Raw genomic sequence first — 72,089 nt, 5'->3', positions numbered from 1 at the left:
TAAAAAACCCTTTTATATCCATCCTGGCTTTAATCGATTTCACAGCAGGGGAAGAAAAGTGAGAATCTTTCCACATAACCTTTGAGGCAGGAGTTCTGTGGTTAGGAAGCTCATCTGGGTGAGCTGGAGTTCGTCTGTGTGTTCTTAGCCTCTTCCCCACAGCTGGCTCCCATCGGCACCTGAGGGTCCTCTGGGTAACCCCTTTAGACACAGGCTTGGAAAGAGGGGTGGTCCTGCCTCTGCCCTGGGCTGCCTTGGTCTCCAAATGGTCCCAACTCTTTCCCTCGGAGGTGCAGCCCACGTGCTGGCTGGGGCTTCCCAGTGTCTTAGATCTAGATACCCTTGGCTCAAACCCTGAGGGAGCTCAACATCCCCTTGGGAACTTTCACATTTGGTCTCTCAAATTTTCTGCACCTTGTAGCGGGACTCCCACCCCCCCAAATAGAATATGTAGTGTCTTTTCTCAGGATTTGGTGGTTGTAAAGAATACCCCCATAACACTACAGAGAAAACAACAAACATGAGCATCTTTGAATTTTCAGTTCATAGAAGACTATTCAGCCACGTAGCCATGGATATGGTATTTGTATGTATTTGTTAAATATTTTTTAATATAAATTCTGCCTCTAGAGAAGGAACTAACTAACGGAAGAACAAACTGATGGGGAGACTTTGTCTATCTTTTTAACCTTTCAAATTTTGCCCAATTTACATGTGTAACAACTATTAAGTGCCTGTATGTGTGAATCACTCACATACACCACATTCCATTTATATGTAACACAGGCACCATGTCTGTTGCATTGTCTCCCTGCTCTGTCTCAAATGCTCCAGCCCCTTCTCTCTGCAGAGCCAGTCCTCCAAGGACTAATTTCAAAAGTGTTCTTTACCCAACTCCTCAAGTGTAGGCAGTTCTATCCTCTTAGAACCCCGACAATCTCCAGCCTTGGTAGGGGTGGGGCCAACTCACTAACTGTCTCATAGTGTGACTATTTCCTGCGGACAGCATTCATCTCTGGTCAGCTTCGTAAGGGTAGATAGAGACTGGCCATTGCTTGGATCCTTCATAACATATAGCTGAATGAATGAATGAGAGACAAAGGTAAAACTTGACAATTCTGCAGGAAAAGGGCACGACTAAAACAAGATTCTCTTTGGAAACAGTGTCAAGGACCTGGTACAAGCTCTGGCTGCCCCCTGAAATCGCTGGGATGATGAAAACTAGAAGCTGCATGTCATTGGGTCATTAGCTGTCTCTCTTCTGCAGCAATGAGAACAGCAGGGGCTTTTCCGGGAAATGCATTTTGGATGAACACCCTGATATGGGAACATGGAACTCTGTGGACAATTTGTGGACTAGGTGTCTGAAACTAAGACTTTAACAACTAACTACTTTAAAAAATTTTAAATGATGATGGAATTAAGCCTGCTAATCAGCTGATTTTATGATGGGGAGATTACCCAGGAGTAATCACCGTGGATTACATAAATCCACAGTGCCAGCTTTGAAGATGGAGGAAGGGGCCAAGAGTCAAGGAATGTGAGTGGCCTTACAAGTGAAGAAAAGAGCTGTATTGCCTCCAGGAAGGAGCACAGCCCTGCCAATGCCTTGATTTTAGCTTTGTGGGAACCACGTCATACTTCTGACCTAGAGTACTGTAAGACTGTAAATTTGTGTCATTTTAAGACCAATGTTATTTAGGCCATAAATGGCTTATTATGGCTGCAAATAGGAAATCAATCTATGAGGGACACCAATAATTCATTCTAAATCCCTACTTCAGGAAAATTCTTCTCTAATTCTTCACCATTTAGCACCTCACTGTGTAGCTGCTGTACTCCAGATTTATGATGCTTTCACCATTTGTTCCAAGAACAACTTGCTTTACTTTGGTGAAAACAGATAATTTATCCTGATTATGTCCTTGAAAACAAGAGAGAATCTGTTCCACAATTAAAGTGCCCATCTCTAGAAACCCAAATAGCAGTTCTCCTTTACAACAATCCCCAAATGACAGTTCCTTTACTAAAATAGTAGCGACTTTGAGTTTATTCTCGAAGTGCCCTGATACATAAATCAGATCATCTCTCCAAGTCATCTTCCCTCCATTCCCAGTGCTGCCTGTGAGGTTCAGGCTGCTCTATCTCTTGCTAAAAGACTGGAGACAGAATTGCCCCACCCCATTCCATTTTCCAACACTTCAGTTGGAAAGGTATTTTCTATAGTTTGACTATCTTGTTTATAAACATTCAATGGCTCCCCATTGCTCTCAGGATAAAGCACAAAACACTTACACAGCCTCTAAGGCCCTGCATGACCAGCCCCCGCCCATATTTCTAGCCTCATTTGCAACACACACACAGCGCCAGCACCAGAGTGGTCCTGTCACATGTGTGGACACAGAGCAGCAGAGTGCTGAACTGTGGAATAGGCTATGCAAAACAGACCCCCAGAGTTTTGTGAAATCATGTCCATAAGGCATGGCTGCATCTGTTATGGGTTGAATTGTGTGCTCCTCAATTTTTATGTTGACGTCCTAACCTCTCGTACCCCAGAACACAACTTTATTTGGAAAGAGAGTTGTTGCAGATGTAATTAGTTAAGATGCGCTCGTACTGGAGGAGGGTGGACCCCGAATCCAACATGACTGGCATTCTTCTAACAAGGGGACGTAAACATGCACACAGAGAGCACGCCCTGAGAAGACTGGAGTGACACTGCCACAAGCCAGGGAACTGCCGGAAGCTGGGGGCCCGGGCTGGGACCCGGCTGGGACAGACTCTCCTCAAGCGCCTTCAGAGGAAGTGTGCCCCTGCTGACAAGTGGAGTTTGGACTTCTAACCTCTGGAACTGTGAAGCAATAAATTTCTGTTGTCCTAAGCCACCCACTTGGTATTTTATTTCGGCAGCTAATAAACAAGGAAACTGACACAGTGGCCCCACTAGTTTCACATCACTTCAGTTCTCCAGCATTTGCTACTGGTCCACATAGCTTTCTGTGCAGAAACGTGTATGCAAAGCAGAGGGTGTGAGAGGAGAGATGCTTGCTTGCATTTCCAGAGGTCCACAAAGGCTGTTACAATGAGAAATGAGTGCCCCAGGCCCTGCAAACTCTCTAACACTGCTTCCCAGCTTCATGGAAACCAGTTGCTAAAAAGAATTCACGAAGGCAGAGACTAGTCAGTTTGCCCTCAATGGATTTGGTTCTGTTCTCTTCTCCTTAGAGATAATGAGTTCTCAATAACAACTTGGTATTCTCAAAACAGTAAATGTTGCTGTGAGAACAAAGCATGGAGTTAATCTCTTTCCTTTACTCCTCTTTTCTGCTTTCACGCAGCCTACCCTAATCCTTGTGTTCTCTGAATTTAAATGAAAATGGACTTGGCCCCTCAGTCCCAGTTAAAGACAGGAGGAGCCAGCTTGGCATGTCTGTGTTCTAAAAACTGCCCTGAGCAAAATTTATACGTGAGAAAAAACTCTGCCAGGGGAATGGTGAACGCAACCAGTCACTGCCTTTCTCCAGCCAGGGGGCGGTTCTCAGGCAAATCCCATCATACCCTGGGAGGAAGAAGACAAGTTGGGCAAAATGGCTCTGGTTTGGGTGGGTGAAAACAGAACAAGAGGTCAATTTGCTCATCCCTGAAGGGCACCTCTAGGTGGAAACACATCCATAGGTAAAGCTGGTGAGGTGAAGGCCAGGCTGGGGGGGGGGGGGGAAGATGAGAGGGACTAAGGAGGAGAAGAAAATAGTAGAGAGAAGAAATAAAAGTCATAAGGGATAGACTGATAAGAAAGAGGTGATAGGGCTGACACAGGGAAAGAGAGTCCTGGCTGCCTGACCAGTAACCTGTGGTCAGGCCTTGGAGACCGTCCATGGGCTCCGCAGTCCAGTCCTTGTCAGTGTGGCCAGACAGAGGTGGGTTTGTGCCATGGGCAAGGCTGACTTTCATGTGGAAGGACCAGGTAGTGCCATGCAAGAGTTTCAGGAAAAGCCAACCTACCTCCCAAATGTCTTCGCCAAAAACCTGCTGTTTGCCTCAACTTTCTTTGCCATTTGTCCCTATGGATTCAATCTTTGTCTTGTAGCAAAGAGTTAAAGCTAAGGCTTCTTGAATGTTTACATGTTCCAAGCACTGTTCTAAGTTGCTCATGTATTAACTAAATTGATTTGCACAACAAGCTTTGTGAGGTGGGTGCCTTTATCATCACCGTCGTCACATTTCAGATGAGGAAACTAAGGCACAAATGGTGGAGTAGCTCACCCAAGGCCATCAAGCTGGCAAGTGGTAGAGCCAGAATTTGAACCCAGTCTAGCTGATCCCAAAGTCCACATTGTTCCCACTGTATTATGCTAATTCCCCAAATGAAAACCAGTACATCAGGAAATTTGCCACCATGGTATCCAAAGCCATGTATTGCTCCCTAATTGGGGTTTTGTAGGATGAGAGGCTGTTTTGAAGATAATTAATGAGAAACATTTGGAACCTTGGCCTCTGAGTGTCTTTCTGCTGTTCTCCAGCTGGGTTCACTAACAGTTACTGTTCACACTCTCATGCCTCCCCACCCCACACATACCCTGAGGTGTGACTAAAAAGCAGCACAGCAGATTCCGCAAATTATAAAATTTAGTCTCATTCATGTGCAATAATGTATCCGGGCAGCTCAGCTGGCTGGCAAAGCTGTTACATCAGGTACCATTACTTAATTTTTGGAAACCAAATTACAGCACTGGGTGATAGAAAAAGAAATGCTTGTCATTTGAGTTTACTGACACTTTTCTCTCAGGAAAGATATCAACTAAGCTTCTAAAAATAGTAAGATTACATAATAGCATTATTACCAAAAACAATAACAACTATTACAAAAAATAGTTCTCTCTTGGGTAACTATTTTTTTTAATTTTTTTATTGATTTTAATTTATTGTGTTTGCATAGATTCAAGTGTCCCACCGAACACATCCCCCCACCCCCGTGTTCCCCTCAACATCCCCCTTGCCCCCCTCTCCCCTCTTCCCTCCAGGATTTGCTTTCCTGCTCTCTATAATGCTGTGTTATGTATATACAATTTCACCACTTTCTTCCCCTTCTCTGATCCCATCCTCTCATCCCCTTTCCCTCTGTCCGCTTTCCCTCTGGTCCCTTTGATTCCGCCTCTGCCTCTATTCCGTTCCTCAGTTCATAGAATCCTAGATATATTACCATCATTTCACAGCAAAACTCAAACCAATCAGAAAAAATCCCCAGGTCCCAGGAAAGAAGAAACTCAAACGCAAAAAGCTGAGCAGATGTTGGCCCTGGCCGGTTGGCTCAGCAGTAGAGCGTCGGCCTGGCGTGCGGGGGACCCGGGTTCGATTCCCGGCCAGGGCACATAGGAGAGGCACCCATTTGCTTCTCCACCCCCCCTCCCCTCCTTCCTCTCTGTCTCTCTCTTCCCCTCCTGCAGCCAAGGCTCCATTGGAGCAAAGATGGCCCGGGCGCTGGGGATGGCTCCTTGGCCTCTGCCCCAGGCGCTAGAGTGGCTCTGGTCGCGGGAAAGCGACGCCCCAGAGGGGCAGAGCATCGCCCCCTGGTGGACAGAGCGTCGCCCCTGGTGGGCGCATGCGGGAGTCTGTCTGACTGGCTCTCCCCGTTTCCAGCTTCAGAAAAATACAAAAAAAAAAAAAAAAAAAAAAAAAAAAAAAAAAGCTGAGCAGGTGTTACAGCAAATGGTCCAGAGGGATATCAGAACAGGTGCTGGCACGAGAGGTGAGTTTTAAGACCCACAGAAAAAAGAATTTGTTCACAGACTGCCAGGTAATATGAAACAGAAACTGACCTCTTTGAACAAAGCTAAAAGCCAGGAAGCGCTTTTCTTCCTTCCTCCCTCCCTCCCTTCCTTCCTTCCTTCCTTCCTTCCTTCCTTCCTTCCTTCCTTCCTTCCTTCCTTCCTTCCTTTCTTTCTTTCTTTCTTTCTTTCTTTCTTTCTCTTTCTTTCTCTCTCTCTCCTTCCTTCCTTCCTTCCTTCCTTCCTTCCTTCCTTCCTTCCTTTCTTCCTCCCTCCTCCCCTCCCTCCTTCCTTCTTTCCTTCCCTCCCTTTCCTTTCTCTCTCTCTTTCTCTCTTTCCTTTCTCTCTTCCTTCCTTCCTTCCTTCCTTCCTTCCTTCCTTCCTTCCTTCCTTCCTTCCTTCCTCTTTCTCCCTCCCTCCCTCCTTCCCTTCCTTTCTTCCTGCCCTTTCTTCCTCCCACCCTCTCTCTCAATCTCTCTCTTTCTTTTTAAAATTGATTTTAGAGAGAGAAAAGAAGGGAGAAAAGGAGAAGGGAAGGAGGTGGGGAGAGAGAGGGACATCGATTTGTTGTTCCTTTTATTTGTATATTCATTGGTTGATTCTTGTATGTGCACTGACCAGGGATCAAACCCCCAACCTTGGTGTATTAGAATGACACTCTCACCAACTGTACTACCTGGCCAGGGAGAAAGGGCTTTTCTTGCCATGAAAAGAGACTAGAAAACTCTGCCCACTGGTCTAAGGAGCAGCAGGAAGCTGACCATCTGCCCAGCATTGTGGGTGGCAAAAGAATCAACTTCTGGAAACTAAACTTCCAAAACTGTGCCATGTGTGGGTGTTAGTCAAAATTTCTCCAGAGAGACAAGATGGCGCTGGAGTAGGTGGACGTACCAACATCTACCTCCTACAACCAAAGTGGATTACAAACTAATTTTAAAAACTATCATCTGGGCCCTGGCCAGTTGGCTCAGTGGTAGAGCGTCGGCCTGGTGTGCGGGGGACCCGGGTTTGATTCCTGGCCAGGTCACATAGGAGAAGCGCCCATTTGCTTCTCCACCCCCCCCCTCCTTCCTCTCTGTCTCTCTCTTCCCCTCATGCAGCTGAGGCTCCATTGGAGCAAGGATGGCTGGGCACTGGGGATGGCTTCTTGGCCTCTTCCCCAGGCACTAGAGTGGCTCTGGTCGCGGCAGAGTGACGCCCCGGAGGGGCAGAGCATCGCCCCCTGGTGGGCAGAGGGTCGCCTCTGGTGGGTATGCCGGGTGGATCCCGGTCGGGCGCATGCGGGAGTCTGTCTGACTGTCTCTCCCCGTTTCCAGTTTCAGAAAAATACAAAAAAAAAAAAAAAAGCAAAAAAAAAAAAAAGAACTATCATCTGAAAAAACCAATTTTGGACTAAACTAAGAGGACTTCAACCAAGGAACACTGAAGAAGCCACACCAAGACTGGTAGGAAAAGCAGAAATGTGGAGAGGGCTGCCCAGCTCCCTGGAGCAAACGGCAGCTGGGAAAGACTAGTGTGGTGGGAAGTGAGTTTAGCAGAGAGGGGAGGGTCCTGAGTCCCAGAAACAAAGCCCCAGCCTGCAGCGCCAGAGCCCAGAAGAGGTGTAAGGACAGTATTTAGCCAGAAACAAGTCAGGATATTGTTTGTGAGAAAGTCTGATTTCTTAGACCCAGGATTCTTCTTAAAGGGACCGCGCAGAAAACCTCTCTCACAACCACTCACCCGGGCCTCCAGGGAATGGGGAGAGAGGAGAGGAACAGAGCAGCAGGAAGAGAGTGTAATCTAGGAGGCACAGGGAGAAACATTTAGGGAGACAGCCACCCTAACCCCTGGGACAAGTCACCCCCCAAATCTGAAGTGAACATTTCCCCCGGAAACAGCAATACCAGCAAAGGGAAGCAGGAGAGCAGCCAAACAAGCTCCCCTCGTGGCACTCAGAGCAGAGTAGCTTAGAAGGAGGGAGCTTTCGGGTCTACAGTAGTGAGTGTTAGGGGCTGAGCTGCAGTGCCCGCACCCACACGGCTGAGGGCTTGCCGGAGGGCGGGCGGCAGCGGGAGACGGAAGTGTGGTTCTGTTGGCCCAGACGGAAGCCGGCTGGCCATCACTGGGCCCAAGTGTGAGCTCAGTCTTGCCCGGCTGGGGAGGAGAGGGCATGCAAAAGTGCTCTGCCCACCAGGGGGCGATGCTCTGCCCCTCTGGGGCGTCGCTCTGCCGCGACCAGAGCCACTCTAGTGTCTGGGGCAGAGGCCAAGGAGCCATCCCCAGCGCCCGGGCCATCCTTGCTCCAATGGAGCCTCAGCTGCAGGAGGGGAAGAGAGAGACAGAGAGGAAGGCGGGGGGGTGGAGAAGCAACCGGAGGGGCAGCTGCCGGCAGCCTGAAATCCAGCCTGCGGGAAAAGGGCGGAACCCCAGAAAGGGTGGAGACCAGCCCCTGAACAAGGGTGCAGGAGCACAGCCTTGCCCCACTCATGCAACTGAGGCTTGTGGTCTGACTTGGGAGCCAGCTCCTCCCGTGGGGGTGGACCCGAAAGCCCAGAACAGGCGGAGTTCCACTACTGAGCTGAGCTTGGGCACGCAGCCCTGCCCGGCTGGTAGAGCCAAGGCTAGCAGCCGTTCCACGAGTGGGATCCTCCTGCAAGGGCAGGGCGAAAGCCCGGGAACATGCGGAGACCCGCAGCTGAGCAAAGGTGCTCGCCAGTGCCCTCAGCACTGAGCATAACATCATACATGGAAGTGGGGCAAAGGCCAAGGCCACCAAGGCTTGTGCACCCGAGCAAGTGATCACAGCCACTCCTGTGAAGAGAAAATGCGGAGGCAGAGAAATGCAAAACAAATAAACCAAGAGAAATCCCCAGAAAAGGGCCTAAATGAATCAGATATAACCAAATTACCAGATGCAGAGTTTAAAATAAAGATTGTTAGGATGCTCAAAGATATTACAACAACAATAGATGGTCATTACGAAAACCTAAATAAAGAGATAGCAAATATAAAAAGGGCATTGAAATAATAAAAAAGAATCAGTCAGAAATGACAAATACAATATCTGAAATAAAGAATACAGTGGAAGGAATTAAAAGCAGGATGGATGAAGCAAAAAATCGAATCAGCGAGTTAGAAGACACGATAAATAAAGGCGCAGAAGCAGAGCAGAAAAAAGAAAAGAGACTCAAAAAGTCTGAGGAAACTCTAAGAGAGCTCTGTGACAACATGAAGAGAAATAACATCCACATCATAGGGGTTCCTGAAGAAGAAGAGAAAGAACAAGGAATAGAGACTTTGTTCAAACATATCATAGCTGAAAACTTCCCTCAATTAGAGCAAGAAAACATCTCACATGTTCAGGAAGCACAGAGAATTCCATTAAGGAGAAACTCAAAAAAATCAACACCAAGACACATCATAATTAAAATACCAAAGCTAAATGATAAAGAGAAAATATTAAAAGCTGCTAGAGAAAAAAAGACTATCACCTACAAAGGAGCCCCCATAAGGATGACTTCTAACTTCTCAACAGAAACACTTGAGGCCAGAAGGGAATGGCAAGAAATATTCAAAGTAATGCAGAACAAGAGCCTACAACCAAGACTACTTTATCCAGCAAGGCTATCATTTAAAATTGAAGGAGAAATAAAAAGCTTTACAGACAAAAAAAAACTCAAGGAATTCACTGCAACCAAACCAAGGCTGCAAGAAATGCTCAGGGACCTGTTGTAAACAGATCAAAGGAGAAAAAGAATATAGCAAAAGAGAAATACAGTATTAAAGAATAAAATGGCAATAAACAATTACATATCAATAATAACCTTAAATGTTAATGGATTACATGATCTGATCAAAAGACATAGGGTAGCTGTGTGGATAAGAAAACAGGACCCATACATATGCTGTCTACAAGAGACACACCTTAAATCAAAAGATGCACACAGACTGAAGATAAAAGGATGGAAAAAAATATTTCACGCAAATGGAAATGAAAAAAAAGCTGGGGTAGCAATACTTATACCAGACAAAATGGAATTTAAAACAAAGACCATAGTTAGAGATAAAGAAAGTCACTACATAATGATAAAGGGAGCAATCCAAAAGGAAGATAAAACCGTTATAAATATCTACGCACCTAATATAGGAGCACCTAAATATATAAAGCAGACTTTGATGGACTTGAAGGGCAAGATCAACAGCAATACTATAATAGTAGGGAATTTTAATACCACATTAATATCATTAGATAGATACTCAAGAAAGAAAATTAACAAAGAAACAGCAGACTTAAAGAACATACTAGATCAACTCAATGTAATAGATATCTTCAGAACCTTTCACCCTAAAACAGCAGAATATACATTCTTTTCATGTGCTCATGGTACATTCTCTAGAATAGACCACATGTTAGGGCACGAAAGCGGTCTCAAAAAATTTAAGAAGATTGAAAGCATATCGAGCACTTTCTCTGATCACAATGGCAATAAACTAGAAAGCAACCACAACAGAAAAACTAAAAAACATTCAAACACTTGGAAACTAAATAGCATGTTATTAAATAATAAATGGATTAAGAATGAGATCAAAGAAGAAATTTAAAAATTCCTAGAAACAAACTATAATGAGCATACATCAACTCAAAATTTATGGGACACAGCAAAAGCAGTCCTGAGAGGGAAGTTCATAGCATTACAGGCATACCTCAAGAAGCTAGAAAAAGCTCAAATAAACAATTTGACCCTACATCTAAAAGAACTAGAAAAACAACATCAAGTAAAGCCCAGAGCTAGTAGAAGGAAGGAAATAATAAAGATCAGAGCAGAAATAAATGACATAGAGGCTAAAGAAATAATACAGAGGATCAATGAAACCAGGTGCTGGTTCTTTGAAAAGGTAAAGAAGATCGATGAACCTATAACAAGACTCACCAAGAAAAAAAAAGAGAGCACTGAAATAAATAAAATTAGAAACGAGAGTGGAGAAATAACAACCGACACAACAGAAATACAAAATATTGTAAGAAAATACTATGAAGAACTGTATGCCAAAAAACTAGACAACCTAGATGAAATGGACAAATTCCTTGAAACATATAATCTTCCAAAAATCAATCTGGAAGAATCAGAAAACCTAAACAGACCAATTACAACAAATGAGATTAAAACAGCTATCAAAAAACTCCCAAAAAAGAAAATCCTGGGCCTGATGACTTCACAAGTGAATTCTACCAAATATTCAAAGAAGAACTAACTCCTATCCTTCTCAAGCTATTTCAAAAAATTCAAGAGGAAGGAAGACTTTCAAGCTCCTTTTATGAGGCGAACATAATTCTGATTTCAAAACCAGCCAAAGACAACACAAAGAAAGAAAATTATAGGCCAATATCCCTGATGAATTTAGATGCTAAAATCCTCAGCAAAACATTAGCAAACCAGATCCAGCAATATATGAAAAAAATCATACACCATGATCAAGTGGGATTTATTCTTGGGAGGCAGGGCTGGTACAATATTTGTAAATCAATCAATGTGATTCATCACATAAACAAAAGGAAGGAGAAAATCCACATGATAATTTCAATAGATGCAGGAAAAGCATTTGATAAAATCCAGCACCCATTCATAATCAAAACTATCAGCTAAGTGGGAATACAGGGAACATACCTCAACATGATAAAGGCCATCTATGACAAACCCACAACCAACATCATACTCAATGGGCAAAAATTAAAAGCAATCCCCTTAAGATCAGGAACAAGACAGGGGTGCCTCCTTTCACCACTCTTATTCAACATAGTTCTGGAAGTTCTAGCCACAGCAATCAGACAAGAAAAAGAAATAAAAGGCATCCAAATTGGAAAAGAAGAAGTAAAACTATCATTATTTGCAGATGATATGATATTCTATATAGAAAACCCTAAAGTCTCAGTCAAAAAACTACTAGACCTGATAAACGAACTCGGCAAGGTGGCAGGATATAAAATAAATGCTCAGAAATCAGAGGCATTTTTATACACTAACAATGAACTGTCAGAAAAAGAAATCAAGAAATCAATCCCCTTTACCATTGCAACCAAAAAAATAAAGTACCTAGGAATAAATTTAACCAGGGATATTAGTCTTGTACTCGGAAAATTATAAAACATTGATAAAAGAAATCAGGGAAGATACGAACAAGTGGAGGCATATACTGTGCTCATGGTTAGAAAGAATAAACATCATTAAAATGTCTATATTACCCAAAGCAATTTATAAATTCAATGCAATACCGATTAAAGTACCAATGACTCACTTCAAAGATATAGAACACATATTCCAAAAATTTATATGGAACCAAAAGAGAACACGAATAGCTTCAGCAATCTTGAAAAGGAAGAATAAAGCGGGAGGTATCACACTTCCGGATATCAAGTTATATTATAAGGCCATTGTACTCAAAACAGCCTGGTACTGGCATAAGAACAGGCATATAGATCAATGGAACAGAACTGAGAACCCAGAAATAAACCCACACTTTTATCAACAACTGATATTTGACAAAGGATAAGAGCATACATTGGAGTAAAGACAGCCTCTTCAACAAATGGTGTTGGGAAAATTGGACAGCTACCTGCAAAAAAATGAAACTAGACCACCAACTTGCACCATTCACAAAACTAAACTCAAAATGGATAAAAGACTTAAATGTAGGCTGTGAAACCAGAAGCATCTTAGAAGAAAACATAGGCAGTAAGATCTCTGACATCTCTCGCAGCAATATATTTGCTGATTTGTCTCCACAGGCAAGTGAAATAAAAGACAGGATAAACAAGTGGGACTTTATCAAACTAAAAAGCTTCTGCACAGCTAAAGACAATAAGAACAGAATAAAAAGACAAACTACACAATGGGAGAATATATTTGACAATGCATCTGATAAGGGGTTAATAACCAAAATTTACAAAGAACTTGTAAAACTTAATACCAGGAAGACAAACAATCCAATCCAAAAATGGGCAAAAGAAATGAATAGACACTTCTCCAAAGAGGACACACAGATGGCCAATAGGCATATGAAAAAATGCTCAACATCACTAATGATTAGAGAAATGCAAATTAAAACCACAATGATATATCACCTCATACCAGTCAAAATGGTGCTCATTAACAAAACAACACAGAATAAGTGCTGGCGAGGATGTGGAGAAAAGGGAACCCTCCTGCACTGCTTGTGGGAATTCAGACTGGTGCAGCCACTGTGGAAAACAGTATGGAGATTCCTCAAAAAATTAAAAATCATACTGCCTTTTGACCCAGCTATACCACTTTTAGGAATATACCCCAAGAGCACCATAGCACTGTTTGGAAAGAAGAAATGCACCCCCATGTTTATGGCAGCATTGTTCACAATAGCAAAGATCTGGAAACAGCCCAAGTGTCCATCAGAGGATGAGTGGATTAAAAAGCTTTGAGATATATATATATATATCTCATTCATAATCAAATTCATATATATATATACACTCTATGGAATACTACTCAGCCATAAGAAATGATGACATCGGATCTTTTACAACATGGATGGGCCTTGATAACATTATACTGAGCGAAATAAGTAAATCAGAAAGAACTAAGAACTATATGATTCCATACATAGGTGGGACATAAAATGAGACTCAGAGACATAAACAACAGTGTTGGGGTTATAGGGTGGGGGGGAGGAGAGTGAAGCAGTTGAGGGAGGGGAGGGGCACAAAGAAAACCAATTAGAAGATGACAGAAGACAATTTTATCAATGTCACCCCATCAAAATTAATCAAAAAAAAAAAGAATGTGTCTCACGGCTAATTCAGGCAGTTAGAAGAATAGTATAAGGATGCTAAGTCTGCTTCTCAGGCCACATCCTGCAAAAGGGACCCCAAGCAAATTGGTGATTTGGCTCTTCTGGTTTTGCCAATTGGATTAAAAAAAAAAAAAAAAAGGACAGGAATGCCCTGAAATGGAACTAACAATACATGAGCATAAATTTAAAGGACTTTTAGATACTGGAGCTGATGTCTCTGTTATTGCTAAGCTACACTGGCCTCCTTCCTGGCCCACTCATGCAGCAGCCACAGAATTACAAGGTATAGGGCAGAGTAAATCCCCTCAACAGAGTTCTAGTTTTCTACATTGGGAAGATTAAGAAGGTCATTCTGGATTTTTTAAGCCTTATGTGCTCCCTGGATGGCCAATTAATTTGTGAGGTAGAGATGTTTTGAAAAATATGGGAGTGTTGCTTGTCAGTCCTAATGGTTTAGTCAGTACTCAGATGCTTGATCAGGGATTTTTGCCCACCAAGGGTCTAGGGAAAGAACAGTGAGAATTTCTCACCCCCATAGAAGTGGCACCCAATACCAGAAGGTGTGGATTAGGTTATCAAAATTTAGCATAGGGGCCTTGGTAGCTCCTGCTACCTCAATAATGCATTGTGCAGACCCAATTACTTGGAAATCAGATAATCCTGTATGAGTAAACCAATGGCCCCTTTCTCAGGAGAAACTTAGGGCAGCTGCTCAATTGGTACAAGAGCAGCTACAGCTTGGGCACATTGAGCCATCTAATAACCCATGGAATACACTTCCATATTTTGATCTTGTTGCCTCCTGGATTATCAAGGGGCATAGGAGACCCTTACAGTTTATGGGTTTTGAGCCTCAAAATTATTGTTGTTTCTTTTTTCAAAGGATCAACAACAATGGCTCTGGGAAACTTCCACTAAATGGCAAATCGCTCTTGCAAATCAATGGACAACTTGATACTGAAACTGTCAACTTAAAATCAGCCCAAAGTCTAGAATTATATGCCATTATCATGGCTTTCCAGCATTTGCCATACTCCCCCTTTAATCTATATACAGACAGCAAATATTTACTTATGGTGTTTCCACTATAAAGACTGCTGTCTTAGGAACAAATGCTGATGAACTATTTCAGCAGTTCCTCCTTCTTCAAAGACTTGTATGTCAACATAGAGCTCCATGTTTCATAGGACATACTCGAGCTCACTCTATGCTCCCTGGAGCTTTAGCACAAGGTAATGCCCTTTTTTTTTTGTATTTTTCAGTAGTTGGAAATGGGGAAGCAGTCAGACAGACTCCTGCATGCGCCCGACCTGGATCCACCCGGCACGCCTACCAGGGGGGAATGCTCTGCCCATCTGGGGTGTTGCTCTGTTGCAACCAGAGCCATTTTAGCACCTGAGGCAGAGGCCACGGGGCCATCCTTAGTGCCTGGGGTGGCTTTTCTCCAGTGGAGCCTTGGCTGCGGGAGGGGAAGAGAGAGACAGAGAGGAAGGAGAGGGGAGGGTTGGAGAGGCAGGTGGGCGCTTCTTCTGTGTGCTATGGCCAGGAATCGAACCTGGGAATCCTGCACACCAGGCCGATGCTCTACCACTGAGCCAACCAGCCAGGGCCTAGGAATGCCCTTGTTGATCAAGCTACCCAAAAGAATATTATATGGAGCAACCATGACAGATTGAGCAATTCAGTCTCATACTATTCATCACTAGAATGCTGCAGCCCTGTGTAAACAGTTTCAACTTTCTCGGGAAGTAGCATGGCAGATTGGGAAATCCTGTCCACGGGGTCCTATACTACAATCTGCTCCTTCATTTGGAGTTAACTCTCAAGGACCCCTACCAGGACAACTTTGGCAAATGGATGTTACTCATATACCTTCATTTGGCAAACAGTCCTATGCCCACGTTACAGTGGATACATATTCTGGATTTATAGTAACCTCTGTCAGAACAGGAGAGGCTGCTAAGCATGTTATAGCTCATTGTCTGTATGCATTGTTCTATTATTGGATTTTCTAAACTGGCTAAACTGAAAAGGCTCTTGCATATGGAGCAAAAGCATTTACTGTATTTTGTCATGCTTACAATTTTTAAAGTTAAGGTATTATTAAAGTGTACCCACCAAATATTTTAAGGTCAATTTAAAAAAATTTTTAAAAGGGGGTAGTCATATCCTGGAACTCCTACAGGTCTACCATATCATGCTTTTTACTTAAAATTTTTTTTAATTTCTTTTGAATGCTGATGAACAGGAGATGCCAAATCTTTTTTGCCTGCAAACTACTACTTTCTTTATTTGATCCTGCTAATAACACAGTTTTGTCTTTTTCCAAATAGCTCCAGATATATGGAAAAGATTTATATAGGTGGATGGGGATCCTCAAACCCCTCAGCAAGATCTTCTGAGCATGGCTTTTAAGATACCTAGAGGCAGAAAAGCCCAATGGAGATCAGGGGAACTACCAGCTTTTAGGATATGCCCTTAAAGGCTCCAACGCCCCAAAGGGGTCTCATAGGATGCTATCTGGGTCCTGCTTCAATAGTGGAAAGGAAGGTCATTGAGCTAAAGCCTGCCAGACTTACATGCCTCTGCTGTGAGGAAAAAGGGACACTGGAAGGTAGGTTTCCCCCTCGCTCCTCTAAGGGAGGATTCAGTCTCTTCCAGCCCTGCTCCAGCCACCTATGACCTAACCTTGCCCAGAATGCTGGGGTTTGCCACTGAAGGCTGAAGGGGCCCAGGGCCATCAGCCCCATCTATGACACTGTGGACGAGCCTAGGATATTTCTTCCAAGAAGCAGGTAAACTGATCTCATTTGCACAAGGGCCACTTAACTATATCTTGCCTGAATAGTCAGGTTTTTTTATTCTTCCCTCGAAGATCTCTGTTGTGGGTGCTGATAGTCCTATTTTCTGCTGCTTTGTTTAATATATAGTGTTTCCTTTTTTCCTCCTACCTCAATGCCCCACTCATATTTCAGGCTGGGACCTACTTCTAATTTAGAGCTCTCTTTCCCCCTTTTGCCAACTTCTATTATGAATCTATCATTGCCACCCAGCTTAGTGTATCCCAAGGTTCTCTTTACCATGCCACAGTCACAGAGCTCTAGGGAAAAGCAACCTGGTCTCATCTCTTCAGGCAGAGGAGAACAGAAGCTCCATATCCACACATGCTGCAGATGGCTTTTCCAGTCTACCTGAATCATTACCAGCTAGAAGCAGCAGTCATTGGGACTTGGATGTGAGCTGCAAAGTATAGAATTGTGACAACAATTCCAGTGCCATGCGGACTTTTTCTGGATGTGGACTTTTCCTGGACTCCTGCTCCTTGTGACAGCTCCTAATAGACTGAACTGGGGTTGGGTTGCATTTTTCCGGGATTTGACATGGTGTTGGGGCCAACTTGGACTTGGTGAACATGTTAAGGACACTACTCTTTTATGGATTCTTGCTTTATTGGCCAAGAGTTTGCGTAAAGGTTTTAACCACTGTAAAAAAAAAACTAGAAGACTAGATAAAGAAGATGTGGCACATATACACCATGGTATACTATTCAGCCATAAGAAATGATGACATCGGATCACTTACAACAAAATGGTGGGATCTTGATAATATTATACGGAGTGAAATAAGTAAATCAGAAAAATACAAGAACTGTAGGATTCCATACATTGGTGGGACATAAAAATGAGACTAAGAGACATAGACAAGAGTGTGGTGGTTACGGGGGGCAGGGGGAGGGAAAGAGGGAGAGGGGGAGGGGGAGGGGGAGGGGGAAGGGTACAAAGAAAACTAGATAGGTGACGGAGGACAATCTCTCTTTGGGTGATGGGTATGCAACAGAACTGAATGACAAGATAACCTGGACATGTTTTCTTTGAATATATGTACCCTGATTTATTGATGTCACCCCATTAAAATAAAAATTTATTTATAAAAAAAAATTTCTCCAAACTATAACTGAAGAAGGTTATAGAAAAAAAAAAGATTCCAAGAATGGATCCCAAAAAGGCCAATGTGAACTGAGTGACACAGACCCCAGCCCCAGGCTGGCCCACTAGGCTCTACAGGAAACTACCTACTGAGAATGAGCTCATGGTAAACATGTCTGACATCATGAAGAAAGGAATTATTCTGAAATACAGTTAACAGATGAAAGAGGTGGGAAAGTTTATATCCCACAAACTATAGAATGGAACAATATGAAAAGGTGTTTAAATGAGTATGTTAAAAATATTCAAAAGAGAAAAAATAAAAGCCATAAAGCAATATCTGGACATAATAAAAAATGACCATGCAAAGTCAAGAAAGCATCATTTTCTGATATTATATACACTTGAAAAAGATAAGAAAATGAATGGGAAATAATAATGGTATGCAGTAAGGTGGTTAGGACAAGCTTATTATAGAGAAATCAGTGGTCTTTCTACATACATATAAAAGCAATATCCACTTAGAATATATACTAACAGAGACTCAATTCAGAATAGCCACAACAAAAATGTAAAATACATAAAAATATATTAAGAAATATTTAAGATCTATATGAAGTAAACTTTATTTTTATTTAAAATTTTTTTTAATGATTCTTAGAGAGAGTTGAAGAGAGAGAGACAGCGACACAGAGAGAAATATCAATTTGTTCCACTTACTTGTGCATTTATTGGTTGATTCTTGTATGTGCTCTGACCAGAGATCAAATCTGCAATCTCAGCATGTTGGGACAACACTCCAAACAAGCTACTTGGTCAGAACCTTATATGAAGAAAACTTTAATATGCTACTTAGAGATGCAAAAGAAGACTTTAAAAAATATAAAGACAAAGTCCATTCATGCATAGGAAGATGTGACATTAAAAATGTTTGCCTTTGCCCTGGCTGGTTGACTCAGTAGATAAAGTGTTGCTGACCCAGTGTGCAGACGTCCTGGGTTTGGTCCTGGTCAGGGAACACATGCAAAACAACCATCTGTTTCTCTTCTCCCCCTCTCCACCTCTCTCAGCCAATGGCTCAGTTGGTCTGAGCATCAGCCTTAGGTGTTGAGTGTAGTTCAGTTGGTCCAAGCATCAGCCCTGGGCATTGAAGCTAGCTCAGTTGGTCCAAGCATCAGCTTCAGATGGGGGATGTCAGGCGGATCCTGGTTGGGGCGCATTTAGGAGTCTGTCTCTCTATCTCCCCTCCTCTCACTAAAAAAAAAAATGCTTATCTCTAAGTTAACATACTTTTGTTTATTTTTCAGAAATAGAATTAGAAAAAGATCACAAAAAATTTTCCAAAATTTGATGAAAATTATATACCCACAGATCTAGGAAGTTTAGCAAAACAAAGATAAACCACACAAAAACACATCATAATCAAATTATTGGAAACAAGTAACAAAGATGAAATCTTAAAAGTCAGCCAGAAGAAAACAAAACAAACACATTACTTATAAGAGAACAAAGATAAATATTCCATTGATCTCTCATTAGGAACAATGGAAGCCAAGGCACCGAGTACCTGCTCTTAGGCTGTGCAGTTTTGTTTTGTTTTGTTTTTTGCTTGCTGGCCCTCTGCTTAAACCATGCTCCACCAGATCTTTGGTCAGGCTAACAAGCATTCAAGTTTCATTCCCCTCTTTGTGTTTATTGGATCAGGAGGTACTGGGGCAGCACTGTATGTCTTGCACCAAGCATTGTTGAGTCCAGATGTCTGTTGCAACAGAAAGAATAGCCCAGAACACTGGAACAAACTGAGTCCCAATGGCCAATACAAATTCTACTCAGTGAATGTAGATGACAGCAAACTCAAGAAAGAAGGTCAGACTTCTAAATGAAATGTTCCACTATTAAGCTGATTAGAATGAAGGTCTTCCAAAAGCCTTCCACACAATTTTCCACTTAACCAGGAAATATTTGAAACTGGGGGGGAACCCCCTCCCAAAACAATGGAAGGCAAAAGAAAACGAAGCGACATCTTTCAAGCACCAAAAGTTACAATTATTAATCTAAAACCTATAAATAAAAAAATGTTCTTCAAAAATAAAGACAAAAATAAAAACATTTGCAACTAAACAAAAGATAGATGAATTTATTCACATCTAACTTGCACTAAAAGAAATGAAAAAGGATATTTTTAAAGCTAAAAGAAAAAATTCCAGATAGATATTTGGATCTATACAAAGGAATAAAGAAAACTAAAAATGGTAAATATTTAATATAAAGTGATAAAATATAAGATACTTATTTCTAATTTATAATTACTTTAAAAAGACGTTTGTTTAAAGCAAAAATAATAACAATGTATTATGGGATTTACAATATATACAGAGATAAAATATATGAGAATGATAATACAAAGGGTGGGAGAAGTATAAATACACAGATGCAAAGATGTATAATATTTGAAGATAGGTTGTGATAAGTTAAAGGTGGTTACTGTGAACTCTAGAACAACAACTATAAAATAAATTAATAAAATAAGAGTTATAGTCAATAAAACAATAGAAGAGATATAATAGAATATGAAAATACTCAAATACAAAAGAGGGTAGAAAAAGATAAAAAGAAGAAACAGATCAATTGGGACAAATAGAAAAAAACAGCAATCTATTACATTTACACTCAGCTATATCAATAATCACATTAAATATAAATTGTCAAATACTCAAAATAAAAGGCCTAGGTTGCCAAACTAAATAAACCCAACAAGTGTTATCTATAAAAAAATGCACTTTAAATACAAAAAGTCAGAGAAGTTAAAGGCTGAGATGGGAAAAGATATACTAGACAAATAATAATCATAAGAAAAGTAGATGGTTATATTTATATCAGATTAGATTTAAAGACAATGGTTATTGTTAAAGATAAAAAAGACATTTTGTAAAAATAAAATGGTTGATTCATTAAGAAGACATAATTCTACATATTTATACAGTTAAAAACAGTTATTGCACCCTGGCTGTGTGGCTCAGTTGGTTAGAGCGTCAACCTGATACATCAAGGCTATCAGTTAGATCCCCCATCAGGACACATACAACAATCAACCAATGAATGCGTAAATAATTGGTTTAAAACAAATCAATGTTTCTCTCTCTCTTTCTCTCTCTAATCAATCTATCAATCAATCAATAAAATAAAATAAGTTATAAAAATACACAGAGCAAAAACTAACAAAACTGAAAGAAATACCAAATGTCTGATTTTTTTTAGTAAATAAGCAAATAGAAAGTCAGTAGAGATATAGAAGATCTGAACCATACTTGCTTCATTAATGGTTATAAAACATCACACCCCAAAACAGCAGAACACTTCTTCTTTTCAAGTTCACATGCATGATCAATCTACAGACAATATCACTGGGCCATAAAACAAGTCTCAATGCATTTAATATCATCCAAATTATACTTAATATATTCTGTAACCACATCAGAATTAGAAATCAATAACAAAAAAGATATATGGAGAGATTCTAAATATTTAGAAATTAACACATTTCTAATTAGTTTATGGGTCAAAAAAGAAATCAAAGGGAAAATTAGAAAATGTAGGGTGGGAAAATAGGTTTATAGTTATTTGTATGGAAAATAATACAATAACTAATAAATAATAATAATAACATAAAATAAATTGATATGCATAGTCACAACAGTAAACCTACCTTTTCCTCATCCTGTATTTTGAACTGAAAGATTATGAAGATACAACATATCAAAATTTGTGGGATGCACGTGTCTCCTTGGGCAAGGGAAACTAAAGGAAAAAAAATAGGATTACATCAAACTAAAATGTTTGTGCACAGCAAAGGAAACCATTAAGAAAATAAAAAGACAATCCACTGCATGGAAAAACATATTCCTCACTGATACATCTGATAAGGGGTTAATATCCAAAACATATTCCTCACTGATACATCTGATAAGGGGTTAATATCCAAAATTTATAAAGAATACATATATTTTAACATCAAAAACAAACAAACAATCCAATTAAAAAATGGGCAAAGGACCTGAATAGACACTTCTCCAAAGAGGATATATGGATGGCCAGTAGACTCGTGAAAAGATGCTCAATGTCACAAATCATTAAAGAAATGCAAATCAAAGCCATAATGAGATTTTACTTCACATCTGTTAGAATGACAACATGCAGTAAGTGTTGTCAAGGATTCAGAGAAAAAGGAACCCTCAGAGAAAAAGGAACCCTCGCACACTGTTGGTGGGAATGCTGATGGCTGCAGCCACTGTGCAAAGCAGTATTAAAAATGGAACTTCCTTAAGACCCATTGTTGGGTAAACAAGTGTTTTTTAGGTTTGCTAGCTTGTATTGGGGCAGTGTCATGAGTGTACAGTCTATGGAAGGTGCTTACCCTCAGGACGGCAGACTGCATTATTGTCAGATTGCCTGCTGCCATGAGGAGGGGTGACTGTTTGCTGTTGTTTGCTGGAGAAGGGGTATTTCTGCCTGGCCTGTTTTTCTGTAGAGTGCTGAGGGGTTGGGAGCCCTGCTGAGGCTGGTGGGGGCCTGTGAGTCCAGAGGGTGAGTTCAGAGAATGAGTTTGGTTATGGAACTGGAGACCGAGTCGGGGCTTGAGAGCCCTGAGAGAAGGGGAAGTGGTCTTCTCTGCCTGTTTTCTTGTCTGCCGTTAGGAGACTTTAATAAACAGTATGGCCCACTATTTTCTGGCTCCACAGTTCCTTTACTGTTTGCCTGAATCCAATGTAAACCTGCATGGCCATGGCAGTGGCCACAGGCCTACCACCCAGCAACTCTATTTCTGGTAATATATCTGAAGAAACCCAAAACACTAACTCAGAAGAACATATGCACTCCTATGTTCACTGCAGTATTACTTAAACAATAGCCAAGATTTGGATGCAGCCCAACTGTCCCTCAGTAAATGAGTGCATAAAAAAACTGTGCTACATTTACACAATGGAATCGTACTCAGCTGTAAAAAAGGAAGGAAATCTTACCCTTTGCGACAGCACAGATGGACCTGAAGAGTATTGTGCTAAGTGAAATACGCCAGAGAAAGACAAATACTATATGATTTCACTATATGTGAAATCCAATGAACAAAATGAACTATCAAGCAAAATAGAAATAGACTCATAGATAATAAAGAACAGACAGAGCTGTCAGAGTGAATGGGAGGGTTGTGAGGCTGGATGAAAAAGGTGAAGGGATTAAACAAACAAAAAAACTCATAGACACAGACAATACTGTGGTGATTGCCAGAGGGACTGGGGGAGGCGTAGAAGAGGGTCTACTGGGGAAACGAGGATGGAAGGAGACTTGACCTGGGGTGGTGAACACACAGTACAATACACGGAGGATGTGTTACAGAAGTGCACACCTGAAATCTACATACTTTTATTAACCCATGTCACCCCAATAAATTCAATTTAAAAAAAAGAAATTCACTTTAAAGTAAACACAGAGTGACGTCACAGAAATGGTGCTGTGAGCAGCGCGTCCGACAGATCTCCCCAAAATCTCTACAAATTTATCAACTAGAAACAGAAAAATTTATCCTCGGAGCATTCTGGAGTTCCACACACACTGAAAGCGAAAGGACTGTTATCACTTGAATCTGAGAGACGGGTCGGAGCTGAGGGTGTGGAAGAAGCTAACTACTGCACGGACGTTCATTCAAGCCGAGGAGGGAGTACGCCTGTGGTGAGTCAACCCACGCATGCAACTGCCCGCCCACACTCTGGCCCACACTCTGCGAGCAGCCGCCAGCGTGCTGTGAGAAACCGTGTGCGTGCGCCCCGTGCCCCGGTCGCAGAGCGAGCTCCCTTGCACCGCGAGCATCCCCAGCGGCCCGTGCACTGCGAGTGAGAGTCCCCAGCCACTGGCGTGCCTAGAGCACCCCATTCGCTCACATGCCCTGAACGTCCCACTCGCCCACATACCCAGAGTGCCCCATTCTCCCGCGTGCCCAGTGCACCCCAGCCGCCAGCAGCAAGGCAAGCGGGAAGGGCGCCAAAGCTATCTTCCCTACTCTGGAGATTCTCTCCATGGGCGGGGCACCTCACCCAGCCATTCAAGCTAACAATCAAGCGTTGGGGGAGGGGCGCGCGGGTAGCCTGAAATACTTTCTGGAGCACAGCTGCGGATCCAATCACTGAAATTAGCTTAACCCACGAAATCTGCGCACCCACAGGGCTCTAATTGATAAGATCTCTCTCAGTTCAGGGATCCAAGACAAGAGGCATGATATTTTTTAGTGCCTCTCGCTAAAGGGGTGGGGGCAACTTCTGATTGACAGAGCCTTCATATTCAAGGATATACGCTAACAAGAGGGACTTGGCAGATGTTAAGATCTATACAGCAAGCAGCGACTAGTGCCTCTTCTTCCCAGCCAAAACAGGCTACAAAGTGTGGAAAGCCTGGATTGAGTGGTCCAACTGAATGCTAGGCACTGAACAGTCACCTTGACAACAATTGACTCCCAGCCCCGCCTGATTACGCTGGAGGCTCTGACTGCCAGAGCCTTACCCAGAGCCTTGCGCTGAGCGGAGATAGAGTGAGGATTTCCCAGCTTTTTGAGCCTCTTACTCCCCAGGCAGAAGCAGTGGCAGCCTCATAGCTGGATCACCAGGCTGCTAATTCAGGAAGGGGAGACTAGGAGAGAGACTCCAGGAAAGCAAACTCCCTCATTGTTGGACCCTGCAAATGCCAACAAGCCTTGACTACCAACGAGACTAAAGCCAATTATATGACATTGCCATAGAATCCCATCAACTGCAAATTCCTACCTAAGCATGACACAGGGGCAGAGCCTGGAGTACAGAGTCACCGACCAGGAAGAGGGAGAGAAAGGAAAAAGGAAGAAGTTAACCTTTCAAAATCAAGAAAAATCCACAGACTTTATAACTTGTTCCACTATTTTTTTGTTGTTGTTGTTTGTTTCTTCTATCTTATTGCCTTTATTATTATTACTTCTATTCCCTCCACCTTGGTCCTTTTATTCTCTGCCCATTTTATGCTTCCCTTTTCTTGAACTACACTACCCATGAATGTTACATTTTATTTCTTTTCTTCACCCTTATTCTCCTTTAGGGTTACACTCCAAAACCCTTAACTCTCACTCTCTCCCCTTTTGTTTTTTTTCTTTTCCTTTTTTTCTTCCTTCGTTTTTCTCTTTTTCTTATTTTTTCCTTTCTATTCATTTCTTCTTTTATCCTTTTACTTTTCCTCCCATTCAATCCTCAATCACAAACAAATTATTTAATTTGGGACTCAAGTTTTTTTGGTGTTTTTTTTTTTTGCTTTTGTTTTTGGTTTTCTTTTGTTTGTATACTTTTGTGGCATTTTGGGTACTTTTTACTTTGCTTTTTAACTCATTAGTATTCCTCCCAACCCAAGGTCTCCATTGTATTTAGTCTTTGCTCCACTTAATACAATAGATTTTTACTTATTTTAATTTTTTTCTTCTTTAATTATTATTTTTTTGCTCTTTTTTTCTGTTTCCCTCTAATCCCTCTCATTATATCTCTTAGTCGACCATCACTTACAAGCAAGTCATTTTATACTTGTCTAAGATTTTCTCCTTTTTTTTGCATTTAGTAGGTCCCTACTCCCTTTTTTGCCCCTTGAACTCTTCACCCGAAATCAGGCCCTCCGTAATAGGCAGGTTTTGTTCCACTTAGCATAATATAATTCACAGGTCATCACAATATTTCCCTAAGGAGGGGAGGGGAGGGGAAGAGAAGAAAGAAAAAAAGAAGGAAATAATAAATTATTACTGGTTTTTTTGTGGGGTTTTTCTTTTTTCCTTTTTTTTTACTTTTTATTCTTTATTAATTCTAATTAGTGCTATCACAAGACCACCCTCAGATGCCAATAAGAAAAAGGAAATCGAATATTATGGATACAAAAGATAGAGAGGTAACACAAATAGAGGTGGAAAAACCTATGGAGAAAAGATTTAACATATTGGAAACGTTGGAGCTAAATAACAGAGAATTTAAAATAGAAACCCTAAAAATACTCAGAGATATACAAGAAAACACAGAAAAGCAATTTAGGGAGCTCAGAAAACAACTCAACAATCACAAAGAATATATTACCAAGGAAATTGAAATTATAAAAACAAATCAAACAGAAATGAAAAACTCAATTCACGAGCTGAAAAACGAAGTAACAAGCTTAGCTAATAGAACAGCCCAGATAGAAGATAGGATTAATGAAATAGAAGACAAGCAACTTGAGGCACAACAGACAGAAGAAGAAAGAGACTCAAAAATAATAAAAAACGAGAAAGCCCTACAGGAATTGTCTGACTCCATCAGAAAGAATAACATAAGAATAATAAGTATATCAGAGGGAGAAGAGAGAGAAAATGGAATGGAGAATATACTCAAACAAATAATAGATGAGAACTTCCCAAGCCTGTGGAAAGAACTAAAGCCTCAAATTCAAGAAGCAAACAGAACACCGAGTTTTCTTTAACCCCAACAAACCCACTCCAAGGCACATCATAATGAAGATGACACAAACCAATGACAAAGAAAAAATTCTCAAGGCATCCAGGGAAAAGAAGAGTACAACATATAAAGGAAGGCCTATTAGATTATCATCAGATTTCTCAGCAGAAACTCTACAAGCTAGAAGAGAGTGGACCCCAATATTTAAAGCCCTGAAAGAGAGAAACTTTCAGCCAAGAATACTATACCCATCAAAGCTATCCTTCAAGTACGAAGGAGATATAAAAAACATTCACATATACAGAAAAGATGAAAGAATTTATCATCAGACAGCCCCCACTCCAGGAAATACTAAAGGGGGTTTTCCAACCAGATTCAAAGAACAAAACAAAATGAAACCACAAGTAACAGCTCCACCAAGAACACAATAAAACCAAATTTATACTGTGACAACAAAAGAAAAAAAGGGGGGAGAGGATGAAGATTAACAGTAGCAAAGGATGATGAAGTGCAGAAACACTCTTAAGATAGGGTACTACAATGAATATGGTAGGTACCCTTTTCATTACTTAATGGTAACCACCCTTGAAAAAACCACCACAAAAACACTTGACTTAAAAAAGGTAGCAACAGAGGAAAGAAGTATGGAATACAAACAAACAAAAACAAATGATAGAAAAACAAAAGAGAAGAATCAAACAAGATACAAAACTAACAGAAAGCAATTTATAAAATGGCAATAGGGAACCCACAAGTGTCAATAATTACCCTAAATGTAAATGGATTAAACTTACCAATAAAAAGACACAGAGTAGCAGAATGGATTAAAAAAGAAAATCCAACTATATGCTGCCTACAAGAAACACATCTAAGCAACAAGGATAAAAACAAATTCAGAGTGAAAGGCTGGAAAACAATACTCCAAGCAAACAACACCCAAAAAAAGCAGGTGTAGCAATAATATCTAATAATGCTGACTACAAGACAGAAAAAGTACTCAGAGACAAAAATGGTCATGTCATAATGATTAAGGGGACACTGCCTCAAGAAGACATAACAATTCTTAATATAAATGCACCAAACCAAGGAGCACCAAAATATATAAGACAGCTACTTATTGACCTTAAATCAAAAACTGACAAAAATACAATCATACTTGGAGACCTCAATACACCGCTGATGGCTCTAGATCGGTCATCCAAACAGAGAATCAATAAAGATATATTGACCTTAAATGAAATACTAGAACACCTGGATATGATAGACATCTACAGGACACTTCATCCCAAAGCGACAGAGTACACATTTTTCTCTAGTGTACATGCAACATTCTCAAGAATTGACCATATGTTGGGCCACAAAGACAATATCAGCAAATTTAGAAAAATTGAAATTGTACCAAGCATATTCTCTGATCATAAAGCCTTGAAACTAGAATTCAACAGCAAAAAAGAGGGAGAAAAACCCACAAAAATGTGGAAACTAAACAACATACTTCTAAAAAATGAATGGGTCAAAGAAGAAATAAGCGCAGAGATCAAAAGATATATACAGACAAATGAAAATGACAATACGACATATCAGAATCTCTGGGATGCAGCAAAAGCTGTAAAAAAAAGAAAGTTCATATCACTTCAGGCCTATATGAACAAACAAGAGAGAGCCCAAGTAAACCACTTAACTTCACACCTTAAGGAACTAGAAAAAGAAGAACAAAGACAACCCAAAACCAGCCGAAGAAAGGAGATAATAAAAATCAGAGCAGAAATAAATGAAATAGAGAACAGAAAAACTATAGAAAAAATTAATAAAACAAGGAGCTGGTTCTTTGAAAAGATCAACAAAATTGACAAACCCTTGGCAAGACTCACCAAGGAAAAAAGGCACAGGACTCAAATAAATAAAATCCAAAATGAAAGAGGAGAAATCACCACAGACATCATAGATATACAAAGAATTATTGTAGAATACTATGAAAAACTATATGCCACCAAATACAACAATCTAGAAGAAATAGATAAATTCCTAGAACAATACAACCTTCCTAGACTGAGTCATGAAGAAGCAGAAAGCCTAAACAGACCAATCAGCAGGGAGGAAATAGAAAAAACTATTAAAAACCTCCCCAAAAATAAAAATCCAGGCCCAGACGGTTATACTAGTGAATTCTATCAAACATTCAAAGAAGACCTGGTTCCTATTCTACTCAAAGTCTTCCAAAAAATTGAAGAAGAAGCAATACTTTCAAACACATTTTATGAGGCCAACATAACCCTCATACCGAAACCTGGCAAGGATGGCACAAAGAAAGAAAACTACAGACCAATATCTCTAATGAATACAGATGCTAAAATACTAAACAAAATACTGGCAAATCGAATACAACAACATATTAAAAAAATAATACATCATGATCAAGTGGGATTCATCCCAGAATCTCAAGGATGGTTCAACATACGTAAAACGGTTAACGTAATACACTATATCAACAAAACAAAGAACAAAAAGCACATGATCTTATCAATAGACGCAGAAAAGGCTTTTGATAAAATACAACACAATTTTATGTTTAAGACTCTCAACAAAATGGGTATAGAAGGAAAATATCTCAACATGATAAAGGCCATATATGATAAACCATCAGCCAACATCATATTAAATGGCATAAAACTGAGGACTTTCCCCCTTAAATCAGGAACAAGACAGGGTTGTCCACTCTCTCCACTCTTATTTAACGTGGTGCTAGAAGTTCTGGCCAGAACAATCAGACAAGACAAAGAAATAAAAGGCATCCATATCGGAAAAGAAGAAGTAAAGGTATCACTTTTTGCAGATGATATGATCCTATACATAGAAAACCTGAAGGACTCCACTAAAAGATTACTAGAAACAATAAACCAATACAGTAAGGTCGCAGGATACAAAATTAACATACAAAAGTCCATAGCCGCCTGACCTGTGGTGGCGCAGTGGATAAAGTGTCAACCTGGAAACACTGAGGTTGCCGGTTCGAAACCCTGGGCTTGCCTGGTCAAGGTGCATATGGGAGTTGATGCTTCCTGCTCCTTCCCCCTTCTCTCTCTCTCTCTCCCCTCTCTATAATGAATAAATAAAATCTAAAAAAAATAAAAAAATTTAAAAAATCCATAGCCTTTCTATATGCCAACAATGAAATATTAGAAAACGAACTCAAAAAAAAATCCCCTTCACGATTGCAACAAAAAAAATAAAATACCTAGGAATAAACATAACAAAGAATGTAAAGGACCTATATAACGAAAACTACAAGGCATTGTTAAGAGAAATAGAAAAAGACACAATGAGATGGAAAAATATTCCTTGTTCTTGGATAGGAAGAATAAATATAATTAAAATGGCCATTATTACCCAAAGCAATATATAAATTTAATGCAATTCCCATCAAAATTCCTATGACATTTTTTAAAGAAATGGAACAAAAAATCATCAGATTTATATGGAACTATAAAAAAACCCGAATAGCCAAAGCAATCCTAAGGAAAAAGAATGAAGCTGGGGGCATTACAATACCTGACTTTAAACTATATTATAGGGCCACAATAATCAAAACGGCATGGTATTGGCAGAAAAATAGACACTCAGACCAATGGAACAGAATAGAAAGCCCAGAAATAAAACCACATATATATGGTCAAACAATCTTTGATAAAGGGGCCAACAATACACAATGGAGAAAAGAAAGCCTCTTCAACAAATGGTGTTGGGAAAACTGGAAAGCCACATGCAAAAGAATGAAACTCGACTACAGCTTGTCCCCGCGTACTAAAATTAATTCAAAATGGATCAAAGACCTAAATATAAGACCTGAAACAATAAAGTACATAGAAGAAGACATAGGTACTAAACTCATGGACCTGGGTTTTAAAGAACATTTTATGAACTTGACTCCAAAGGCAAGAGAAGTGAAGGCAAAGATAAATGAATGAGACTACATCAGAATAAAAAGTTTTTGCTCAGCAAGAGAAACTGATATCAAAATAAACAGACAGCCAACTAAATGGGAAATGATATTTTCAAACAACAGCTCAGATAAGGGCCTAATATCCAAAATATACAAAGAACTCATAAAACTCAACAACAAACAAACAAACAATCCAATAAAAAAATGCGAAGAGGACATGAACAGACACTTCTCCCAGGAAGAAATACAAATGGCCAACAGATATATGAAAAGATGCTCATCTTCTTTAGTTATTAGAGAAATGAAAATCAAAACTGCAATGAGATACCACCTCACCCCTGTTAGATTAGCTATTATCAACAAGACGGGTAATAGCAAATGTTGGAGAGGCTGCGGAGAAAAGGGAACTCTCATCCACTGTTGGTGGGACTGTCAAGTAGTACAACCATTATGGAGGAGAGTATGGTGGTTCCTCAAAAAACTGAAAATAGAACTACCTTATGACCCAGCAATCCCTCTACTGGGTATATACCACCAAAACCTCAGAAACATTGATACGTAAAGACACATGTAGCCCCATGTTCATTGCAGCACTGTTCACAGTGGCCAAGACATAGAAACAACCAAAAAGCCCTTCAATAGAAGACTGGATAAAGAAGATGTGGCACATATACACTATGGAATACTACTCAACCATAAGAAATGATGACATCAGATCATTTACAGCAAAATGGTGGGATCTTGATAACATTATACGGAGTGAAATAAATAAATCAGAAAAAAACAAAAACTACATGATTCCATACATTGGTGGAACATAAAAACGAGACTAAGAGACATGGACAAAAGTGTGGTGGTTACCAGGGGTGGGGGGAGGGAGGACGCAGGAGGGAAGGAGGCAGAGAGTTAAGGGGAGGGGGAGGGGCACAGACAAAACTAGATAGAGGGTGACGGAGGACAATCTGACTCTGGGCGAGGGGTATGCAACATAATTTAATGACAAGATAACCTAGACATGTTTTCTTTGAATATATGTACCCTGATTTATTAATGTCATCCCATTAACATTAATAAAAATTTATTTTAAAAAAAAAGTAAACACAAAGATAGGTTATATATAAAAAGATGGAGAAAAATATACCATGCTTGAGTGGCTATATTATTATCAGATAAAGATTTCAGAGCAAGGGCTATTTCATAATAACAAGGGGCTCAATTCATCAAGAAGATACAATAATCTTAAACATGAAGATACAAAAATCCCTAACAACAGAATTTCAAAATATGTAGCAAAAACTGAAAGAACTAAAGGAAAAATAGACAAATCTACAGTTAGAGTTGGAAATTTCAACACTCTTCTCTCAGTAACAAGTAGTAACAAAACAAGTAGAAAGTCAGCAAGTATAGAGAAGACCTGAACACTATCAACAAGCTTGACCTAAACTATATTTATACAGAACACTTGACCCAACCACAGCAGAATACACTTTCTTTTTAACCCTTTGATAGTAAACTTTTGTTAATCCTTTGAGTGAGGCTATATATGAAAGTTCGTACTATGCAAAGGGTTAAGTGCACATGAAACATTCACCAAGATAAACCATAATCGGTGCCGTTAATAAACCTTACCAAATGTAAAAGAATTGGAATCAAACTGTTTTCTGAACACAATGAAATTCATCTAGAAATCACTTAACAGAAAGACACTTGGAAATAGCTAATGTTTTAGTTGAGTATTTGTATATTTGTATATTACTTTTCTGTTTTGTATATTTAAAATTTTCAGAGTAAAAGTGTACAAAAAATCATTAACCATTAAAACTAGCACAGAATAAAAGCTTGATGAGAATGTAGCTCCTAAAGATAGCTCCTCCTTATTACTAGTTTGTTATCAGAGACTCATAAAATTCAAAGGAGGGTTTGGGGTGGATGGGAGGGAAGTGAAGATTCAAACTTCCCGAATGAAACATCTACAACAATCAAGAACATGATAGAATTGAAGATGGTAAATAAAGTCCTCAATGAAACTGTTCAATGATGAAATGTAAGCCATTGTTTTATTTGTTCTGTGACATTTGGTTAAGGTAGAAAATAAGGAAAAAATTAGAGATTCTTGCTGTCTCTCCAACAGCCCCTTCTCTGTTGCCCCCTTCTCTCCCACTACCAACCTTTTTCCTATTTTAATATCCTGGCCATAACTGGACAAAGAATCACCAGGATTCCTGTTTAATGGGCAATGTTGATTCAGGCCATGGATTGCATCTGCTCATAGCTCTGCCCACTCCTCTCTTCTCACCATAAAATATTTTGATCAAGTTCTTCCTAAGCTTAGCAGCTAACACTATTTCTAGGATCTGGCAATGAGAACACATTGAATCCCAGCTGTGGGAATTTGGGTGAGCCACCTGCTGATTAGCCTCGGTTTTCTTATTTGGGAAAAATAAGAAAGATAATTAACCTACTTCATAGGAGTTGTGGAGATTAAATGAGACAGTAGATGCAAACATGCTTTGTCAGCAGGAAAAGCACCACACAAATGATTTATCGCTAAAAACCCCAGTCACGGATGTTGAGGTGGTGCTCATTCAAAAGTAGTGGTCAGTTCCCTTCATCCTCCTTAAAAAGGTGTGAACTGAGTCAGTGAACCATCCCATCATACTTACTAGAAGAAGGGCTCAGGTGGCTAGCTGACCACCAAAATCCTTGCTCCCCTTCCCATTATGTGTAGAGTTGGTGCTAGGAAGTGGCTGACCGAACAGAGACAGCAATTCTCTCTTCCAGTGGCATCTAAGCATGGCCAAGGGTCTAGTTCTTGCCATTGGCATGTGAGCCACAGCTCTTAAGAAGCAGGAGTGCTTTCTCCTTGCTCTTTCTTCTGACTGGCTAGATGTGTATGAAAATGACCAGCGATGGCTGACCACCTTGGCGCAGTGGATAAGGTGTGGACCTAGAATGCTGAGGTCACTGGCTCAGAGCCCCAGGCTCACCCAGTCAAGGCACATATGAGAAGTAACTATGAGTTGACACTTCCTGCTTTACCCCCTCCCCCCTGCTTCTGCCTTTCTCTTTCTTTCTCTCAAATCAATCAATAAAATTTTTTTTTAAATGGCCAGTGCTAGTTAATAGAGAGCCACAGGAGGCTGAGTCCCTGAATCAGGGAGAAACAACAGCACACAATCATGAGACACACCCACGTGGAACCACTACATGGAAATAAGCATGTTTGGTCTATGTGATGAAGCAGTGGGCAGAATCTTAGCAAGGAGGCTGCATCATGATTCTAGGTTTAATTCCTTGCTCTGCCAAAGTTTTGTGGCCTTGGCCAGGGTACTTATACTCTTAAAAAAATTTTTATTGATTGATTTTAGACAGACAAAAGAGGAAGGGGGCAGGAGACAGAGAAGGAAAGAGAAAGAGAGAAGCATTCATTTATTGTTCCAATTAGTTGTACATTCATTGGCCACCTTCCATATGTGCCCTGAATGGGGATCAAACCTGAAACCTTGGTGTTTTGGGACGATGCTCTAACCCAGTGGTCCCCAACCCCCGGGCCATGGACCAGCACCAGTCAGTGGGCCATTTGGTACCGGTCCTCAGAGAAAGAATAAATAACTTATATTATTTCCGTTTTATTTATATTTAAGTCTGAATGATGTTTTATTTTTAAAAAATGACCAGATTCCCTCTGTTACATCCATCTAAGACTCACTCTTGATGCTTGTCTCGGTCATGTGATACATTTATCCGTCCCATCCTAAAGGCCGGTCCGTGAAAATATTTTCTGACATTAAACCGGTCCGTGGCCCAAAAAAGGTTGGGGACCACTGCTCTAACCAACTCAGCTAATTGGCCAAGGCCTGGGTACCTATACTCTTTATGTCTCTGTTACCTCACCAGTAAAGTGATGATAATAGTTCTTGCTTCACTGGGTTGTTGTGAAAGTTAATTGATGTAATACATACAAGGTGCCAATAATGATTAATGTTCAATAAAATGTTGTCCATTATTATTAACAGCATAGAATTACCAAATCTTTTTTGAAAGTTTATTCCTTTATTTCAGAAAAAATTTTTACCTCTGGAGCTTATCTCCAGGTGAATTAAAGGCAAATCAAAATATTTTTCAAAGAAATTTTTTCAGAGCCTTAGTATTTTTCCTGGACAGTTTGTGTCTTCATTTGAACATAGTTAACTGGCAAATCTCCAGGTCTAAAGTTTCAGGCTCAACTTTAAATTTTTTTTTAATTACTTATTGATTTTAGAGAGAGAGGAAGGGAAGGAGGGAAAAGAGAGAATGAGGGAGAAAGAAAGAGAAAGAAAGAAAGAAAGAAAGAAAGAAAGAAAGAAAGAAAGAAAGAAAGAAAGAAAAACATTAACTTATTGTTTCACTTATTTGTATTCATTAGTTGTGCCCAGACTGGGGATCAAACCTGCAACCTTGGAGAATCGGGAGAACACTCTAACCAACTGAGCTACCCAGCCAGGGCTCAGGCTTAGCTTTTACATAAAGACTAATAGTATGTATCTAATGACAGTCAGTGACTTGACCTACAGTTAGGAGCCCCATTCACTCACCTGTCTTCTCTGCAGAATGTAGTCAAGAAATCACAGAGGCTGTTGCCATTACAGCTGTAGGTCCCATTGTCACCAGCAGAAGGCAGTACTTTACACAACTGTGGCAATTTTTGGAGATAACCTAGTGCCTTTCTATTATCCGTAGTTTCCCACCTCCTCTCCATTTTCATTCCTTGCCTTTAGAAGAATGGCCATGATATTTCAGAAAAGTCTGGTTATCTTCGTTTGCGCTCATCTTTTATAGAGTTGAGTCTCCTGTGTGGTCACTGGTTCTCTTGTGTGGTTGGGATAGGCATATCCCCTGGATGGAAGAATAGGAGCCCCCGCACTTTCCCAGATCTGCTGGCGCAGCTGCCTGTTCTCCGTGTCTTCCTTTCCTGAGTTACTTGACACCCACCTGGTTTCTGCGAATGATTCCACCCCATCTTCTCCCACACCATCGCAAGTTGCAGGACTCAGTCCTGTGTATCTCAGTGATTCTCAACTATGAGGGGATGGGGGGAGTAAGGGTGCATTTCAGACTCTCCTGTATGAAGGGCTCTAAAAACACACGTGCCGGGTCTCACCCCAGGCCTCCCGAATCAGAAGCTGGGTGGGTGGAAGTTCGCAGAAGTTCCTGTGGCGATGGAGGCATGACAAGCTCTCCCATGTCCACCCGGGCACAGCACTGCTGACCTGGTAAAGACCTGGACAAGGCAAAGGGTGGGAGACGAGGAGGGCCAGGTGGGGGCAGAGCTGGCATGACTCAGCGACTGTTGGTTCTCTTACTACCCCGTTTTCCCCACGGGAAAATCTGAAGCCTACTCATTCAACAGGTGATCTCACTGCAACCTTAACTAAGAAAATTAAAGCTCTCCAACTGTCCTCTAAACACTTTGGGTTCTTGTCCGTATTTTCCCCTCTTCCCTCCCCACGCAGTGCTCACCTGTCTCGGCCTCTGCGCTGTCTGCAGCCTGCCCTCCCTGCCTCTCCTGTTACCTCTCCTCCCATTACCCGTTCCCCTCCTGCAGGTGGCATGGCCTTCTCCCGGGCTCATCTCTTCCTTCCAAAGCCTGCGGCTCCTATCTTCAGAGCTTCCCTCTATCTCTCCATCCATCAGTCACCAGTCTTAATGAGTTGTACCTGCTCCCTATGTCCCTTCCACTCCATCTCCGCGGATCTGTCCCTGAGTTTGTGCTAAACTGTCACTTCTTTCCACACCAGCACATCCTCTGAACTGCCCTCTCTGTCTCCAAGCTGACCCCAGAGAGATTCTTCTAACATGTTAACTGACCTGGCTTTCCTTGACTGAAAACCTTTGACTGCCCACTGCCCAACCTCGCTGGACAAAGCCCAAGCCCTGGGCAGGTACCACAGGCCCCCTCCATCTGCTGTTCCACCACCCCTGCACTTCTCATGCCAGCAGCATGCACTCACAAGCCTCCTACAGAGTGTGGGCCTTTGCCTGCCTCTTTCCCCCATTTGGCCTTATAAAGCAAACTCCCATCCATCCTACAAAACCAGCTTAGGCACCACCTCCCAGGTGAAGCCTTTCCTGACAGCCTGGAATACATTTCATCATTCTCTCTTGCAGGACAGCTCTGATTTAATATAATACTAGGCTGTCACTGGTGTTCCTTGACACCTGCAACTTTGGAATCATTAAGTATTCCTCCTCCACGTACTTTATTTACCTACAATTCTCTCTTCCTTTCTGAGCGTTGAGCTTCTTGAGGACATAGACTGTGAGTTATTCATCTCAGTGTCCTCAGTGCCTAGCACAGTACCTCATTCAGTAACTGTAGGAATTGGCTTAGTGAATCTCTCTGCTTCCTTTCACTGATAACCCTCTTTAAAATATAAAGCTCCTGCCTTTGCAGTGTTTCTACTCCCACTCACCCCTTCACCCACTAAAATCTATTTTCTTCCTATGTTTCTAATCTTTTAAAGAAACAAATGACTCAGCTACAGGTCCAAAGTACCTCGTGCCTGGGGATAAATGGTGATCGACAAAGACTTGACTTGAGAACGTGAGCACACAATACAGTGTACAGAGATAAGTTGTAGAATTGGGCACCTGAAACCTGTATAACTATATTAACCAGTGTCACCCCAACAATATCACTTTAATTATTTATTTTTAAAATTGTGGTATATTCTTTTTTTTAGAGGTTTTATTGATTTTAATTTATTGAGTTTACATAGACTCTAGTGTTGCCCCAAATGCAACCTCCTGCCCCCATATTCCCCTCAACATCTCATTTACCTCTCTCTCCATTACACCCTCCCCCCTTCCCTTCAGCTTTCTCCCATCCTCTCATCTCCTTTCCCTCTATTCTCTTTTCCTCTGGTCCCTTTGATTTCTCCTCTGTCTCAATTCCATTCCTCAGTTCACAATGTTCATTGCATTCCTCAAATGAGTGAGGTCATATGATATTTTGCCTTTTCTCCCTGGCTTATTTCACTTAACATAATAGTTTCCAGGTCCATCCATAGTGTTGTAAAAGGTAAGATTTCTTTCTTTTTCATGGCCTCATACTATTCCATTGTATATATGTACCACTGCTTTTTAATCCACTCGTCCACTGATGGACACTTGGGCTGTTTCCAGATCTTCACTATTGTGAACAATGCTGCCATAAACATGGGGATACATTTCTCCTTTTGAAACAGTGCTATGGTGTTCTTGGGGTATATTCCTAAAAGTGGGATAGTTGGATCAAAAGGCAGTTCAATTTTTAATTTTTTGAGGAATCTCCATACTGTTTTCCACGGTGCCTGCACTAGTCTGCATTCCCACCAGCAGTGCAGAAGGGTTCCCTTTTCTCCACATCCTCACCAGCACTTATTCTGTGTTGTTTTGTTGATGAGTGCCATTCCTTTTTTATTTTTTATTTTAATAGGGTGACATTGATAAATCAGGGTACATATGTTCAGAGAAAACATCTCCAGGTTATTTTCACATTTGATTATGTTGCATTCCCATCACCCAAAGTCAAATTGTCTTTGTCACCATCTATCTTGTTTACTTTATTTTAATTAATTTTATTTTTTTAATGGGGCGACATCAAAAAATCAGGATACATATACTCAAAGATAACATGTCGAGGTTATCTTGTCGTTCAATTATGTTACATACCCTCACCCAAAGTCAGATTGTCCTCTGTCACCTGCTATCTAGTTTTCTTTATGCCCCTCCCCCTCCCCTTTTCCTCTCCCTCTCCCCCCTCCCCCCGTAACCACCACACTCTTATCAATGTCTCTTAGTCTCACTTTTATGTCCCACTACGTATGGAATAATGCAGTTCCTGGTTTTTTGATTTATTTGTACTTATTTCACTTTGTATAATGTTATCAAGATCCCACCATTTTAGGCCCTGGCCGGTTGGCTCAGTGGTAGAGCATCGGCCTGGCTTGCGAAAGTCCCGGGTTCAATTCCTGGCCAGGGCACACAGGAGAGGTGCCCATCTGCTTCGTCACCCCTCCCCCTCTCCTTCCTCTCTGTCTCTCTCTTCCCCTCCCACAGCCAAGGCTCCATTGGAGCAAAAGATGGCCCGGGCACTGGGGATGGCTCCTTGGCCTCTGCCCCAGGTGCTAGAGTGGGTCTGGTCGTGACAGAGCGATGCCCCAGATGGGCAAAGAATCGCCCCCTGGTGGGCGTGCCAGGTGGATCCCGGTCGGGCACATGCGGGAGTCTGTCTGATTGCCTCCCCGTTTCCAGCTTCAGAAAAATACAAAAAATAAAAAAAGATCCCACCATTTTGCTGTAAATGATCCAATGTCATCATTTCTTATGGCTGAGTGGTATTCCATAGTGTATATGTGCCACATCTTCTTTATCCAGTCATCTATTGGTGGGCTTTTTGGTTATTTCCATGTCGTGGCCACTGTGAACAATGCTGCAATGAACATGTGGCTGCATGTGTCTTTATGTATCAATGTTTCTGAGTTTTGGGGGTATATACCCAGTAGAGGGATTGCTGGGTCATAAGATAGTTCTATTTTCAGTTTTTTGAGGAACCACTATACTTTCTTCCATAATGGTTGTACTACTTTACATTCCCACCAACAGTGTAAAGGGTTCCTTTTTCTCCACAGCCTTTCCAACATTTGCTATTACCTGTCTTGTTAATAATAGCTAATCGAACAGAAGTGAGGTGGTATCTTATTGCAGTTTTGATTTGCATTTCTCTAATAACTAAAGAAAATGAGCATCTTTTCATATATCTGTTGGCCATTTGTATCTCTTCCTGGGAGAAGTGTCTGTTCATGTCCTCTTCCCATTTTTTTATTGGATTGTTTGTTTGTTTGTTGTTGAGTTTTATGAGTTCTTTGTATATTTTGGATATTAGGCCCTTATCTGAGCTGTTGTTTGAAAATATCATTTCCCATTTAGTTGGCTGTCTGTTTGTTTTGTTGTCAGTTTCTCTTGCTGAGCAAAAACTTCTTAGTCTGATGTAGTCCCATTCATTAATTTTTGCCTTCACTTCTCTTGCCTTTGGAGTCAAATTCATAAAATGCTCTTTAAAACCCAGGTCCATGAGTTTAGTACCTATGTCTTCTTCTATGTACTTTATTGTTTCAGGTCTTATATTTAGGTCTTTGATCCATTTTGAGTTAATTTTAGTACAGGGTGACAAACTTTAGTCCAGTTTCATTTTTTTGCATGTGGCTTTCCAGTTTTCCCAGCACTATTTATTGAAGAGGCTTTCTTTTCTCCATTGTGTGTTCTTGGCCCCTATTATCAAAAATTATTTGATTACATATGTGTGTTTTTATTTCTGGACTTTCTATTCTGTTCCATTGGTCTGAGTGTCTATTTTTTCTGCCAATACCATGCTGTTTTGATTGTCGTGGCCCTATAATATAGTTTGAACTCAGGTATTGTAATGCCCCCAGCTTCATTCTTTTTCTTTAGGATTGCTTTGGCTTTCGAGGTTTTTTATACTTCCATATAAATCTGATGATTTTTTGCTCCATTTCTTTAAAAAATGTCATTGGAATTTTTATGGGAATTGCATTAAATTTGTATATTGCTTTGGGTAATATGGCCATCTTGATTTATATTTATTCTTCCTAACCAAGAATAAGGAATATTCTTCCATCTCATTATATCTTTTTCGATTTCCCTTAACAATGGTTTATAGTTTTCATTATATAAGTCCTTTGCATTCTTTGTTATGTTTATTCCTAAGTATTTTATTTTTTTTGTTGCAATTGTGAAGGGGATTATTCTTTTGAGTTCGTTCTCAATTGTTTCATTGTTGGCATATAGAAAGGCTATTGACTTCTGTATGTTAATTTTGTATCCTGAGACCTTACTGTATTGGCTTATTGTTTCTAGTAGTCTTTTTGTGGATTCTTTGGGGTTTTCGATGTATAGCATCATATCATCTGCAAAAAGTGATACCTTTACTTCTTCTTTTCCGATATGGATGTCTTTTATTTCTTTGTCTTGTCTGATTGCTCTGGCTAGAACCTCTAGTACCATGTTAAATAAGAGTGGACAAAGTGGACAACCCTGTCTTGTTCCTGATTTAAGGGGGAAAGCCTTCAGTTTAGTGCCATTTAATATGATGTTAGCTGATAGTTTATCATATATGGCCTTTATTATGTTGAGATATTTTCCTTCTATACCCATTTTGTTGAGAGTCTTAAACATAAAATTGTCTTGTATTTTATCGAAAGCCTTTTCTGCGTCTATTGATAAGATCATGTGGTTTTTGTTCTTTGTTTTGTTGATATGGTGTATTATGTTAACCTTTTTACGTATGTTGAACCATCCTTGAGATTCTGGGATAAATCCCACTTGATCATGATGTATTATTTTTTTAATATGTTGTTGTATTTGATAGTATTTTTTTTAGTATTTCAGCATCAGTATTAATTAGAGATATTGGTCTGTAGTTTTCTTTTTTGGTGCCATCCTTGCCTGGTTTTGGTATGAAGGTTATGTTGGCCTCATAAATGTGTATGGAAGTATTGCTTCTTCTTCACTTTTTGGGAAGACTTTCAGTAGAATAGGAACCAAGTCTTCTTTGAATGTTTGATAAAATTCGCTAGTACAACCGTCTGAGCCTGGACTTTTATTTTTGGGGAGGTTTTTAATGGTTTTTTCTATTTCTTCTCTACTAATAGGCCTGTTTAGTCTTTCTGCTTCTTCTTGACTCAGTCTAGGAAGGTTGTATTGTTCTAGGAATTTATCCATATCTTCTAGGTTGTTGATTTAGTGGCATAAAGTTTTTCATAGTATTCTACAATAATTATTTATATATCTACGGTGTCCATGGTGATTTCTCCTCTTCTATTTTGGATTTTGTTCATATGAGTTCTTTCTCTTTTTTCCTTGGTAAGTCTTGCCAAGGGTTTGTCAATTTTGTTGATCTTTTCAAAGAACCAGCTCCTTGTTCTATTAATTTTTTGTATAGTTTTTCTGTTCTCTAATTCATTTATTTCTGCTCTGATTTTTATTATCTCCTTTCTTCGGCTGGTTTTGGGTTGTCTTTGTTCTTCTTTTTCTAGTTCCTTAAGGTGGGAAGTTAAGTGGTTCACTTGGGCTCTCTCTTGTTTGTTCATATATGCCTGAAGCGATATGAACTTCCCTCTTATAACTACTTTTTCTGCATCTCATAGATTCTGATATGTCGTATTGTCATTTTCATTAGTCTGTATATATCTTTTGATCTCTGCACTTATTTCTTCTTTGACCCATTCATTTTTTTAAAGTATGTTGTTTAGTTTCACATTTTTGTGGGATTTTTTTCATCTCTTTTGCTGTTGAATTCTAGTTTCAAGGCTTTATGATCAGAAAATATGCTTGGTACAACTTCATTTTTCTGAATTTGCTGATGTTGTTTTTGTGGCCCAACATATGGTCAATTCTTGAGAATGATCCTTGTACACTGGAGAAAATGTATACTCAGTCACTTTGGGATGAAATGTCCTATAGATGTCTATCATATCCAGGTGCTCTAGTGTTTTGTTTAAGGCCACTATATCTTTGTTAATTCTCTGTTTGGATGACCAATCTAGATCCATTAGGGGGGTATTGAGGTCTCCAGGTATGATTGTATTTTTGTCAGTTTTTGTTTTAAGGTCAATAAGTAGCTATCTTATATACTTTGGCGCTCCTTGGTTTGGTGCATATATATTAAGAATTGTTATGTCTTCTTGATTCAGTGTCCCCTTACTCATTAGGAAATGGCCATTTTTGTCTCTGAGTACTTTTGCTGTCTTGTAGTCAGCATTATCAGATATGAGTATTGCTACGTCTGCCTGCTTTTTTTTGGATGTTATTTGCTTGGAGTATTGTTTTCCAGCCTTTCACTTTGAATTTGTTTTTATCCTTGTTACTTCTATGAGTTTCTTGTAGGCAGCATACAGTTGGATTTTATTTTTTAATCCATTCTGCTACTCTGTGCCTTTTTATTGGTGAGTTTAATCCGTTTACATTTAGTGTAAGTATTGACACTTGTGAGTTCCCTATTGCCATTTTATAGATTGCTTTCTGTTAGTTTTGTGTCTTGTTTGATCCTTCTCTTTCGTTTTTCTATCTTTTGTTTTTATTTGGTTGTATTCCATACATCTTTCCTCTGTTGATATCTTTTTTAAATTGTGTGCTTCTGTGGTGGTTTTTTCAATGGCGGTTCCCTTTAAGTAATGAAAAGGGTTCCTACCCTGTTCATTGTAGTGCACTATTCTATGAGTACTTTTGCACTCCATTGTTCTTTCCTACTGTTAATCTCCATCCTCTCCCCCCCCTTTCTTTTTCTTGTTGTCACAGTTTAAATTTGGTTTTATTGTGTTCTTCTTGGAGCTTTTACTTGTGGCTTTGTGGGTTTTTTTGTTCTTTGTATCTGATTGGAGAACCCCCTTTAGTAATTCCTGAAGTGAGGGTTTTCTGATGATAAATTCCCTCATCTTTTCTGTATCTGTGAATGTTTTTATTTCTCCTTCATATTTGAAGGATAGCTTTGATGGGTATAGTATTCGTGGCTGAAAGTTCCTCTCTTCCAGGACTTTAAATATTGGGATCCACTCTCTTCTAGCTTGTAAAGTTTCTGTTGAGAAATCTGATGATAATCTAATGGACCTTATGTTGTATTCTTCTTTTCCCTGGCTGCCTTGAGAATTTTTTCTTTGCCGTTGGTTTGTGCCAATTTCATTATAATGTGCCTTGGAGTAGGTTTGTTGGGGTCAAGAAAACTCGGAGTTCTGTTTGCTTCTTGATTTTGAGGCTTTAGTTCTTTCCACAGGCTTGGGAAGTTCTCATCTATTATTTGTTTGAGAATATTCTCCATTTCATTTTCTCTCTCTTCTCCCTCTGATATACCTATTATTCTTATGTTATTCTTTTTGATGGAGTCAGATAATTCCTGTAGGGCTATCTCAATTTTTAAAATTTTTGAGTCTCTTTCTTCTTCTCTCTATTGTGCCTCAAGTTGCTCATCTTCTATTTCACTAATCCTCTATTCTATCTGGCCTGTTCTATTAGCTATGCTTGTTACCTCATTTTTCAGCTCGTGAATTGAGTTTTTCATCTCTGTTTGATTTGTTTTTATAGTTTCAATTTCCTTGGAAATATATTCTTTGTGTTCATTGAGTTGTTTTCTGAGCTCCTTAAATTGCCTTTCTGTGTTTTCTTGTATATCTGAGTATTTTTAGGATTTCTATTTTAAATTCTCTGTTGTTTAACTTTAAGGTTTCCAATATATTAAATTTTTTCTCCATAGATTTTTCCTCATTTATCTGTGTTACCTCTCTTTCTTTTGTATGTATGATATTTTATTTTCTCTTCCTTATTGGCATCTGAGGGTCATTTTGTTGATAGTATTAGTGAGATTTAATAAAGAATAGAAAGTTAAAAAAATAAAAGTAAAAAATCAAAGAGTTGTTTTTTAAAAAAAATTAATAATGAAATAAAGAAAAATAAAATAAAATTTAAATTTAAAAAAAGGTAATTATTTCCCTCCCCCTTTTTTTCTCTCCTCTCCTCTACCCTCTTTCTTGAGTAAATCTTGTGGTGAACTGTGAATTATATTGTACTAAATAGAACAAACAATGCCTGTAATGGAGGGCCTGAATTGGGGAGAAGTAATAAAGTGGCAAAAAAAAGGGGGTATGGACCCACAAAAAGCAAATAAGGAAAAATTTTGGGTCAAGAATAAAAGAGAAGCCTGACCTGTGGTGGCACAGTGGATCAAGCATCGACCTGGAATGCTGAGGTCGCCGGTTCAAAACCCTGGGCTTGCCGGGTCAAGGCACATATGGGAGTTGACACTTCCTGCTCCTCCCCCCCTTCTCTCTCTATCTCTCTCTCCTCTCTAAAATGAATAAATAAATAAAAACAATTTAAAAAAAAAAAAAAGAATAAAAGAGAAGAACATACTCAAACAAATAATAGATGAGAACTTCCCAAGCCTGTGGAAAGAAAAGCCTCAAATTCAAGAAGCAAACAGAACTGAGTTTTCTTAACCCCAATGTTTGCTTTTAAGTGTTGGTTGACTAAGAGTTATGATGAGAGAAATAAGAGGGAAACAGGAAAATGGGGGACAAATTAAAAAATTACTATTGTATTTATTGGAACAAGAACTAGATAAAATGGAGAGCCAGGGACGGGAGCACTGCTAGTGAGTTAAAAAGGTGAAGTAACCCCCCCCCAAATGCCACAAACATAAGTTTGAGTCCCAGAGAAGATAATTTGTTCGTTATTGAGGTTTGAATGAGAAGAAACATAAAGGAGAAAGGAAGAAACTAATATAGAGGGAGAAAAGAAAGAGAGAGAGAAAAAAAGAAGGAACCACTAAAAGAAGAAAAAAGAAAAAAGAGGAGAGAGAAAGAGAGAGAGTTAAGGGTTTTAGATTGCAACCCTCATTGAGAGAAAGGAAGAGAAAAGAAAAGATAATGGGAGATGTAACACTTATGGGTAGTGTAGTTCAAGGAGAGGAGAGAGTTAAACTGGCAGAGAGTTAAACGACCAAATTGAAGGAGGAAAAAAAAAATCAAGAATGAGGATAAGAGAAACAAACAAACAAATATAATAAAATGGGATAGGTTATAAAGTCTGCGGAATATTCTTGATTTTGAGAGGTTATCTTCTTGCTTTTTCTTTTCTCTCCCTCTTCCTGGTTGGTGACTCTGTACCCCGGGTTCTGCCCCTTTGGCACGCTCAGGTAGAGGTTTGCAGTTGATTAGTCTCTATGGCGATGTCATGTATTGTGCTTCAGTCTCGTTGGCAGTCGAGGCTCATTAGCACTTATAGGCCCTGACAGTGAGAGAGTCCGTGTTCCTGGAGCCTCTTTCCTAGTCTTTCCTTCCTCAATTATTAGCCTGATAATCCAGCTATGGGGTTGCTGCTGCCTCTGCCTGGATAATAAGAGGCTCAAAGAGCTGTCAACTCCCCACTCTATTCCCACTCAGCACAGGGGTCTGGATAAGGCTCAGTCAGTCAGAGCTGCTAGCATAATCAGGTGGGGCTTCCGCCCACTCAAAGACTTCTGGCTCTGCCATTCTGTCTGGTAACACAGGCGGGTGGGCGCCCTCTCCTGGGGAGCTTGGAGGAAACTCTCGCTCACTATCTGTGCGTGCAGACCAGGATATCAGGCCAGCCGCCTCACACTTTGAGTGAAACCCCCGCCCGCATGGAAAACTTCCAGCATTGGAATTGGCTCTCACTCCCTCCCCATGCCCAGCTTTGTCAGGGTGCTGGGGTGGCCCGAGATTCCGCTTTTTGCCCACACAAAGGTCTCTGACTCTGCCTCTCTGTGGGATAACACGGGCACCCACTGCCGAGGCACTTGGAGGAATCTCTCGCTCACTATCTGTGCGCAGACCAGGATATCAGGCTGGCTTCCTCGCCCTCTGAGTGAAACCCCCGCCCGCACGGAAAAGTTTCAGCGTTGGAATTGGCTCTCACTCCCTCCCCATGCGCAGCTTTTCCACAGCGCTGGGTCGGCCTAGAGATTCCGCTTTTGGCCCACACAAAGGCCTCTGACTGTGCCTCTCTGTGGGATAACACGGGCGCCCAGTCCCGGGACTTTGGAAGGAATCTCTCGCCCACTATCTGTGCGCACCAACCAGGAGATCAGGGAAAATGGCTGCCCCACTTGTCTTTTTTTGTCTGGGTTTGGCGCGGCACAAACCCAGACAAAACCAGTATTGACTGGGTTGCCACAGGCACAGTTTTTCCTCGGATTGGATCTCCGTGCCACAGCCTGGTTTGGCTGTTTGTGCCATGGCCTGGATCTATTCACGCCCTTTGCCCGCCTTAGTTTCTATACTCTCAGTTCCCAGTGAAACAGCCCTATTTAGGTTAGTGAGGAAGGCAGAGCATTTCTTACTCCCTATTTCCTTTGGGATTTGATTATATATTTAGCCAATTTTTCACTCAACCATACTTTCGGGTGAGTTGCAAAACATCTGGCGGCTCCAAGGATAGGTTTTTCTGTTTCTGGTTGAAGATCTTGTTGAGTTTTGGGGGAGATTTATCGGTATCGTTTCCTACCGTGCCATTACTCTGACATCATTCCGTATCTATCTGGTTTTCTTTGTGCCCCCCCCCCCCCGGTAACCACCACACTCTTGTCCATGTCTCTGAGTCTCATTTTTATGTCCCACCTATGTACGGAATCATACTGTTCTTAGTTTTTTCTGATTTACTTATTTCACTCAGTATAATGATATCAAGTTTCATCCATGCTGTTGTAAATGATCTGATGTCATCATTTCTTATGGCTGAGTAGTACTCCATAGTATAAATGTACCAAAGCTTTTTAATCCACTCGTCCAAAGACAGACACTTGGGCTGTTTCCAGGTCTTCACTATTGTGAACAATGCTGCCGTAATCATGGGAATGCATTTCTCCTTTTGAAACAGGGCTATGGTGTTCTTGGGGTATATTCCTAAAAGTGGGATGGCTGGATCAAAAAGCAGTTTGATTTGTAATTTCTTCAGGAATCTCCATACTGTTTTCCACAGTGGCTGCACCAGACTGCATTCCCACCAGCAGTACAGGAGGGTTCCCTTTTCTCCACATCCTTGCCAGCACTTATTCTGTGTTGTTTTGTTGATGAGCACCATTCTGACTGGTGTGAGGCGATATCTCATTGTGGTTTTAATTTGAATTTCTCTAATGATTAGTGATGTTGAGCATTTTTTCATATGCCTATTGGCCATTTCTATGTCCTCTTTAGACAAGTGTCTATTCATTTCTATTGCCCATTTTTTTATTGGATTGTCTTCCAGGAATTAAATTTTGCAACATCTTTATAAATTTTGGTTATTAACCTCTTATCAGAAATATTGTCAAATATGTTCCCCATTGTGTAGTTTGTCTTTTTATTCTATTCTTATTGTCTTTAGCTGTGCAAAGCTTTTTAGTTTGATATAGTCCCATTTTTTTATCCTGTCTTTTATTTCACTTGCCCGTGGAGATAAATTGGCACATATATTGCTGCGAGAGATGTCGGAGAGCTTACTGTCTATGTTTTCTTCTAAGATGCTTATGGTTTTATGGCTTACATTTAAGTCTTTTATCCATTTTGAGTTAACTGTTATGAATGGTGTAAGTTGGTGGTCTAGTTTCATTTTTGTGCAGGTAGCTGTCCAATTTTCCCAACACCATTTGTTGAAGAGACTATATTTACTCAATTGTATGCTCTTACCTCCTTTGTCAAATATCAGTTGTCCATAAAAGTGTGGGTTTATTTCTGGATTCTCTGTTCTGTTCCATTGATCTGTCTGCCTCTTCTTATGCCAGTACTAAGTTGTTTTGAGTATAATGGCCTTGTAGTATAACTTGATATCATTAAATGTGATGCCTCCCACTTTATTCTTCCTTTTCAAGATTGCTGAGGCTATTCGTGTTTAGTTTTTCTTTTTTGTTTTTTTTTTGGTTCCATATAAATTTTTGGAATATGTGTTCTATATCTTTGAAGTATGTCATTGGTATTTTAATTGGTACAGCATTGAATTTATAAATTGCTTTGGGTAATATAGACATTTTAATGATGTTTATTCTTCCTAACCATGAGCACAGTATATGCTTCCACTTGTTTGTATCTTCCTTGCTTTCTTTTATTAATGTTTTATAATTTTCCAAGTGCAAGTCTTTAACCTCCTTGGTTAAATTTACTCCTAAGTACTTTATTTTTTTCACTGCAATAGTGAAGGGGTTTGTTTTTTTAATTTCTCCTTCTGACAGTTCATTGTTGGTGTATAAAAATGCCTCTGATTTCTGAGTATTAATTTTATATCCTGCCACCTTGCTGAATTCATTTATCAGGTCCAGGTAGTTTTTTGATTGAGATTTTAGGGGTTTTTATATACAATATCATATCATCTACAAATAATGATAGTTTTACTTCTTTTTTCCAATTTGGAAGCCTTTTATTTCTTCTTTTTATCTGATTGTTGTGGCTAGGACTTCCAGAACTATGTTGAATAAGAGTGGTGAAAGGGGCACCCTGCCTTGTTCCTGATCTTAATGAGATTGCTTTTAATTTTTGCCCATTGAATATGATGTTGGTTGTGGGTTTGTCATAGATGGCCTTTATCTTGTTGAGGTATGTTCCCTGTATTCCCACTTTGCTGAGAGTTTTGATCATGAATGGGTGCTGGATTTTATCAAATGCTTTTCCTGCATCTATTGAAATTATCATGTGGATTTTCTCCTTCCTTTTGTTTATGTGATGAATCACATTGATTGATTTGCAAATGTTGTACCAGCCTTGCCTCCCCAGAATAAATCCCACTTGATCATGGTGTATGATTTTTTTCATATATTGCTGGATCCGGTTTGCTAATATTTTGTTGAGGATTTTAGCATCTAAGTTCATCAGGGATATTGGCCTATAATTTTCTTTCTTTGTGTTGTCTTTGCGTGGTTTTGAAATAAGAATTATGCTTGCCTCATAAAAGGAGCTTGGAAGTCTTCCTTCCTCTTGAATTTTTTGAAATAGCTTGAGAAGGATAGGCGTTAGTTCTTCTTTGAATATTTGGTAGAATTCCGTTGTGAAGCCATCAGGCTGCGGGCTTTTGTTTGTTGGGAGTTTTTTGATAATTTTTTCAATCTCATTTGTTGTAATCAGTCTGTTTAGGTTTTCTGATTCTTCTCAATTGATTTTTGGAAGATTATATGTTTCAAGGAATTTGTCCATTTCTTCTAGTTATCTAACATTTTGGCATACAGTTCTTCATAGTATGTTCTTACAATATTTTGTATTTCTGTTGTGTCAGTTATTATTTCTCCACTCTCGTTTCTAATTTTATTTATTTGAGTCCTCTCTTTTTTTTTCTTGGTGAGTCTGGTTAAAGGTTCATCAATCTTGTTTACCTTTTCAAAGAACCAGCTCCTGGTTTCATTGATCCTCTGTATTGTTTCTTTAGCCTCTATGTCATTTATTACTGCTCTGGTCTTTATTATTTCCTTTCTTCTACTAGCTCTGGGCTTTACTTGCTGTTGTTTTTCTAGTTCTTTTAAATGTAGGGTGATGCTCTGCCCCTCCGGGGGGTCACTCTGTCGCAACCAGAGCCACTCTAGCGCCTGGGGCAGAGGCCAAGGAGCCATCCCCAGCGCCTGGGCCATCTTTGCTCCAATGGAGCCTTGGCTGTGGGAGGGGAAGAGAGAGACGGAGAGGAAAGAGGGGGGGTGGAGAAGCAAATGGGCGCTTCTCCTATGTGCCCTGGCCAGGAATCAAACCCGGGTCCCCCACACGCCAGGCTGACGCTCTACCGCTGAGCCAACCGGCCAGGGCTGATCTCACCCTTTTAATTCATCAAAGTCTGCTTCATATATTTAGGTGCTCCTATATTAGGTGCATAGATATTTATAACGGTTATATTTTCCTGTTGGTTTGCTCCCTTTATCATTATATAGTGACCTTCTTTTTCTCTAACTATAGTCTTTGTTTTAAAGTCCATTTTGTGTTATATAAGTATTGCTACCCCAGCTTTATTTTCATTTCGTTTGAGGAAATATTTTTTTCCATCCTTTTATCTTCAGTCTATGTGCATCTTTTGATTTAAGGTGTGTCTCTTGTAGAGAGCATATATATGGGTCCTGTTTTCTTATCCATGCAGCTACCCTATGTCTTTTGATCGGATCATTTAATCCATTTACATTTAAGGTTTTTATTGATATGTAATTGTTTATTACCATTTTATTCTTTAATACTGTATTCCTCTTTTGCTATATTCTTTTTCTCCTTTGATCTGTTTACAACAGGCACCTTAACATTTCTTGCAGCATTGGTTTGGTTGCAGTGAATTCCTTGATTTTTTTTTTTTGATTTTTTTTTTGTCTGGGAAGCTTTTTATTTCTCCTTCAATTTTAAATGATAGCCTTGCTGGATAAAATAGTCTTGGTTGTAGGCTCTTGTTCTGCATTACTTTGAATATTTCTTGCCATTCCCTTCTGGCCTCAAGTGTTTCTGTTGAGAAGTCGGAAGTCATTCTAATGGGGTCTCCTTTGTAGGTCATAGTCTTTTTTTCTCTAGCAGCTTTTAATATTTTCTTTTTATCACTTAGCTTTGGTATTTTTAATTATGATGTGTCTTGGTGTTGATTTCTTTGGGTTTCTCTTTAATGGAGTTCTCTGTGCTTCCTGAACATGTGAGATGTTTTCCTGCCTTAATTGAGGGAAGTGTTCAGCTATGATATGCTTGAGCAAAGTCTCTATCTCTTGTTCTTTCTCTTCTTCTTCAGGAACCCCTATGATGTGGATGTTATTTCTCTTCATGTTGTCACAGAGCTCTCTTAGAGTTTCCTCAGACTTTTTGAGTCTCTTTTCTTTTTTCTGCTCTGCCTATGTGCCTTTATTTATCTTGTCCTCTAACTCGATGATTCAATTCTCAGCTTCATCCATCCTGCTTTTAATTCCTTCCATTGTGTTCTTCATTTCTGATATTGTATTTATAATTTCTGACTGATTCTTTTTTATTATTTCAATGTCCTTTTTTATATTTGCTATCTCATTATTTAGGTGTTCATAATGACCATCTATTGTTGTTCTAATATCTTTGAGCATTCTAACAATCGTTATTTTAAACTCTGCATCTGGTAATTTGGTTATATCTGATTCATTCAGGTCCTTTTCTGGGGATTTCTCTTGATTCATTTGTGTTGCATTTCTCTGCCTTCTCATTTTCTCTGTGTAAAGGAAGGTTTTGGCCACTGGAGTCCACTGGGTGTGGCCTCTGTTCCCTAGGTGTGGTCTGTCTACAGGCCCGCCACCCCCTCTGCTGTTGCTGCCTAGGGCATTTGGGTATGGGCATTGCCAGTACCTGCCCACTGGGGCTGTTGCTGTGGTTTCTGCCTCTCCTTCATGGGAGTGGCTGTATCATGTTCTCAGGTTTACAAAACTTGGTGGCCTTGGCCTTTGCCCCACCCCTGTGGGTGGCATTATGCTCAGCCCTGAGGCCAGTGGTGAGCACCTTTGCTCAGCTGTGGGTCTCCTCCTGTTTCCGGGCTCTCTCCCCATCCTTGCAGGAGGAGCCCACTCATGGGATGGTGTTAAGCCTTGGCTCCACAGGCCAGGTGGGATTGCGTGCTTATGCTCAGTAGCGGCACTCTACCTGTTCTGGGTTTATTGCTCCACCCCCACTGGAGGAGCTGGCTCCCAAGTCAGGCCACAAGCCTAGTTTTCGTGGACGGGGCAAGGCTGTGCTTCTGCACCCTTGCTCAAGGGCTGGTCACCACCCTTCCAGGGTTCCCACCCTTCTCCTGCAGGCTGGATTGCAGGCTGCCCACAGCTGGGCTTGACCTCTTTTGAACGCCCCTTTCTTTTCATCCAGGCAAGACTGAGCTCACACCTGGGACCAGTGTTGGCCAGCCAGCTTCCACCCTTGCCAACAGAACTGCGCTTCCACATCCCGCCTCCGCCCGCCCTCCAGCGAGCCCTTAGCCATGTGGGGTGCAGGTGCTGCAGCTCAGACTCTAATACTCAATACTATAGTCCCAAAAGCCCCCTCCTTCTAAGCGACTCTGCTCTGGGTGCCGTTGGGAGAGCTTGTTTGGCTGGTGTCCTGCTTCCCTTTGTTGGTATTGCTGTTTCCAGGGAAAATATTCACTTCAGATTTGGGGAGTGACTCGTCCCAGGGATTAGGGTGGTTGTCTCCGAAAATGTTTCTTCCTGTGCCTCCTAGATTACACTCTCTTCCTGCTGCTCTGGTCCTCTCCTCTCTCCCCGTCCTCAGGAGCCCCAGGTGAGTGGTTGTGAGAGAGAGTTTTTCTGCGCGGTCCCTTTAAGAAGAATCCTGAGTCTGAGAAATTTGTCTCTTTCTCACCAACAGTATCCTGACTTGTTTCCAGTGAAATACTGTCCATATGCCTCTTCTAGGCTCTGGAGCTGCAGGCTGGGGCTTTGTTCCTGGGACTCAGGACCCTTCCTTCTCTGCTAAACTCACTTCCCACCACGCGAGCCTCTCCCGGCTGCCGTTCACTCTGGGGAGCTGGGCAGCCCTCTCTGTGTTTCCGCCTTTCCTATCAGTCTCGGTGTGGCTTCTTCAGTGTTCCTTGGTTGAAGAGTCCTCTTAGTTTAGTCCAACGTTGGTTGTTCCAGATGATAGTTCTTAAAATTAGTTTGTAATGCAGTTTGGTTCTGGGAGATGGATGTTGGTACATCCACCTACTCCAGCGCCATCTTGTCTTCCTTCACATGCTATTTAGTTTCTAAGTGTATGAGTATTTTTCAGTTTTGTGTTATGGTTGATTTCTAGTTTCATGCCATTGTGATCAGAGATAGTGCTCGATATGATTTCAATCTTCTTAAATTTGTTGAGACCGCTTTTGTGACCTGACATGTGGTCCATCCTAGAGAATGGACCATGAGCACTTGAAAAGAATGTATATTCTGCTGTTTTAGGGTGAAAGGTTCTGAAGATATCTACTAAATCAAGTTGATCTAGTGTGTCCTTTAAGTCTACTATTTCTTTGTTAATTTTCTTTCTTGAGGATCTATCTAGTGATGTTAGAGGGGTATTGAAATCCCCTACTATAATAGTATTGCTGTTGATTTTGCCGTGTATATCCATCAAAGTCTGCTTTATATATTTAGGTGCTCCTATGTTAGGTGCATAAATATTCATAATGGTTATATCTTCCTGTTGGATTGCTCCCTTTATCATTATGTAGTGATCTTCTTTATCTCTTACTATAGCCTTTGTTTTAAAGTTTGTTTTGTCTGATATAAGTATTGCTACCCCAGCTTTTTTTTTTTCATTTCCATTTGCATGAAATATTTTTTTTATTCTTTTACTTTTAGTTTATGTGCATCTTTTGTTTTAAGGTGTGTCTCTTGTAGCCAGCATATGTATGGGTCCTGTTTTCTTATCCACGCAGCTACCCTATATCTTTGATTGTTCATTTAATCCATTTACATTTAAGGTTATTATTGATATGTTGTTTTTTATTGCCATTTTATTCTTTAAAGCTGTATTCTTCTTTTGCTCTATTCTTTCCCCCTTTGATCTGTGTACAACAGGCCCTTTAGCATTTCTTGCAGCATTGGTTTGGTTATAATGAATTCCTTGAATATTTTTTGTCTGGGAAGCTTTTTATTTCTCCTTCAATTTTAAATGATAGCCTTACTGGATAAAGTAGTCTTGGTTGTAGGCTCTTGTTCTGCATTACTTTGAATATTTCTTGCCATTCCTTCTGGTCTCAAGTGTTTCTGTTGAGAAGTCAGATGTCATCCTTATGGGGGCTCCTTTGTAGGTGATAGCCTTTTTTTCTCTAGCAGCTTTTAATATTTTCTTTTTATCACTTAGCTTTGATATTTTAATTATGATGTGTCTTGGTATAGATTTCTTGTGGTTTCTTTTTAATGGAATTCTCTGTGCTTCTTGAACTTGTGTGATTTTTTTCTGCATCAATTTAGGGGAGTTTTCAGCTATAATTTGATTTGATTTGTTCCTTCTCTTCTTCTTCAGGAACTCCTATGATGCAGATGTTATTTCTCTTCATGTTGTCACAGAGCTCTCTAAGAGTTTCCTCAGACTTTTTGAGTCTCTTCTTTTTTTTTCTCTGCTTCTGTGCCTTCATTTATCTTGTCCTCTAACTTGATGATTTGATCCTCAGCTTCATCCATCCTGCTTTTAATTCCTTCCATTGTGTTCTTCATTTCTGATATTGTATTTGTCATTTCTGACTGATTCTTTTTTATTATTTCAATGTTCTTTTTTATACTTGCTATCTCTTTATTTAATTGTTTGTTATGTCCATCTACTGTTATTCTAAGATCTTTGAGCATCCTAACAATTATTATTTTAAACTCTGCATCTGGTAATTTGGTTATATTTGACTCATTCAAGTCCTTTTTTGGGGATTTCTCTTGAATCAATTGGGTTGCATTTCCCTGCCTTCCCATTTTGTGTGTGTATAAGAAGTGTGTGGTCACTGTAATCCAATGGGTGTGGCCTCTGTGTTCCCTAGGTGTGGTCTGTCTGCAGGCCCACCACCCCCTTTGCTGCTGCCTAGGGCGTTTGGGTATGGTCGTTGCCGGTGCCAGCTAATTGCGGTTTCTGCCTCTCCTCCATGGTAAGGGCTGTGTTCATGTGCCCAGGTTTACAAGCCTCAGCCTTTGCCCCACTTCTATGGTTGGGCTGCGTGCTATGCTTGGGCCACAAGCCTCCCCAGAAAAATCAGTTTAAAAAATAATAAAAGACACAGTGCTCATTCATACACATCTCATCCTCATAATCATCTGGGTCATGTGACAGTGTTGACTACCACTCTACCCTGGGTTTCTGTGGTGGATAGTTACTGTTTTTGCTGTATCCATTTTACCTTCTTCTGTGACCAGCACCCCAATCTTCCTGTAGAAAACCACCTTTCTCTCATTATCAGTCTATGTGGTTTGCATGACTCCATGTCTAACTGCTGAGATGGATGTTGACTTATCTAAACAGTGCATAACTTATCTAAACAGTGTTGACCCCAGAGGTCCATTTAGAAATTGGCATGCAATGGAAGCTCTATCAAACAGAGTTAATCATACGAACTCATAGCCCTTTGATGGAATTGTCTGGAGGAGAATTGCTCTTCCTGGTGATGAGGACTGCAGTCTTGGCAGCTGCTTTGTCATCATAAAAAGAAGCCACCTTAGGGAAGCAGAATAATATGAAAAGAGTAAGAAAAGTCACAATGTCTTTGAGACCCTAAATATATGTGAACCTGAACTACCCTGAACTTATCTGTTATATGGGTCAAAATACTTCTTTAAGCCCTGGCCAGATAACTTTGTTGATTAGAGCATTGTTCCTGAAGTGCAGAGGTTGCCAGTTTGACCCTCAATCAGGGCACATACAGGAACAGATTGATGTTTCTCTCTCTCTCTTTCTTCTTTCCTCTCTTGCTAAAGTCAATTAAGAAAAAAAATAGTTTTAAAAAAACAACCAATATAAATATAATTTCCTATCACTTGAAAAAATACTGATTATAATTATTGTGGTCTTCAGTATCTGTTTCCCTTCCATATTCTTTCTCCTTCACTGGTTTCTTATTCTCTTCCTATCTCATACATGAAATTCTGATGCTTGCAGAATGCTTGATAGCTCACAATCCAACCCATCCAAAACCTTCCCCAACTTTTACACACTCATTCTTATTGAACACAACCAATTCTATTGATCCAATTCTCATTTCTATAGCATGACCCAAATTCTCACCTGCAATTCCAACTTTTTCACAAAACCCCCACCCTCACTTTTCTAACCAATAGCTACTCTTCATTAGTGTCACACCAATACGTTGGACTAATCTAAAACCAAATTCTGCCTTTCTAATTTCTTTTTTTCCCAAAATTCAGTGCTCCTCCAGATTATCTTAATTTTGGTCAAGGTATTAACATTTTCCAGTGTCTCCTACTCTGTAATCTTGGAGTTATCTTTATATTCTTTTTCTCTTCATTTGGGGATCAGCCCTGACTCAAGCTGGGCTAAAAAGAGTTATCCAAGACTAACAGGAGAGATTTTCTCTTCCCCTTGGGTTGCTGAACCGATAGGATCTTTGAGCTGCAGGTGGCCATCTTGTATGCCTGAGAATGAAGCCAAGCCTGAGGATAGCATTGATGAGAGAGAACAGAATATTCCTGAGGATGCTGTTTGAGCCCCTCCACCCAGCCTTGCCAGAAGCCAGAACTGTACCCTGGATATTTCAGTTATATGAACTGTTAAATTTCCATTTTTGCTTCAGCCCAATTGTGAATTTCCTGTCTTTTATAACTAAGGGAGTCTGACTGATACTGACTGGCCCAGACTTTGTCAGTATCAGTCTTAAGGATTCCAGAGCTATCTGGCAGTGGAATGACAGCAGTACCTAAGAAAGGTCATAGAGTCACTGATTGGTTAAGGCTCTCATGAGAGACTCCAGATGAGATGGCCTTAGATGTCCCTTCAGACTCTGAGAACCAGTCCTGGGTTCATTTATGAGACTTCTTCTCCACTCTGGGAGTGTAGCCTTCCCTCCCAAGCTCCTTCTTTTGGGCACTTCACATTCACTCTTCATCGGAGGTGCTGCTGCCATTTTCTGTCTTGCCTATTGAATTATGACCCTTGGAGGGATTGTGAAGACTGTGAGCTTTTTGTTTAGCTCATTTAGTTTATGAGAAGAAAGGGTGAGAGGTAAGAAGAGAGAAAGAAACAAAGAAAGTCAAGAAATCTTTTTATAGTAATTTAAAGCACTTCATTGTGAAGTTCCATTTAGTCTCTTAATTAAATTATTGATTCATAATCCTTCTGTGTGTGTTGACAACTTTTTAAAATCCAAAGTGCTCCTCTATGCTTCTTTTAGGTTGTTTTCTAAAATATAACCCAGAGACAATAGTGCTATGTAGCAGAGATGGCTTGTGGTGGAAGGCTCGATCTAAACTCCAGTTCCAACCTCTCTTGATGTAGTCTTTTTGCTAACCTGTCAATTTTTCTATAATTTTCTTAGTTCCTTCCTTATCCAAATGAAATGCTCAGACCTTCAGGTACTTGCCTCACAATGATGTATCAGAGGATAATTGCAGAGGCTGCTTTTGAAGTATTTAGAGAAGTGACACTATTGTCTAACTTCTCTAAGGAAAACTAGATAATGAGATAATCCTCCCCAGGAAATTGCAAATAAAAATATTATATCTAAGAAGAAGGTTGCTTTGTTTTTCTTATCAGAGACTTGACCCTTCCTTTTCCCAAAAAATAAAAAGGAAAAAATGCCTTAGACACCTTTTACCTTTAATTGCCTGGATGGTTTTTCTATCTAGACATTTCTTAAGCAGTTAAATAGTGCTAACTGTAATTGTGGCAGGTCCAGCTGGCTCATAGGTCCCTAAAAGTGCCTTTGCATTGCAGCATGTTTAAAACAGTAGTCACTGCCTCAAGTAGATGAGACTTCTAAAGGAATTGTACTGCTTGTCCTTACATCTAAGATTTCACATTTAAATACTTATTGAGAACCTACTGTGAGTGCATGTACTCAAACCCTGAGGGAAATGATGCCAAAACATGGGGCACCATCCTTGCTTTCTAGGAGTATGTCATCTAATCAGAGAGATAGGAAACACACACGCATCCCTACAAATGTCTTTTCAGCTGAGGACCTGAAATCAGGGTTTCATTACCCTGGCCACACATCACCATCACTTGAGGAGCTTTAGATATTCATGCCTGGATCTCACTCCAGACAGTTAAATGAGAAATATCTGGGTAGAGCCCAGACATTAATATTGTTAGCCCTGCCCTCACCTCCACCCCTAGTTCAAGTCTAAGGTGCAATCAGATTTGAGGAACTTTGGTTTAAATCCTACTTCCTCTTAAATATGGGTGTTGGTTTGCCCTCCAGATCTCCCCAGCCAGAAGAAATAAATCGTACTGATTGATTCTCAAAGGTCTGAGTGCTTCTGTCAAGAAAACACTCAGGAAACCTTAGACCAAATCCTCTTTCTCAGAAGGCACAGAAGTTAGGAGAGCATGGCAGGAGGGTCAGACACTGCAGAGCCTGTCCTCATCTGGAAGGTTCCTTTACTCAGTATTGGTGAAAGGTAAGGGCCAATCAACCTGGCCTAGGAGATGAGAGAGAATTAAGAGATCACAGTCAATCCAAATACCATCCAACTCTTGGACTAACCATATATATATTTCTTGGCAGCCACTTGACTTGCTTGAAAGTGCCTATGTTCATAAACTGAGGTTCAGTTGTTTTCTGGGTCAACTGAGAAGTACGTTCCATGTCACAAAACTGGAATCTTTGGGAAGCAACAAAGGTTGACCTAGATTTTCTTCTCCTAGGCCTCCATTTTCTGACCATATTCCTGTCCAGTGCAGGTGCAGGTATGCATCTAATGGAGCTGGGCCTTCAGGTCCCAGAACAGACATTCTCAGGCACTGATGAGGGCTACCTGGCTGGGAGATGTGGCTTAGTCTTGATTAAAGTAGTCTTTTATTTTCCTTTGAGTGAATGAGTTCATTCAGCCAACCCTAACCCATTTGTCGAACTGATTCTAGCCTAATTGCCAGCATTAGCAGCCAAGGCCTCTGACATCCTGACCCATCTCTGTAATGGCCTGACTAATATATCTGCATCCCCACACTGACAGTTCAGACCAACCCAGGCTCCAAGCTCTACCTCAGAATGTGATTAATCTAAGACATCAGAGCACAGGAAACAGACTAGAAACTTTTTGTATGTTATGGGCAAAAGAACAAAACAAAACAAAAAACCATAGACTGAGCAATGGAGACATATGTTTCCAAGTAATTGTTCCCTAATCACAGAAAACTTTATCCAGAAAGTGGCAAGTTTTCTAAGGTTCCAGAGGGGCACTAAACGTTTACTCAGGACCTACTGATTTGGAGGCAAGAAGAGCTTTCCCAACAATAGAAACATCCAGTTTTCAGGCCCAGTTGGACATCCAATATCAGAGGATTCAGGCTTTCTAGAAAAGAGTTCAGAATCACAAAATATCACTTGATCACAGGCTATATGTTCTGGGAAGCAGTGACATCTGGTGCTGTGGTCCCTCAACTGACCCTGGAGTGTTGGCCCTGACCTGAGCAATGAGACCATCTGACCTCCTCCTGGCCTCAGCCCTCTTGCCCCAGTGTCTCCACGTGTCATGATCTTAAGTGTCACCTTCAGATGATCACATCTCCCCTGCTCTGCCACCATTTTGAAAGAGCTGGGAAGAAGAGTGGCAGCGTCCCCCTGGGACCTGTATTCACAGAGGGCTTTCAGTTTACCCCTCAGCAACAGGAGGTAGAACCTGCTTTTCTGGGGAGGCAAGGTATTTAACTCATAAAGTCCCCAACAGCACCAGCCACACTCTATCTAAAAAAAAAAAAATTTGTCAGCCACATTCTAACTGCTCATTCCACCAGCATTTGCTTGGTTTCTGTTGCATGCTGTAGAGGTGCTAAACTGTACATTTACAGGATGTAAAGCTGTGACCAGTAGCCCTTCTGGGAGCTGCTCTCTGACAAAGACTGGACAGGACAGTGATACCAAGGAGTCCTGGGGGGGGGGTAGCAATGTCAGGTGACATGACATTGATACTGACATTGCTCTAAAATGAATTCTCACAGCTTCATTCAGATCATTTACAAAGGGAGAAATTCCTCATCCTGACTCAGTCTGAGGACTTTGGGTGATTTTATTTTTCCCATTCTCATCTCACGTTGTCTCAGAGCCCCTCACTGACTTGCCATTGCCTACTTCCTGCTTCCCTGATCTGTGCTGTTTCCTCTGCTGGTGGTTGATGTCGCTTCCTGTGTGGCTGTCCCACCTCTGGTCCCTGGGTTTTCCTGGTCAGGAGGAGGGCAACCTGCAGGCTTCTGCACAAAAGCAATGTGTTCCCTCAGGTGAGAGTCCTCGCACCCTTAGACTGTGAGACTGAGTGAGGCCAAACCAAGTGGACTAGGGGGCTTAGTACCCCTTCCTTGGCCCTCAGAATATTTCATTAGGAATAAAGATTAATTAAGGCAAGGTGGGGGAGTGTTCTTACACTAAATTTTCTGGCTAAGTCCCTCAATTCTCTCCCATGGCTTTGCCCTTGGAAGTTCAATCAAAGAGTGAATATCTTCAAATAGCACGTGTCTAGCATTCCATCCTCTTAAGTCACCTCTGTCTTTTGTTCTCAGTCTCCTTTCCAAGACAAGGGTTTGTGTGACCATGCTCCAATCTCATTTCAGTTCTTTTTGTACATTTTCCTTCCTAAATCAGCCTTTTCAGACCGCTCTCTTAAACTAGGCTTTTTATCCAGGATTAGACACACTAGAAACCCTTGGGGGGCTCTAAGTACTGATGCTTGGGCCCCACCCCAGTGGGCCTGATTCAACTGGTTTGGGACAAATCCTGGGCACTGTGGGCACAGAGCTTCCCAGGTGATTCCAGTGGGCTGTTAAAGGGCTGTGACTTTGGGTCTGTCTTGCCATATTTTCTCTTCTGTCTATTTTGCTAACCATTAAAAGAAAGAGCTGGAGCCAGGGTAATAGCTTAGTTCTGGAAATTAAACATTACAGCAGCAAAGAACTTTATATTTCTAGTTTTAAACCAGAGCTAAGACACCTCTGGTTTCTGGCTCGCTCACATTTTATCTACAGGGTCATCAGTTCCCAGGAGAAATACCACCTGTAATCTGCCATCTGCAATCCGCATCCATACTGAGCACAAGCAATCATAGCCTTACATAGACTATACACACTTGGTGCTGCCCCGTGCTCACGCACCAATCAGGGAAAATGCTTGCAGCTGGTAGACCAGAGAGCAAGTCTAACACAGCTGTTTTCCCAACACTCCACTCCTTTAGCGTGGCTCATTTCACAATCTACGCGACAGGTTTCTTCCACGGTCGTCCCTGTGTGAGGAGTGAGGTGCATTGCATAGACAGTGTACAGCAATAGCACAAGTTACACAATAATTACAAAGGCACCTTTGCAATGTCTCCCTGAGCACTCTGCCCAGGGAGTTAACTGGAGGCCCACCTTCAACTCCCCACCCCATGGAAGGTGGGAGGGCCTGTTTGGTCCAGGGCTATGTTCACTGAAACTACAAAGTGTTCTTGGTGCATGTAGTGCTGGTGGCCGCAGCCAAGCAGATCCACATTAGGTTCAGGAAGATGGCAGAAAAACTGCAGAGCTAGAAAGCATTGGGCCATTACCATTTAATAAAGTCTCACAACAGCAAATGAGCAAACAGGCAGGGGAAAACCTCTTCTCAGGCAAACAAACAGCCAAAATAACCCCTCACAGTGGTGGATAGGCAATCCACAACCCACCATCTGCAATCCCTCTTGAGCGCAAGCACCCATAACCTTACATAGGCTACACCCACGTGGCCCTTCCACATGCTCACGCACCAATCAAGCAAAGTGCTTGCATCCACAAACCAGCGAGCAAGCCTAACACAGCTGTTTTTCTGACAGTGTCTCTCTGCAACTGGATGAGAACAGCTTCCCAGTTCAGCAGTGCCTCAACAGGTGCTGTGGTCCCACCTACAAGGCCTCTTATAGTACTGTCCACAAGCAGCATGTCCATCCAGCAAGGGAGCCAGTACCTCCTCTGGATGTAGTCTGAGAGTCCATTATACCGCTCAATGATCAGTCCATGATAGACAGCCCAGCTGTCTGTGCAAACCACCAAGGTAAAGGTCCATCACAGGCCACCAGCCACACAGTTCTTTATTAACAGACCTTGGTGCCTCTCCATAAGCACTCTGTTGCCACAAGCCCCATCTGGACCCCTCAAAATCCAAGCCCACAAGGCCTGGTGGAGTCAAACATGTTCAAGGTCTGTGCTGCCTTGACAGTTCTCTTAGCTGCTGCTGCTGCTCCTGTAAAAAATCACCTATTACCTTCTAATGACTAATCCTGCTGTTCATTAGAAGTGGACCAGTGCATTGCCTATGTCACATGGGCTCTCCAACCCCCCACCCATCCCTTTTAGATGGGTTCCTCAGACTTCTTCCTATTCAAACTGGGACAACAGGTCTTGGGAATCTTCCTCTCCCTCAACTGTCTTCATCAAGTAATCCTTCAACTGTGCAACCCAAACACCAGCCATTTTATTGGCAGCTTCCAGGGCTGCCTGCTTCACCTGATTTTTCAGTGTCTAGAACCTCTGTTGCAGCTTCAGCTGCTGCCAATCTCTAACAGAACTTTATTAGACTCGCCATGCAATTTCTCTTTATCTTCCCTGGCCACAATCAAATCTATCCACATCTGTGTTCAGGTAACCTTCACAGGCCCGTTTCTCTTGTTAGTTGTGGGGAGGAGCAGGACGGGCAGCAGCCCTCACAGCCTTACAGTTCCCACACTGCCTCTAGCTCCCCCAAATCCACCACCATCTGCATAACTATGCCAATGGGCTGCCCCACATAAAGGCTCAAGATAGACACTAGTGACTCAAAAAGGGCTGATGGGATTCTACAGAGAATAAGGTGCCTCATCCCTGCCATAAACACTTCCTCATCTGGATCTTGGGACTTTGGGTTGAAAGCAGCATTCCTCATACCTGGTTCTTCATACTTGGGGCAGCTCACTATAGGACTGCCACCAACTCACTGCCCACAGCAAGTCTCCAGCATTCTGCCAGATCATATGAATGGCAGCCATCACCCATTCTAATAGGGTATGGCTTCCTGGGTTGGCATGGCAGTTCTGAAGATGCTACCTCAAGGAGGAGTATGTGGCAATGGCAGCCAATTTCTCCATCTCTGTTCTGGAGAGCATGATGCCATTCACCTCTATGTCCCATGATCACAGTAACCAGGCCTCAAGGGGCTCAGCAGGTTTCTGCCTGAATTGCATCCCCAACTCCCTCCACTCTGCCTGGGTGTAGGTCCAGACTACAGAGTGCCTAACTATGTGCAGGGGGGATTGTGCCTGTCCCTGAGGGACCCTTAGCTGCTAGGTTTTTACCTTCTAGGCAATGACCAGCCAGGCTCTGAGTCTGCAGATGGCAATTTTAACCCAAACTTACCCCTCAGAAGAGGAAGAGTTGGAAACACCTGCTCCCACCAACTCAGAGCCACTCCACCAGCATGGATACTGCACCTTCTTTGGCACCCACTTCAGCTCCTGCAGCTGCTGGCTCCCGGCCTAAAGCTGAAGATCAAGCTCTTGAACCCACAGTTGTTTCTCTAAAAATTGTCACTACCAACATTCAGCTTCCAGGGCAAATTGCAACTCCTGAACCTGTAATTCCTTCTTCAGAGACAATTCCAGTTCCAGGTGCCACTGATGCTCAGCCTGCATCTCACACTGCAGCTCCTGAGAGTGGTCAGTCTCCTTCTCCAACAACTGTTGCAGTTCCTGCCACTGTCGGCACTCAGTCTGCAGCTCATCCTGGAGGGCTCAAACTTGGGCAGTCTCTCACACAGAGCTCTTGGTTTCTTCTGCAGGACTGTAAAAAACACCCAGCCCATGACCCCTAAAAGGACAGCCACAGGGAAGAGCCACTCCTCTATTCACTCCTCAAGAGTGTCAATGGCTCCATACCAATCTGATCTGAATCCTGCCCACTAGGCCAGATGTAATGCTGGTGGCCAAGGCCAGGCAGGTCCACATTGGATTTGGGCAGATAGTAGAAAAACTGTGCAGCCAGTAAGCGTTGGGTTTAATAAAGTCTCACAATGCCGATGAGCAAACAGGCAGGGGAAAACTGCTTCTCAGGCAAATGAACAGCAAAATGGCCCCTCACAGTTGTGAGCAGGCAATCCACAACCCGCCATCTTCAATCCGCAATCCACACTGAGTACAAGCACTCATAGCCTTACATAGACTCTACACATGTGGTGCTGCCACGTGCTCACACACCAATCAAGCAAACTGCTTGCACTTGGTAAACCAGCAAGCAAGCCACCCATATTTCTACCTCTATGTGCGAAACATAACCATATCTTTATACCTTAAAGAGCCACACTGTGGGGCTGTTACTCCAATAAGTTGTAGGCATGTGTGGCACTCTGGGTGTGTCTTTTTCCATTTCTTTTTGTCTCCACTGCCCTCTGCCTCTTAGTTTTTCTACTTAAAAATATCTTTTAATGTATGATAAGACACCCTGGCCAGATGGCTCAGTGGTAGAGCGTCGACCTGGCGTGCAGAAGTCCCGGGTTTGATTCCCAGCCAAGGCACACATCTGCTTCTCTACTCCTCCCCCTCTCCTTCCTCTCTGTCTATCTCTTCCCCTCCCACAGCCAAGGCTCCATTGGAGCAAAGTTGGCCTGAGCACTGAGGATGGCTCTATCGCCTTTGCCTCAGGTACTAGAATGGCTCTGGTTGCAACAGAGCAACACCCCAGATGGGCAGAGCATCACCCCCTGGTGGGCATGCTGGGTGGATCCTGGTCGGGTGCATCAGAAAAATACAAAAAAAAAAAAGACTGTATGGTAAAATAGAACAAATAATTTTTTTTCATGTTTGACACAATTTTTGACCCTCAGTCTTATTTTTTAAAAGATAACATTTCTCTCTGAAAAGAAGTAATAAATGGATTGCTACTTAACTTAGGTGGCCTTGTTCCAGTTTGTAAGGGCAGGATAGGAGGAGAGCACTGTCCTAGAATAGCCAGGGGATCCGAGTTCTGCCTCAGTTACACCAGTCCAGTCCTGTGACCTGAGATGCAAGCCACTGACACACCATTTCTTCTCTCAACTAGAAAATGATGATAATATCCTCACAGCCCACATTCATTGCCCATACCCATGTGTTATCATGAGAATCAAATAAGCCAGTATTTGTGAATGCAGTTAGAGGGGGGAAAAAAAGATTTGTTTTCATCAGGTATACTGTGAGTTTAAGTCTTTCTGTAAAATAAATTTCCTGTGCTTCTTCCCTAAGCTATTGTTTTGATTTCTTTGGAAACCTGGCTTGTATTCAGGTGACCAGAACACTTGCTGGTTTATAGGAGGCTTTTTTTCCTCTGCTGTCTGCTGCTTTCTGGAAGTTTCATTTCAGAAGGCTACCCTGGTGAGGTTCCAGCCCCACATCAGCAAATCACATTTCTGGGGAAAATGGGACTCACTCAAGTGATTGTGTTAAGCTTTCACGGATATTGTTCAGGGAGTGGATGTTGTCTCTGGGCCAAATCACTTGAAATCATCATGACATCATCCCTGTTACTGCAAAACTGACGGTGCCCCCACATGAAGCAGGGGGAAGGGTGGGTGCTGGGACACAAGGTTACTCTAAGAAAGGCCACTTTCCTAGCCCTCATGAATCATTAGAGAAGGACAGTCTGCAAACATAGCAGAGTGCCTGGTGTTCAGGACGAGAACAATAAAGGGTGACCAACCAATTAAGATGCTCTCATGAGTAACACAGTATAAAATCAGATAGCTGAGGTGACTCAGCTTCTGTGGAATGAAGAGAGATGCAAACAAACCACAGTGGTGGCTGTGCAGATGGTGAGTATATGACTCGCTCCCCACGCCTTCTTAGCTACAGCTGACATCACTAATTGTCATTGCATCACCTGTAGGTGACCCTGGCTACAACCCCAGAATCCATCATGACTCAGTTTAAACAGTTGCTATCAATCAATCCAAGACACCAATGGCTATAAAATTGTTGGGAATTTCAGTGTAAAGCTTTCGGTAGCCAAATCAATTCATGCATGTATTTGGTCAGACCCTCAGATCACATCATTACAGTTAGCATCTTCCTCCTTTTTATCTTCACCATCAATATCACCCTTGAACTTGTCATCGTAAAGTTAATTTGAGCTATTTTCATCAAAAGACATTTTAATCTTGATGTATTACTCTACCAAGGTTGTGGAGGGCCTTCATTTTATCCTTTTATGCTTTAGTCTCGGCGGCTAACCTTGTTTTCTAATGAGTTCAATGTGCTCTTTTCTTTTATTGTACCTCCACTTTCAAACATAACTAAAGACATTTCAAAAAGAGAAAGAAGCTATGTGTGCTGTCCCCTTTGGTATAGGGTTGTCTCTTCCTTATAGAAGTAGGCTGATACCATGAGCCATCCTACTCTTAATGAATGATCAATAATTAATTATTAAATACATAATCATCAATAATTAATGAATTAATTAATCCATGAAAACAGACTACTGACATCTAGGTGGACTCTAGTAGAAAACATCTGGTAGGAAGTTCTACAATAAACTGCAAGGGAATTCAGCTAAAGAAAAGAGAAAGTTAAAGGGAGGCTCCTGTAGGGAGAGTACCATCCTCTACCTAAGTGGAGCATGTTCAATACAGAAAGGAGTTGATTACCTTTTGCTTTCTCTTTGGCCCCTTTGTGCAGTACTGTCACAACACTAGTGACCCCCAACTTCAGCTTCTTCAGACTCTGTGTTCTGTAACTGGTGGCATTCAAGGATTGAGATGTGATAAGAAAGGAATTTAAACGGTCACCTGACTTGTGGTCTGGCCAAGATTCATGCTTACATTTGTTTTGGATGTGGGGAAGAGGGTGTAAGGTCCAGGAGGGTGAGTGCTGATGCAGAGTAACCTCCATCCCTTCAGGGAACACTTTCTCAGTCTCCCTGTCTGAGACTGGGTGCATTTCAAGAATCAGACTATTCAATTCTGATGCTCTTTGATGTCACATTCTGAAGAAAGCCTTCCCTGGTATCACCTCACCCTGCCTCTCACCCTCCAGTGGAGGTTCCTTGGTACTCTATAGCTTGCATGTTGTGTTTCCATCCCATTAGACCAGTGGTAGTCAACCTGGTCCCTACCGCCCCCTACTGGGCGTTCCAGCTTTTATGGTGGGCAGTAGCGGAGCATCCAAAGTATAAATAAAAAGATAGATTTAACTATAGTAAGTTGCTTTATAAAGATTTATTTGAGAGATGACGTCAGAGTAATGGCGGGGTAGGAAGTGATACCGATAAATCTCCCCCAAAACTCAACAAGATCTTCAACCAGAAACAGATAAAACTATCCTTGAAGCCCCCAGATGTTTCGCAATACACCGGAAGGTATGGTCGAGCGAAAAATTGGCTAAATATATAATCAAACCCCGAAGGAAATAGGGAGTAAGAAATGCTCCGCCTTCCTCACTAACCTAAACAGGGTGGCTTTCACTGGGAACTGAGAATATAGAAACTAAGGTGGGCAAAGAGGGTGAATAGATCCAGGCCGCGGCACAAACGGCCGAACCAGGCTGTGGCACGGAGATCTAAGCCGAGGAAAAACTGTTCCTGTGGCAACCCGGGCAATACAAGCTAACACTTGTGCCAAACCCAGACAAAGAAAGACAAGTGGGGCAGCCATTTTCCTCGATCTCCTGGTCCGCGCGCACAGATAGTGGGTGAGAGATTCCTTCCAAAACCCCGGGAGTGAGCGCCTGTGTTATCCCACAGAGAGGCAGCGTCAGAGGCCTTTGTGTGGGCCGAAAGCAGAATCTCGGGCCGCCCCAGCGCCCTTAAAAAGCTGCGCATGGGGAGGGAGCGAGAACTAATTCCAACGCTAAAATTTTTCCATATGGGTAGGGTTTCACTCAGAGGGTTGAGGCAGCCGGCCTGATATCCTGGTCTGCGTGCACAGATAGTGAGCGAGAGATTCCTCCGAGTACCTCGGCAGTGTGCGCCCGTGTTATCCCACAGAGCAGCAGAGTCAGAGACCTTGTGTGGGCCAAAAGGGGAATCTCGGGCCGCCCCAGCGCCTTGAAAAAGCCGCGCACGGGGACAAAGCGAGAGCCAATTCCAATGCTGAAACTTTTCCATGTGGGTGTGGGTTACACTCAGAGTGTGAACCAGCCGGCCTGATATCCTGATCTGCACGTGCAGATAGTGAGCAAGAGTTTCCTCCAACAGCCCCGGGAGTGGGTGCCCACCCATGTTACCGGACAGAGTGGCAGAGCCAGAGGTCTTTGAGTGGGCAGAAGCCCTGCTTGATTATGCTAGCAGCTCTGACTGACTGAGCCTTACCCAGAGCCCTGTGCTGAGTGGGAATAGAGTGGGGAGTTGACAGCTCTTTGAGCCTCTTACTATCCAGGCAGAGACAGCAGCAACCCCATAGCTGGATTATCAGGCTACTAATTGAGGAAGGAAAGACTAGGCAAAAGGCTCCAGGAACACGGACTCTCTCACTGGCGGAGCCTATAAATGCTAATGAGCTTCAACTGCCAACAAGACTGAAGCACAATACACGACATCGCCATAAAGACTAATCAACTGCAAACCTCTACCTGAGCGTGCCAAAGGGGCAGAACCCGGGGTACAGAGTCACCGAACAGGAAGAGGGAGAGAAAAGAAAATGCAAGAAGATAACCTCTCAAAATCAAGAATAATCCACAGACTTTATAACCTATCCCATTTTATTATATTTGTTTGTTTCTCTTATCTTCATTCTTGATTTTTTTTTTCCTCCTCCAATTTAGTTGATTAACTCTTTGCCGGTCTTACTCTCTCCTCTCCTTGAACTACACTACCCATAAGTGTTACATCTCCCATTATCTTTTCTTACCTCTTTCTTTCTCTCTATGAAGGTTGCACTCCAAAACCCTTAACTCTCTATCTCTCTCTCTCCCTCCTCTTTTTTCTTTTTTCTTTTTTTAGTAGTTCCCTCTTTTTTTTCTCTCTCTCTCTTTCTTTTCTCCCTCTATATTAGTTTCTTCCTTTCTCCTTTACATCTCCTCTCATTCAAACCTCAATAATGAACAAATTATCTTCTCTGGGACTCAAACTTATGTTTGTGGCATTTTGGGGGGGTTTTACTTCACCTTTTTAACTCACTAGCAGTGCTCCCATCCCTGGCTCTCCATTTTATCTAGTTCTTGTTCCACTAAATACAATAGTAATTTTTTAATTTGTCCCCCATTTTCCTGTTGCCCTCTTATTCCTCTCATCATAACTCTTAGTCAACCAACACCTAAAAGCAAATCATTTTATTCTTGACTCAAATTTTTTCCTTATTTGCTTTTTGTGAGTCCATACCCCCTTCTTTTTTCTTTTCTTTTTTTTGCCCCTTTATTATTTTCCCCAATTCAGGCCCTCCATTACAGGCATTGTTTGTTCTATTTAATACAATATAATTCACAGTTCACCACAAGATTCTCTCAAGAAAGAGGGGAGAGGAGAGGAGAGGAAAAAAGGAGGGGAGGGAATTTCCTTTTTTTATTTTAATTTTATTTTATTTTTCCTTATTTCATTATTAATTTTTTTTAAAAAAACAACTCTTTTCAATTTTATATTCTTTAACTTTTTATTATTTATTAAATCTCATTAATACTATCAACAAAACCACCCTCAGATGCCATTAAGGAATAGAAAATCGAAATCATGGATACAAAAGAAAGAGAGGTAACACAGCTAGATGAGGAAAAATCTATGGAGAAAAAATTTAATATATTGGAAACCTTGGATCTAAATGACAGAGAATTCAAGAAAGAAATCCTAAAAATACTCCAAGATATACAAGAAAACACAGAAAGGCAATTTAGGGAGCTCAGAAAACAACTAATGAACACAAAGAATATATTTCCAAGGAAATTGAAACTATAAAAACAAATCAAACAGAGATGAAAAACTCAATTCATGAGCTGAAAAACGAGGTGACAAGCTTAGATAATAGAACAGGCCAGATAGAAGAGAGGATTAGTGAAATAGAAGACGAGCAACTTGAGGCACAACAGAGAGAAGAAGAAAGAGACTCAAAAATTAAAAAAAAAAAATGAGATACCCCTACAGGAATTATCTGACTCTATCAAAAATAATAACATAAAAATAATAGGTATATCAGAGGGAGAAGAGAGAGAAAATGAAATGGAGAATATACTCAAACAAATAATAGATGAGAACTTCCCAAGCCTGTGGAAAGAACTAAAGCCTCAAATTCAAGAAGCAAACAGAATGCCAAGTTTTCTTAACCCCAACAAACCTACTCCAAGGCACATCATAATGAAATTGGCACAAACCAACGCAAAGAAAAACTTCTCAAGGCAGCCAGAGAAAAGAAGAATAACACATATAAAGGAAAGCCTATTAGATTATCATCAGATTTCTCAGCAGAAACTTTACAAGCTAGAAGAGAGTGGACCCCAATATTTAAAGTCCTGGAAGAGAGGAACTTTCAGCCATGAATACTATACCCATCAAAGCTATCCTTCAAATATGAAGGAGAAATAAAAACATTCACAGATACAGAAAAGATGAGGAAATTTATCATCAGAAAACCCCCACTCCAGGAATTACTAAAGGGGGTTCTCCAATCAGATACAAAGAACAAAAAAACCCCACAAAGCCACAAGTAAAAGCTCCAAGAAGAACACAATAAAACCAAATTTAAACTGTGACAACAAGAAAAAGAAAGGGGGGGAGAGGATGGAGATTAACAGTAGCAAAGGACAATGGAGTGCAAAAGTACTCACAGAATAGTGCACTACAATGAACAGGGTAGGAACCCTTTTCATTACCTAAAGGGAACCACCATTGAAAAAACCACCACAGAACCACATGAGATAAAAAAGATAGCAACAGAGGAAAGATGAATGGAGTACAATCAAAGAAAAACAAAAAATAGAAAAACGAAAGAGAAGGATCAAACAAGACACAAAACTAACAGAAAGCAATCTATAAAATGGCAATAGGGACCTCACAAGTGTCAATAATTACACTAAATGTAAACAGATTAAACTCACCAATAACAAGGCACAGAGTAGCAGAATTGATTAAAAAAGAAAATCCAACTGTATGCTGCCTACAGGAAACTCATCTAAGTAACAAGGATAAAAACAAATTCAAAGTGAAAGGCTGGAAAACAATACTCCAAGCAAATAAAATCCAAATAGAAGCAGGCAGGTGTAGAAATACTCATATCTGATAATGCTGACTACAAGACAGCAAAAGTACTCAGAGACAAAAATGGCCATTTCATAATGAGTAAGGGGACACTGAATCAAGAACACATAACAATTCTTAATATATATGCACCAAACCAAGGAGCACCAAAATATATAACACAGCTACTTATTGACCTTAAAACAAAAACTGACAAAAATACAATCATACTTGAAGACCTCAATACACCACTGATGGCTCTAGATCGGTCATCCAAACAGAGAATCAACAAAGATATAGTGGCCTTAAACAAAACACTAGAGCACTTGGATATGATAGACATCTACAGGACATTTCATCCCAAAGTGACTGAGTATACTTTTTTCTCCACTGTACATGGATCATTCTCAAAAATTGACCATATGTTGGGCCACAAAAACAACATCAGCAAATTCAGAAAAATCGAAGTTGTACCAAGCATATTTTCTGATCATAAAGCCTTGAAACTAGAATTCAACTGAAAAAAAGAGGAAAACGATCCCACAAAAATGTGGAAACTAAACAACATACTTTTAAAAAATGAATGGGTCAAGGAAGAAATAAGTGCAGAGATCAAAAGATATATACAGACTAATAAAAATGACAATAAGGCATATCAGAATCTATGGGATACAGCAAAAGCAGTGATAACAGGGAAGTTTATATCACTTCATTCTCTCTTCAAACAAGAGAGAGCCCAAGTGAACCACTTAACTTCACACCTTACGGAACTAGAAAAAGAAGAACAAAGACAACCCAAAACCAGCCGAAGAAAGGAGATAATAAAAATCAGAGCAGAAATAAATGAAATAGAGAACAGAAAAATTATAGAAAAAATGAATAGAACAAGGAGCTGGTTCTTTGAAAAGATCAACAAAATTGACAAACCCTTGGCAAGACTTACCAAGGAAAAAAGAGAAAGAACTCATATAAACAAAATCCAAAATGAAAGAGGAGAAATCAACACGGACACCATATATATACAAAGAATTATTGTAGAATACTATGAAAAACTTTATGCCACTAAATTCAATAACCTAGAAGAAATGGATAAATTCCTAGAACAATACAACCTTCCTAGACCGAGTCAAGAAGAAGCAGAAAGCCTAAACAGACCTATTAGTAGAGAAGAAATAGAAAAAACCATTAAAATCCTCCCCCAAAATCAAAGTCCAGGCCCTGACGGCTATACCAGTGAATTTTATCAAACATTCAAAGAAGACTTGGTTCCTATTCTACTGAAAGTCTTCCAAAAAATTGAAGAAGAAGCAATACTTCCAAACACATTTTATGAGGCCAACATAACCCTCATACCAAAACCAGGCAAGGATGGCACAAAAAAAGAAAACTACAGACCATTATCTCTAATGAATACTGATGCTAAAATACTAAACAAAATACTAGCAAATTGAATACAACAACATATTAAAAAAATAATACATCATGATCAAGTGGGATTCATCCCAGAATCTCAAGGACAGTTCAAGATACGTAAAACGGTTAACGTAATACACCATATCAACAAAACAAAGAACAAAAACCACATGATCTTATCAATAGACGCAGAAAAGGCTTTCGATAAAATACAAGACAATTTTATGCATAAGACTCTCAACAAAATGGGTATAGAAGGAAAATATCTCAACATGATAAAGGCCATATATGATAAACCATCAGCTAACATCATATTAAATGGCACAAAACTGAAGGCTTTCCCCCTTAAATCAGGAACAAGACAGGGTTGTCCACTCTCTCCACTCTTATTTAATGTGGTACTAGAGGTTCTAGCCAGAGCAATCAGACAAGACAAAGAAATAAAAGGCATCCATATCGGAAAAGAAGAAGTAAAGGTATCACTT

At 40.9% G+C, this 72,089-nt stretch overlaps 1 pseudogene; it reads left to right on the top strand.

The window, feature by feature from the left end:
• Positions 1-19,128: 19,128 nt before the first annotated feature.
• On the top strand, positions 19,129-61,823 carry LOC136335631 (cytochrome c oxidase subunit NDUFA4 pseudogene; annotated as a pseudogene).
• The last annotated feature ends 10,266 nt before the right edge of the window (positions 61,824-72,089 follow it).

Source organism: Saccopteryx bilineata, chromosome 4 (genome assembly GCF_036850765.1).
Source record: "Saccopteryx bilineata isolate mSacBil1 chromosome 4, mSacBil1_pri_phased_curated, whole genome shotgun sequence".
Classification (NCBI taxonomy): domain Eukaryota; kingdom Metazoa; phylum Chordata; class Mammalia; order Chiroptera; family Emballonuridae; genus Saccopteryx; species Saccopteryx bilineata.
The sequence above is the reverse complement of the archived record's forward strand: the minus strand, read 5'-3'. Positions and strand labels throughout refer to the sequence as shown.